General features: G+C 44.0%; 1 protein-coding gene across 1 annotated transcript; it reads right to left on the reverse strand.

Moving 5' to 3' along the window:
• Positions 1–2,729: 2,729 nt before the first annotated feature.
• On the reverse strand, positions 2,730–36,789 carry LOC121009504 (carbonic anhydrase 7-like). Its single transcript, XM_040442682.1, has 8 exons — positions 36,718–36,789; positions 35,405–35,434; positions 32,681–32,845; positions 22,785–22,933; positions 10,137–10,229; positions 9,743–9,806; positions 3,414–3,568; positions 2,730–3,039 (listed from the first exon to the last, which is right to left on the reverse strand). Exons 1-8 carry the CDS (start codon positions 36,773–36,775, stop codon positions 2,920–2,922), a joined length of 834 nt encoding a protein of 277 aa, XP_040298616.1. The 5' UTR covers positions 36,776–36,789; the 3' UTR covers positions 2,730–2,919.
• Between the last annotated feature and the right edge of the window lie 35,300 nt (positions 36,790–72,089).

The following is a 72,089-nucleotide window of genomic DNA, read 5'->3' on the forward strand; positions in this document are numbered from 1 at the left end:
AGTCCCTGTGGGTTTTAAAATTCGCCTGCCTATTGAAGTCTATGGCGGTTCTCGCCTGCCTATTGAAGTCTATGGCGGTTCGCCAGTTCGCGAACATTTGCATAAATTCGCGTTCGCAAACGGAAAATTTTATGTTCGCGACATCTCTAATGAGGATCCTGATGGGGGAACCCCTTTATTAACTCTAATTTTCATATAAGGTCCTCTTTAATTGCATCGATCCTCATTAGCACTAAACAATGACATTGAAATATTGAGACATGGAGGGAAGGTGATAGCACCCTTTAATTAATGACCAAACATATGAGAACCAGGTTCTTTAGTAGAAGAGGAACCTATCTGTTAATATATTCCTTCACCAAGGTAGGTGCAACCACCCAATGACATGAAATGTACATGCTGTGACACAGTGAGAGGTTTGGTCTGGGAAAACAGGTATTTTCCTCCCAGCATGTGCTGCTGGGCTGATTTACAGCCAGGTGAGGTCAAATACCGGACCGGATTTTAGATGCCGGGTTTTGGCAGCACCTGGCTGTCCTTAAATAGGCAGCTGGGCTCAGAAGCCATGTCTCTGTGTTGAGATCTGGGAGCCTTGTGTCTGGCTAAAGGCTTGCTACCTGTTTGGCGTGAAAACAGGTTGGTGCTGCTATCAGCAAGGACTCTTTGAGGCAGAATTGCCGCATGGTGTGAATTACCACCGTAAGGTGACTTTTTGTTTGAATATGACCGCTTGTTTTGTCACTTGCCTAAAGTGTGAATAAAACACTGAACTGTTTGATCCAAAGAACTTGTTGTTGCCTCTATACTGCGTCCGCTAATCCTGTCTACCAGAGCCAGTCCCCATCAGGTAAAATATTAAAATGTTCTTCAAGGAGTTTGTATGGTGCTAAAATGACCACTACATAATGTACTGTATCAGCTTTGAATCATAATCCTAGCTTAGACGGGAAATTCCAGGCCCCAATAACTATCCTGCACTTGCCCATGAAATAAATGAACTCCGGTGATTTATATTCTGCATGTCACATCCTGCAATGAACATTTCTTTTATAGTGTACATTTGTCCATTAGATGCCCACTAGATGTCAGTATAATAAAACTATTATCTCATTTTATGGCCAAAGAGAAGAATTCTCCCCGATAATGACTACTCTAAAAGCAACATTTTGCATTGTTATGGCCCAGAAATTCCGTGTATGTTCCTGATAAACAGAAACGAGCATCTGGAGTAAATTTTTGAAGATGGACAAAGTTTGCTCTTTGGCTTACAGGGCTACAGAACAATAATTTGTAATGAAAAAATATATACATTTCTGTGCTGTTAAGTGCACGGTATACAGAAAGTAATTACACAGTAACAGGCATATAGTGATAAAAAAAATTAATGCAATACGTCAAAGGAACTATCATTAGAGTTATAGCCTGGGGCTCCTCGGCCACCCACCCAAAAAAGCCTTGAAGGTGTAACATCATGCACTACTACAAATATGCTGTGCCAAAGTAATCAGATAGTGTTCATAAATATCATTATTAGATTTCATGCACCCAACTGTATTTTGCATCCGTGTCCGATCCACATTTTTTGTCCCATTCATTTCTATGGGTCTGCAAAAAAAAAAAAAAAAGACTGCACACAGATTTCATCCATGCTATCCACATCTGTACAGTACATCCATATTGTGGACAAGAATGGTCTAGTGATGGGTGTGAGAAAAATGCAGATTACACACAGAGAGTATCTATATCTTGCAGATTAGTGGTTTGCGACCGAAATATGTATATGGTCATGTACATAAGACCTAACATATATTGCCACATCCCCCAAAAAAAGTTTGAAATAGTTTATTTATCAGTGTTATGCTCTGCTCCTTTGTCCTCATGACAACACTTCTTGATCAAGTGATTCTGCTTTGTTTTAATATATGCAAATGAGCCTCTAGGAGCAACGGGGGCGTTGCCGTTACACCAAGAGGCTCAGCTTTCTCTGCAACTGCCACGTTGTCATGCCCTGCTCAGGCTATGTGCGGAGGTCTGCCAGGTTAGCAGCACGTGTGTAGCCTTTTGTTTTGGAGCTGAGCTATCCGCCTCCCTTCAGGTGCACTGGGTGAGGTCGTTGGTTTGCGTTTAAATTACGCCCACTCCCAGTGTCCTGTGCGGGTTATAGCTTCTGTCTGGCTCAGAGGAAGGAAGGAAGGATTTGCTGTTCCTGCTCAGTAAAAGATAAGTTAGTTTTGTTTTCTTGTGGTTGTCTGTCTAGGCTGTTAGAGAGACGTCTGCCCCCTCCAGGTCCTGAGGGAGCAGGCTGCCTCTTTCCCCCTTTCACCATCTTAGGGATTTTAGGGAATCTTCAGCCTAGGCACGGGGACACGTTTATTCCCACCTTCAGGGTCTGAACGTGGGCATAGAAGCCTAGAGAGAGCTGGTAGGGATTTGTCAGGAGGTGACCTTTATCCCCAGCTTCTTGCCTAGACACTTGTTGGTTGATTTTCTGTGTATCTTGTATCCTGTCCGCCGTGACACACGTCTTCTTCACTTTGATTGACAGGACCAGGCAGTGAAAATGTCATTGCGCCTGGTCCTGTGAATCAAAGTGGAGAGGGTGCAGCAGTTGCAGAGAGAGCAGATCCTCCAGGTGTAACGGCAACACCCCTGTTGCTCCTAAAACACTGGACAACCCCCTTTAAGTATCTATGTGTCACTTTTATTTAGACAAACTGTCACATAGGTTATAAGAAACTGTATGTAATTCTAAATTGTACATCATAGGGCAGTATTATTTTGTCAATTCAAGGCACTACACCATGTAACCGATCCTGCTGACATGGACAGGTAGAAAAACTTTTCACTGTCCATACAAAGTCTACAGATATGTTGTTGTTTATTTTATTTAAAGCATGATACAAAAAAAACATATTTTTACTATTTTCTATACACTATCCTTCCGTTCAATGGCTGGACAGGCCTGAAGTTGTTCACCATTGGGATTTTTTCTACAGAGGTACTTGATGTGAAGTAGAGCGAAGAAACAATAGCTTCATACTGTGAGAATAAAGGAAACAATATTAGACAATTATGTTACTTGTAATGTCAGGGTTAGGCCTGATTTAGGTGGCCTTTTCCGACTTCCGTCTGCAAAAAGTGGTCACATCTGGATGTGCCTCTTATAAATTTGGCACATTGCACTTTATGAAATACCAGTCTTTAAAAAATTATCCCCTGTACCTGTAGGCCATATTAAAATACCACAATGGAGCACCTTTCTCTATTAGCCAAAGCAGGTACCAGGAGTGACTCCCAACCACGATGACCTGGCCAGTCTGTGCCATTGATTTAAATTGGAAAATTGGTAAATAATAACAAGGAAGGGGGGGGGAGTCACCTGTACGATCAAAAAATTGCACAAGAAACATTACCTGATCACTGCTAAGCTGCTGTGGTATCCTTATCACATGCCAGGCGACATTCTCTGAGCATGGTGGAGTAGTGAGAGACCCCTGGTACTTATAAAAGTTCTGCTCAGTATGAAGAAGCAGTTTTGATAATCTGATGGAAATTGTTGCTGACTGTCCTAGAAATCAGAACAAAAATTCAAGGCAATGACTGATTAAGATAATTCAATGAAATATTTAAAGGGTTTCTGTCACCCTGCAAAACTCATTTTTTTTTTTTTTGGATAGTTAGATTGCTCATAGTGCGATATAGCAGAATATAATGCTCTTACTTACTTTCATGCGGCCGATTCTTTATAAAACGAACTTTTATAATATGTAAATGAGGGCTCTACCAGCAAGTAGGGCGTCTACTTGCTGGTAGCTGCAGCAGCAATCCGCCCCCTCGCCGTGTTGATTGACAGGGCCAGCCGTGATCTCCTCCTCCGGCCGGCCCTGTCAGTAATTCAAAAATCGCGCGCCTCGCGTCATTCGGCGCAGGCGCTCTGAGATGAGGAGGCTCGTCTCCTCAGCACTCCCTCAGTGCGCCTGCGCCGATGACGTCTTCTCTTTCGGTGATGTCATCGGCGCGAGGGGGCGGATTTCTGCAGCAGCTACCAGCAAGTAGACGCCCTACTTGCTGGTAGAGCCCTCATTTACATATTATAAAAGTTCGTTTTATAAAGAATCGGCCGCATGAAAGTAAGTAAGAGCATTATATTCTGCTATATCGCACTATGAGCAATCTAACTATCCAAAAAAAAAAAAAAGAGTTTTGCAGGGTGACAGAAACCCTTTAAAATTATTGTACTATATTACGGCAAAAAAACGGCTTCTTTCCCAAGTCAGGGAAAAACAGTAGAGTAAAAAAAAACAGTATATCAATGGACAAGGTCATATAAGATGAGAAGTGTTATGTGGCGTGCAGTACACATAGGGTAAACTTAAAGGGGCTGTCCAGGATTTTGATATTGATGGCCTATCCTCAGGCATACTGTAGTTGCTCACAGTCCTAAATATGTAGGAACTGTCTCTAGTTTTCAGAGACAGTCGTTGCAAATTCAGGCTGTTCCAGGTCAAAAATGGGTGGGTCTTATATAAGCACCAACGAAAAATGGGTTGTCCCATCCAGTTTGGGGCGTTCCCAGGGGCAGACCTATGTGTCTCTAATTTACCAAGTATGTCCTCAGGCATCCCAAAGTGCCACCAATAAGCTGTTACCTTGTAGCACCAGCTCCTTCCATATTGCCATGGACAGGGTTTTGAAAGGCAAACAGATGTACCACACTGTTCATAGTAGAAAATTGTATAGAGAATTGTATGCATTGTATATTGTATGTAACATTGGTGGCAGTGAAGGGTTAACTGCTTGGTAATGCATTAAAACACTGACTGCCCATGCTAGAAAGTACTTTCCCCAGAGGTCATAAGAACGTAGATGTCCCTGCAGAGCCTTGTTTTAACAGACACAGAAGCAAAGATTAAGAGTGTGCTGGGAAACACTTCTGTTGCAGAAAATCTGTGATATTCCTGCATGTAACTAGTTAGCAGTGGAGGTGAATGGCACTACCTATAAATGTGCACCAACTCAGGGCCTACACAGGGCAAGAAAGCAACTGAGCACTTCAGAGAAGACAGTAAACTGAAGCACAGAGGCTACCTAGCTACCATGAAGCAGCTAAAGACCTGTGGAGATACCAGGATTGTTACAGAGACCAGTATGAGAACATAGTCCTACCACTTTACAAATCATTAGTCAGACCACACATGGAGTACTGTGTACAGTTCTGGGCTCCTGTTAACAAGGCAGACATAGCAGAGCTGGAGAGGGTCCAGAGGAGGGCAACTAAAGTAATAACTGGAATGGGGCAACTACAGTACCCTGAAAGATTATCAAAATTAGGGTTATTAACTTTAGACAAAAGACGTCAAGGGGAGATCTAATAACTATGTACAAACCGGATTCCAAAAAAGTTGGGACACTATATAAATCGTGAATAAAAACTGAATGCAATGATGTGGAGGTGCCAACTTCTAATATTTTATTCAGAATAGAACATAAATCACGGAACAAAAGTTTAAACTGAGAAAATGTACCATTTTAAGGGAAAAATATGTTGAATCAGAATTTCATGGTGTCAACAAATCCCCAAAAAGTTGGGACAAGGCCATTTTCACCACTGTGTGGCATCTCCCCTTCTTCTTACAACACTCAACAGACGTCTGGGGACCGAGGAGACCAGTTTCTCAAGTTTAGAAATAGGAATGCTCTCCCATTCTTGTCTAATACAGGCCTCTAGCTGTTCAATCGTCTTGGGCCTTCTTTGTTGCACCTTCCTCTTTATGATGCGCCAAATGTTCTCTATAGGTGAAAGATCTGGACTGCAGACTGGCCATTTCAGTACCCGGATCCTTCTCCTACGCAGCCATGATGTTGTGATTGATGCAGAATGTGGTCTGGCATTATCTTGTTGAAAAATGCAGGGTCTTCCCTGAAAGAGATGACGTCTGGATGGGAGCATATGTTGTTCTAGAACCTGAATATATTTTTCTGCATTGATGGTGCCTTTCCAGACATGCAAGCTGCCCATGCCACACGTACTCATGCAACCCCATACCATCAGAGATGCAGGCTTCTGAACTGAGCGTTGATAACAACTTGGGTTGTCCTTGTCCTCTTTGGTCCGGATGACATGGCGTCCCTGATTTCCAAAAAGAACTTCGAATCGTGACTCGTCTGACCACAGAACAGTCTTCCATTTTGCCACACTCCATTTTAAATGATCCCTGGCCCAGTGAAAACGCCTGAGCTTGTGGATCTTGCTTAGAAATGGCTTCTTCTTTGCACTGTAGAGTTTCAGCTGGCAACGGCGGATGGCACGGTGGATTGTGTTCACTGACAATGGTTTCTGGAAGTATTCCTGAGCCCATTCTGTGATTTCCTTTACAGTAGCATTCCTGTTTGTGGTGCAGTGTCGTTTAAGGGCCCGGAGATCACGGGCATCCAGTATGGTTTTACGGCCTTGGCCCTTACGCACAGAGATTGTTCCAGATTCTCTGAATCTTCGGGATGATGTTTTGCACAGTTGATGATGATAGATGCAAAGTCTTTGCAATTTTTCGCTGGGTAACACCTTTCTGATATTGCTCCGCTATCTTTCTGCGCAACATTGTGGGAATTGGTGATCCTCTACCCATCTTGGCTTCTGAGAGACACTGCCACTCTGAGAAGCTCTTTTTATATCCAATAATGTTGCCAATTGACCTAATTAGTGTTAATTGGTCTTCCAGCTCTTCGTTATGCTCAAATTTACTTTTTCCAGCCTCTTATTGCTACTTGTCCCAACTTTTTTGGGATTTGTTGACACCGTGAAAATTGGAATCAATGTATTTTTCCTTTAAAATGATACATTTACTCAGATTAAACGTTTGATCTGTCATCTACGTTCTATTACAAATAAAATATTGACATTTGCCATCTCCACATCATTGCATTCAGTTTTTATTCACAATTTGTTTAGTGTCCCAACTTTTTTGGAATCCGGTTTGTATAAATATATCAGGGGTCAGTACAGAGATCTATCCCATCATCTATTTATCCCTAGGACTGTGACGAGGGGACACCCTCTGCGTCTGGAGGAAAGAAGGTTTGTACACAAACATAGAAAAGGATTCTTTACGGTAAGAGCAGTGAGACTATGGACTCTTTACTGTAAGAGCAGTGAGACTATAGACTCTTTACTGTAAGAGCAGTGAGACTATGGATGCTATACTGTAAGAACAGTGAGACTGTGGACTCTATACTTTAAGAGCAGTGAGACTATGGACTCTTTACTGTAAGAGCAGTGAGACTGTGGACTCTTTACTGTAAGAGCAGTGAGACTGTGGACTCTTTACGGTAAGAGCAGTGAGACTATGGACTCTTTACTGTAAGAGCAGTGAGACTATGGAACTCTCTGCCTGAGGAGGTGGTGATGGTGAGTACAATAAAGGAATTCAAGAGGGGCCTGGATGTATTTCTGGAGCGTAATAATATTACAGGCTATAGCTACTAGAGAGGGGTCGGGATCCAGGGAGTTATTCTGATTGCCTGATTGGAGTCGGGAAGGAATTTTTTTCCCCTTAAGTGAGGAAAATTGGCTTCTACCTCACAGGTTTTTTTTTTGCCTTCCTCTGGATCAACTTGCAGGATAACAGGCCGAACTGGATGGACAAATGTCTTTTTTCGGCCTTATGTACTATGTTACTAACTAGAGCACAGAGACTACCTAGCTACCATGAAGCAGCTAAAGACCTGTGGAGATACCAGGATTGTTACAGAGACCAGCTAGTCTGCCGCTAAGAACACTGAACAGAGACATCTGAACTGTATGCAAGGCTGTGTGAGATGTCAGGAGAGAGATACTATTCGGGTTCATAAAGGGGAGCCCTCAAGGGAGACATCTCTCTATGTTGTCCATATAGTTGCAGTCAACCAAGACATTTACTTTATAGCATGCAGTCTACCAAGACATTTGCTGTATAACTTGGTCTACTGCATACTATAGTAGCACCAGCTGGGTTTACTGTGGTGACTGGATTCACCCACCCAGAATGCCAATGACTGGGTTCCTCCTCCTGCAGAGTGTCAGAACATCCTCCATGTTCTCTTTGCATACAGTTCTGGCTGCTGCCATATCTGTTGTTGCTACTGACCAGAGGATGGAAGTCATGGCAAACTGGGGATCGGGCTTCTCATTGCAAAAAAAAAAGCCCAAATGATGGGCAGGTCAGAAGCTAAAAAGAGGAATCAAGGGTCAAGTTTCTCAGACTAAAGCTGGTATGATGGACAGGTCAGAGGTAGGAAACAGTGCTTCTATAGCATGCTGTCTAGGATGACTGAAATTGTAGCCTGTGTAATCATAGACTACAGATACAGTGGTAGACCTCATGCTGTAGTAGCACTCGTACATTTTCCTTGCACTTAGATCTTCTGCTATGTATGACCACCACAGGCTATTATTATCCAATTTGCATCAACATTCTTTAAAATAATCATTTATGAAGGTAGTTGTAATCCTGTAATGTATTTCTTTTCCCTTTATTGCCCCTAACTTCTGGGCTGTGGTCACATGACCACGTCCATGTAGCTCTTTCTTCTTTCCTGTGATGTTATGTCCATGGGCATGCTAGTGATAGGGGAGTGTCTATGCAACTAGCTGGGTGGGAAGAGCCTTAGACCTAGCTGGGAGGAGTTAGGGGCAGTGATAGGGGAGTGTCTATGTAACTAGCTGGGTGGGAGGAGCTTTAGACCTAGCTGGGAGGAGTTAGGGGCAGTGATAGGGGAGTGTCTATGTAACTAGCTGGGTGGGAGGAGCCTTGGACCTAGTTGGGAGGAGTTAGGGGCAGTGATAGGGGAGTGTCTATGTAACTAGCTGGGTGGGAGGAGCCTTAGACCTATCTGGGAGGAGTTAGGGGCAGTGATAGGGGAGTGTCTATGTAACTAGCTGGGTGGGAGGAGCCTTAGACCTAGCTGGGAGGAGTTAGGGGCAGTGATAGGGGGGTGTCTATGTAACTAGCTGGGTGGAAGGAGCCTTAGACCTATCTGGGAGGAGTTAGGGGCAGTGATAGGGGAGTTTCTATGTAACTAGCTGGGTGGGAGGAGCCTTAGACCTAGCTGGGAGGAGTTAGGGGCAGTGATAGGGGAGTGTCTATGTAACTAGCTGGGTAGGAGGAGCCTTAGACTAGCTGGGTGTTGTGCATTATGGGTTTAGTTGAATACAGCAACAGGAAGTGCTACATACAGGATGTAAAGAAACCAGAGTGATAGGTTTACATGGTAAAAACTGGTCAGGAAAGTCTAAATTGGCGGGGGGGGGGGGGGGTCTACTACCTGGGGTAAGCAACTTCATGAGCATATCTGTTAAAAACCAATTCCAAAAACTCTTTAATGGTGGTCAGTAGGGGTATATGGTACTAGACTCAGACAGAGTTTATCTTTAGGCTCCGTTCACACGTCCGTAGCGTGTTTTGAGGATCCACAGATTCCCAAAACACAGACACCGGAAATGTGCGTTTCGCATTTTGCGGACCGCAGATTGCCGGCATTAATAGAATATGCCTATTCTTGTCCGCAATTGAGGACAAGAATAGGACATGTTCTATTTTTTTCGGGAACGCAATTCCGTATCCGGGTTTCACATCGTGCGGCCCTATAGAAATGAATGGGTCCGCAATTCCGTTCCGCAAAATGCGAAACAAAATTGTGGACGTGTGAAAAGTGGATGTCCCTTTTACCAGAAGCCATAATGGAGGGTAAATTTAATCTATTTTACCTTGGTAAGCGACATCAGAGAGGACATTGACTAAATTTTGAAGTTCTCCATGTGTTTCACCAATCTAAAATGAATAAATGGTGATACAATTAATAATACATATTTATATAATACACAGGCATTATACCTTCACACATCATAAACTACTACATCTTATCAATTAAGTAAAAATGTAGTTAAAGGGCTGGCACCGTACAAATTTATTATACTGTACAGTATATTGTCATCAATGTCTGATTGATGGGGGTCGGACTGCTGTGAATCTCCTCGGCCAAGCGACTTCATCTCCTATTGACCCCATGCTACTGTTTTTTAGAATTTGTCATTTTGCAGCTGGTCTCTACTTTCTTCCTATTACATTAATGTGCGAATACTTTCATTCAGTAATCCTTACTTCAAAAAGTACTCCAACCACAGCCAGACCATCTGGTTTGGTTTCTGCTGTTGCTAGATCCACATATTCCGTATTGTAGAACACAAAATGGACCTAAAAAGATAAAAAAAAAAACATTTGTATTCGAGATAAAAGTGTAATCCCTTAACCTTAGGCCTCATGCACACGGCGGCGGCCGGGGAGGAGCGAGATCCATTCAACTTGATCCATCAGCACCGTCAAAAAATAGAACATGTTCTATTTTTTTTTGCGGTGCGGAGGCACAGACAGAAACACCACGGAAGCACTCCGGATTGCGGACCCATTATACAGGAAGTCAACAACTGATAGACAATTATTATTATTTATTATTAAAGCGCCATACATACGCTGTACATATGAAAAGGGGTATACATACATAATACAGACAATTGCACTAAGCATAAACAAGACGAGTTACAAACTGGTACAAACTGATACTCTGCCCGTGAGGGTTTACAATCTACATGGTATTGGAAAAGGACACAGTAGGAGAGGGTGAAGTTGGTCATGGCGGTATAGAGGCAGCAGGGTCACTGGTTGTAGACTTGTCTGAAGAGGTGGGTTTTTAGGTTTCTTTTGAAGGATTACACTGTAGATGAGAGTTGGGGTAGCGAGTTCCAGAGTGTGGGGGATGCACAGGAGAAATCTTGGAGGCGATTGTGGGAAGAGGTGATAAGAAGATAGGAGAGAAGCAGGTCTTGTGAGGATCAGATATTTCCTGTGGGGATGTATCGGGAAAGTAGCTCAGAGATGTAGGGAGGAGACAGGTTGTGGACGGCCTTGTATGTATTTGTTAGTATTTTGAACTGAATTCGCTGGGCAATGGGGAGCCAGTGAAGGGATTGGCAGAGGGGAGAGGCAGAGGATTAGTCGGGGAACAGAGTTTAGGATAGATTGGAGGGGTGCGAGAGTGCTAGATGGAAGGCCACAGAGGAGGATGTTGCAGTAGTCTAGGCGGGAGATGATGAGGACATGTACAAGCATTTTCGCAGACTCAAAGTAGAGGAAAGTGCAGATGCGGGAGATGTTTTTGAGTTGGAGGCGGCAGGTGGTGCAAAGGGCTTGGATGTGCGGTCGGAAGGAGAGGGCAGAATCCAAGGTCATTCCAAGGCAGCAGACTTGGTTGACCGGGGAGAGAGTGCAGCCATTGATCGTGATAGATAGGTCTGTTGGGGGGGGGGGGAATGAGCAAGATGGGGGAAAGATGATGAATTCTGTTTTATCCATGTTAAGTTTTAGAATCCGACAGTCAGTTATTATGGACTTTATATGATCATAGAATAATATGCAAAAACTTATTAACATTCTGGAAGAAAATCGAAAGCAAAGGGGACATGCTACAACTTTTTTTAATCAGAGGGTTTTTATAATTAGTAGTGTTAAGTCTTCTGATTCTGATCAGAAGTCTACTTCACATGGAAGTTTTATGCTGGAAACAAGTTTTCACACTGATACGGATCTCTTGTTTCCTACAAAGTGCCTATTTTGGGCAATGTGTTTTCATCGAACACCTTAAAGGGGTTTTAAGAGACTTTTATACTGATGACCTATGTTCTGGTTGGGTCATCATATTCTGATCGGTGGAGGTCTGACACTCGAGACCCCTGCTGATCAGCTGTTTGAGAACGCTCCTGCACTCGTGGTAGTGCTGCGGCCTTATCACAGCTTAGCCTAGGCCAGTGGTGGGCAACCTTTTTTTTCAACTGAGCCAAATCTCGCCAAAACCACGATTGAAATTTATTTTGAGAGCCACATTTTTAAAACCGAAAATACATAGGATGGTACACTGTTTTTAGTTTCAATAAGTTTTTATTGAGAATATTGTGCATGCAAGTATCCACATAGGTCGGGTACTGTGGGACTCTTTGCACCGGCCCTGTCACGTGGACGTGACCAGAGCCTGTGCAAGGATTTTTTGGCAACACAAGCGAAGCTACATCTCGGTGACCCCCTTCTCCCACCGCCCCGCCCGCAGCTCACCTGGTCCTGGTTCTGTCTGCAGCAGCTGGCTTCTCCTCTGTGTGGTCCTGATATCTTCGATCTGGTTTGAGGACTGTACTTTTCGCCCTATAAGATGCACATAGGTTTTAGAGGAGTATAATCAGAAACAATATTTTCCATTATACCTCAGGTCAGACCACCAATCAGACCCCCAATGTTAATCATACCTCAGATCAGCCCCCTATATCAGCAGTCAGCACCCCATCCATCATGCCCATGTCAGCCCCCATCCATCATGCCCCCATGTCAGCCGTCATGCCCCTATGTCAGCCGTCAGCCCCCCATGTCAGCACCCCATCTATCATGCCCATGTCAGCCGTCAGCACCCCATCCATCATGCCCATGTCAGCCGTCAGCACCCCATCCATCATGCCCATGTCAGCCGTCAGCACCCCATCCATCATGCCCATGTCAGCCGTCAGCACCCCATCATGCCCATGTCAGCCCCCATCCATCATTACCCCCCATGTCAGCCATCAGCCCCCCATGTCAGCCATCATGCCCCCCATGTCAGCCGTCAGCACCCCATCCATCATGCCCATGTCAGCTGTCAGCCCCCATCCATCATGCCCCCCATGTCAGCCGTCATGCCCCTATGTCAGCCGTCAGCACCCCATGTCAGCCGTCAGCCATCAGCCCCCCATGTCAGCACTCCATCCATCATGTCCATGTCAGCCGTCAGCCCCCATCCATCATGCCCCCCATGTCAGCCATCATGACCTTATGTCAGCCGTCAGCACCCAATGTCAGCACCCCATCCATCATGCCCATGTCAGCCGTCAGCACCCCATCTATCATGCCCATGTCAGCCATCAGCACCCCATCATGCCCATGTCAGCCCCCATCCATCATTACCCCCCATGTCAGCCATCAGCCCCCCATGTCAGCCATCATGCCCCCCATGTCAGCCGTCAGCACCCCATCCATCATGCCCATGTCAGCTGTCAGCCCCCATCCATCATGCCCCCCATGTCAGCCGTCATGCCCCTATGTCAGCCGTCAGCACCCCATGTCAGCCGTCAGCCATCAGCCCCCCATGTCAGCACTCCATCCATCATGTCCATGTCAGCCGTCAGCCCCCATCCATCATGCCCCCCATGTCAGCCATCATGACCTTATGTCAGCCGTCAGCCCCCCATGTCAGCACCCCATCCATCATGCCCATGTCAGCCGTCAGCACCCCATCCATCATGCCCATGTCAGCCGTCAGCACCCATCCATCATTACTCCCATGTCAGCCATCATGCCCCCCATGACAGCCGTCAGTCCCCCATCCATTATGCTCCCTAATGGGGGACAATGTTGGAGTCTGCACCATCGGGGGGGTGACATGATGAGGGACAATGTTGAAGTCGGTACCTGATATATCACTGGGGTCTGGCTGGAGTGGGGTCGGTCTGGTCCTGGCTCCAATCTCAGCTGGCTCTGCCTTAAGGTGTCTTCTCCAGAGTCCAGACTAGAGTCCAGCAGGGTCGGCCAAGTTCCAACAAGTCGTGCCTCAGTGTTACTCTGTGACTGTGTTCTTCTGCTGCCAGCCTGGAGGGGCAGCTTTTACAGGTCATAGCAGACAGAGCAGCTCCGCCTCCTCGCCTCCCTCCGCCGCGGCCCCACTGACAGTCAGTGACGCCTCCTTTGGCCTGAGCGCCGCACGGCACACATGTAGGCAGGACAGCCGCAGGCTGCCGCCCCCGAGAGGAGGGAGGGGAGCGGGCGCCGGGCACACAGAACAGTGCTCCAGACTAAAAAAAAATTCCAAGTAGCCATTGGCTCCTGAACTGAAAAATTTAGGAGCCAAATCAAATTTTTAGTTGCCAAATCGAAACTGAATCAAAATTTTGGTATCGTGACAACGCTACGCCGATCAGATCGGCGTAGGGTTGTTTTGAAACCAAAATTTTGATTCGCTTTCGTCACCATAAAAAAGTATTGTGATACTCAATACCGTGCAAAAAAAAAAAAACAACAAAAAAAGCTGTGTGCATTTCGCATTTTATGAAACATTCGGCCCATAATAGAACAGTCCTATGCTATTTTTTGGGGTGACAAGGTGACTAAAAAGGCTATGTAATATGTTTATTTATTTATTGTTTATATATTTTATATGTAAAATTGGGAAAGGGGGGATTTAAACTTAATATTTTAAAGTACTTTCACATTAGCGTTTTTCATTTCCGGCACTGAGTTCCGTCACAGGGGCTCTATACCGGAAAATAACTGATCAGTTTTATCCCCATGCATTCTGAATGGAGAGTAATCCGTTCAGGATGCATCAGGATGTCTTCAGTTCAGTCATTTTGACTGATCAGGCAAAAGATAAAACCGTAGCATGCTACGGTTTTATCTCCGGCGAAAAAAAATGAAGATTTGCCTGAATGCCGGCTCCGGCATTTTTCCCCATAGGAATGTATTAGTGCTGGATCCGGCATTCAAAATACCGGAATGCACCCGCACTAAATCCGGACCCATTCACTTCTATGGGGCTGTGCACATGAGCGGTGATTTTCACACATCACTTGTGCGTTGCGTGAAAATCGCAGCATGCTCTGTTGTGCGTTTTTCGCGCAACGCAGGCCCCATAGAAGTTAATGGGGCTGTGTGAAAATCGCAAGCAAGTGCGATTTTCACGCATGGTTCCTAGGATGAAAGTCTATTCACTGTATTATTTTCCCTTATAACATGGTTATAAGGGAAAATAATAGCATTCTGAATACAGAATGCTTAGTACAAGGTCAATATAATAAACATTGGTGGCGCAGTGCGCCCCCCCATCACCCCAATATAATAAACATTGGTGGTGCAGTGCGCCCCCCTCAATATAATAAACATTGGTGGCGCAGTGCGCCCCCCCCCATCACCCCAATATAATAAACATTGGTGGCGCAGTGCGCCCCCCCTCAATATAATAAACATTGGTGGCGCAGTGCGCCCCCCCATCACCCCAATATAATAAACATTGGTGGCGCAGTGCGCCCCCTCTCAATATAATAAACATTGGTGGCGCAGTGCGCCCCCCCCATCACCCCAGTATAATAAACATTGGTGGCGCAGTGCGCCCCCCCCATCACCCCAATATAATAAACATTGGTGGCGCAGTGCGCCCCCCCAACACCCCAGTATAATAAACATTGGTGGCGCAGTGCGCCCCCCCCATCACCCCAATATAATAAACATTGGTGGCGCAGTGCGCCCCCCCTCAATATAATAAACATTGGTGGCGCAGTGGGCAGTGCCAATGAGGGTTAAAAAATAAAAAAATAATTAACTCACCTCCTCCAATTGATCGTCTCCTGTTCTTACTTCTTTCTAGTTTCTTCAGGACGCAGGACCTGTGGTGACATCACTGTGCTCATCACATGATCCATCACCATGGTAATGGGCCATGTGATGAGCTCAGTGACGTCACCACAGGTCCTGAAGAAACTAGAAAGAAGTAAGAACAGGAGACCGGCAGCTACCTGATCAACTGGAGGAGGTGAGTTAATTTTCTTTTATTATTTTTAACCCTCATTGGCACTTCCCACTGTGCCACCAACGTTTATTATACTGGGGGAGGGGGGGCGCACTGTGCCACCAACGTTTATTATACTGGGGGGGGCGCACTGTGCCACCAACGTTTATTATACTGGGGGGGGGGGGTGGCGCACTGTGCCACCAACGTTTATTATACTGGGGGGGGGGGGCACTGTGCCACCAACGTTTATTATACTGGGGGGGGGGGGGCACTGTGCCACCAACGTTTCTTATACAAATACAGGAGGCGGGTGCCGGAATCAAATAGCCGGCACCCGACCTTTGTGACAGGGAGCTGCGATCAGCGGCAGTTAACCCCTCAGGTACCGCACCTGAAGGGTTAACTCAACTGCAGCGGATCGCAGCTCCCTGTCACAGAGGTCGGGTGCCGGCTATTTGATTCCGGCACCCGCCTCCTGTATTTGTATTAACAGGTCAGTTTTCTTCATTGGTGGCGCAGTGGCCACAGCCCCTCCCCTCCTCCTCCTGCCTCTTCTTATTGGCAGCGGCGGGGACAGCAGCAGCACAGGGGGGAGGGAGAGACTCCTCCTGCGCTGCTGAGAACGATCATCTCCTGTGCCCGCCGCTGTATTGAGCAGAGCTGCGGCGGCGGGTCTAGTCGCTAATGGCATCTGGAGCCCTGCAGAAGAGCCGCATTAAAGTGTGTAAAGAGCCGCATGTGGCTCGCGAGCCGCGGCTTGCCGACCACTGGCCTAGGCCATGAAACGACATATTAATCGGTCATTTGGCCTAGGTGCAGCTCAGCCTCATAGAAGTGAATGGGGCTGAGTGCGATACAATGTTATTTGTGAGCTGAGAGAAGGCCTTGGCACTAATGCCAGGGCCAATGCCTTCTTAAACAGCTGATCGTCAGTTGTCCCAGGTGTTGAACCCCCACCGATCAGATACTGATAACCCGTCCAGAGGATAGCTCATCAGTTAAAAAAAATCACAGAAAACACGTTTTAATTACAGTAGGTGCTATAAATGTGGCATGAATAGGTGTGAAATCCCCCACATCCTTTGTCAAGGTCAGGTGATAACAGATATACAATTTTTGTGAACGTGTTATATACTGGTTGCAGTAAACAGTGCCTCTATATTAGTTGTACAACCGGAAAAGTAAAGATTTGCATAGGTGAACATCTATCTAATATCACCAGGCCGAATAAAATGAGAAAAATGTATCTGGTGCTTCCGTACATGTTGACAAGGTCAGGTACACCAATAAAATCCAAAGGATATGCGCCGCTCTTTCCAACAATCTCAATGTGAACTAGGTGATACATATCTCACTTCCAGATTTTCCCAGAAGATGTGAATTCATTTCTTGGGGCGATGCCCTTCTTTCTTGTGAACCTCCTATCAACTCATATATCCTTCTTTCAGTTTTTTCTTATTGTACATAAATATGTGAAGAAACTTAAATTGTGCAAATATGCTGGTTCCAATCAATTTTTCTGACCCATTTCATAAATATACGGGTTCCGTACATACAGGTTTAAAGAATAAATCTTCCTTTCACCCTAAATACCCCCAAAATGAGTGTATTGAAGAATTTAAGCAAGCGGTTATGAGATTTGGAAAAAATAAATCCAAAAAACTTTTGCATCCATTTTGACCTATAAAGAAAAAGACTTACAAAATACTAAAATAGTGGTTAACCCCAATGATGGGGGTGGTTAGTTGTGATTTTGGGAATGGAATATTTAGATAAGGAATTTAAGAGATTACTACTAATTCAAAGTACATATGACATATTAAAAAGTGTGTGTACATGAGAAATAACACTATTTCTGGACATTATATCTGTATTTTTTTTGTTGCAGTTTTTCCTTTGTGCATAGTGAATGTCTAGTTTGCAGTTCTCTCAGATTTGTTAGATGGAGACTTGCTGCCAACCACTGCACACAGAAAGTAGAGGAGAATCTGCTTCCTAACCATCTCCTATGCACTCAGAATCAGCCCCAGGATCATGGAGGATATTATCGAGAGGTACTGACCTGTATGGTGTGAATAAAGCACTTAGGAAGTTTATATCTCAGCCTATGTAGCTCTAGCAGTTTGCTTGTCTGTGTGTTCTGCTCACCCGTCCCCCCTCTCCTCTCCATATTCTTGCATGTATAATATGATCCTCCTGTGGAGCTGGTCCATCTTGGACAGTATTAAGGCATTTTTCAGAGTGAAAAGCAATTAGCAGTGGGGAGAGGTAAACAGCTAAGGGCTACTTTCACACTATCGTTTTGGCTTTCCGTTTGTGAGATCCGCCATGGGCTCTCACAAGCGGTCCAAAACGGATCAGTTTTGCCCTAATGCATTCTGAATAGAAAAGGATCCACTCAGAATACATCAGTTTGCCTCCGTTCAGTCAACATTCCGCTCTGGAGGCGGACACCAAAACACTGCCTGCAGCGATTTTCTGTCCGTCCTGGGATGCGGAGTGTGATGATCCGTCCGGACACACAATGTAAGTCAATGGGGACGGATCAGTTTTCTCTGACACAATAGAAAACGGATCCGTCCCCCACTCACTTTCAATGAAGTTCATGACGGATCTGTCTTGGCAATATAAGACATAATACAACCGGATCCGTTCATGACTGATGCATGCGGTTGTATTATTGCAATGGAAGCATTTTTGCAGATCCATGCTGGATCCGCAAAAAACGCTAGTGTGAAAGTAGCCTAATAACATGAGAACTAGATATTTCTCACTCCTATTACAAAGTTTCTTGTGGTCGCTTGTACTACTTTATTTATGCAAAGTTGTGTGACAAGTTAGTGACCATTTAAATGAATGAGAATATGACTGTATATAAAACAGCCGATTGCATGCGTACTCTATAATCTTCCCAAATTGCATAAGGACTCCAATTTCCCCCACGGAAGAGCAATTGTGGCTGGTATTTCCAGTCTAACTAGTAAAATGGGGGAATAATTTGACTCTTCTTTAAAAAAGTATGTTAATCACCCTCATATTTGAAAGATATGGGACATACTATTGATTTATTGCAGACTATTCCTTTTTTGTTTTTCTTGTTTTTGTTTAAGTTAGAGTTGATGCAGTTTCCTTGTACATAGTGATTCCTAGGAAGTAGGGTTTGGAAATGCTTAAATTGTATTTGATATATGACAATTCTATGAGGGAATAACACAAGCTATTCATTGTGGACTGTATTGACTAATTTATTTTGGTATCATGACACTTTTTAGTTACAGTTTTGCAGAACCGGTGGGGACCCATTAATTTCAATGGGGCCGCAAAAGATGAGGACAGCACACGGTGTATCCGTAGTTTCGTTCCATGGCCCCGTAAAAAAGATAGAGCATGTCCTATTCTTTGTGGACCGCAAAACACTTACAGCCGTCTGAATGAGCACTAAGTGAGTTTCAATGGAAGCAAAATTCCCTCCTAGTTTTGCTAATATTTTTATGGATTTTTGGGAAAGGGAATTTATCACTAATAACTGGCAGAATTTTGAGGAACTGGGTCTTATTTTTTGGAAGAGATTTATTGATGATTGTTTAATGATTTGGAGAGGGAGAGAGGGGGTTTGGATAAGTTTATACAATTTATCACCTTTTTTGTTTTATTTTATTCTATTTTTATTTATTTATTTATTTATTTACAGATTCATGTAGAAAATAATGTATTGAAAACAAAAACATGTTTAAACCTGTAGATTTGAATTCTTATATTGATACATCAAGCTGCCATTCTTCCATTTGGTTAGAAAATATTCCTAAGAGTCAATTTAAGAGAATACTTTGGGATTGTAATGATGAAGATCAATATTTTCTACAGAGTGAGGTTATTAAAAAGAGATTTGTGGAAATGATCTATGATGAGAAAATCATTGATGAATGCATTAAACAAGTAGCAGAAGAGGGCAAGTTATTAATAAATCTACAAGGAAACTAAATTGAGGTTTGCCTTTTTGACTCAATATAAAAATCATGTTGGATCAATCAAACGGATGGTTAAAAGGAATAGGTCTGTATTAAAATGTGACCCACTGATAGGTGAATTACTTCCAGAAAATCTGCCCTTTTATTTTTTCTAAAGCACCAAATATTAGAAATAAAATAGTTAAAAGCTATTTAAAAACTAATGGAGGAGTTAGTAAAAACTGAAATTTGGTGTGGGTTTTGTAAATGGAAAATATCAAGAAAATAACTTTGGATATGAACATGTGGGAGTGATCTACATGCTGGAGTGTCGTTGCACCTTCCAGTATGTTGGTAGAACTTTTTGAAAATGTAAAACTTGTATTAAAGAATATGGGGGGCATTTATGAAATCAGTTTTGTGGCCTAAAAAAAGTCATGGCAACAGGGACATTTTTGAGACATTTCTTCTCCTCGGCACTTTTCACAGTGGTCTATGTTTAAAGGGACACTGACAGGCCGTTAGAGCATATAAAGTGACATATATTCTTCTATTGGTCTTAATATGATAAATTAAACTATACCATTATCACCCCTCACTGCCTTTCCGTTACTTATAAAAAGTGTTTTTATCAAAATGCAAATGACCTTACTTTGCGCCCAAGGGGCTGTCCCTCATTCAGTGCTGTGCCCAGCCGTGCCCCAACTGCCGTCTCCTAGTGCCGCCCAGCTCATTAGTATTCACTGCACTGGGCGGCTTTTTTTTCTCCCGACGCGGCGAAATCCTGCGCATGCCCAGTACTATCTTCTACTGGAGCTGGAGGGTGCCGGGGACCTTATCCGGCGCAGGCACGGAGCGACCAGATGAGGCTGATGCCAGGAAGATAGTACTGGGCATGCGCGGGATTTCGCCGCGTCGGGAGAAAATAAAGCCGCCCAGTGCAGTGAATACTAATGAGCTGGGCGGCACTAGAAGACGGCAGTTGGGGCACGGCTGGGCACAGCACTGAATGAGGGACAGCCCCTTGGGCGCAAAGTAAGGTCATTTGCATTTTGATAAAAACACTTTTTATAAGTAACGGAAAGGCAGTGAGGGGTGATAATGGTATAGTTTAATTTATCATATTAAGACCAATAGAAGAATATATGTCACTTTATATGCTCTAACGGCCTGTCAGTGTCCCTTTAAGAGTAGTGTTGAGTGAATCGAAGTCCACAAAGTGGATTCGATCCGAATTTCAGGGAAAATTCGATTCGCCATGAAGCCAAATCATACTTACCTTATCCGTTTGAGTGCGAAGAGCCAGATGACGCCATCTAGATTGAAGATCCCACACGAAATCCCGTTCACGGTGACGTATGACGTCACCGCGCCGTCCAACGTGATGAAGTCATCATGGGCCGTGCAAAATCAAGATGGCGGCGGCTGGCTCTTCGCGATCAAATGGATGAGGGTAAGTATGGTTATATTAATTTTTTTCTTTTATTTTACACTTTAATATTAATGTCAGATGCCGTTATCAGCTATGAACGCGGCATCTGAGGGGTCCAATGACAAGGAGCTGCGCAATCGCCGCTCCCTATTATTGCACCCACTACTTACAAAGAAATGCGCTTTGTGACAAAGTAATTCGCCACAAAGCAAATTTTTTTGTAAAATTTGGCAAAGCAGCCAGAACGAATTTTCCAATACTTCGCTCATCTCTATTTAACAGCTAAAAGTGAGATTTGACTCAACCCACACTAGGCAACCCCCTAGTTTACTTTTACACCTAAAGGTATAAACTACATTGGAAATTTCAAAAATTTGAGGTGGGGCCCAGTCAGTTCTAGTAACTCCACTGATGCGTAATATACTAAGAAGTCTTTTCCTTATTGGTTACATCAAGTGATCGGATGTCTGTGAAATGCGGGGAATTTGAAAGAGATCATTTTTATTAACTATATAGAGGTTATATTTTAGATGGGATTTGAGATGTGTTTTTTGTGTATTTATTATAATGTATGTATATTTAATACATTTTTTATATGGATTTGTTTATATAAATATGTGGTAGAGTATTGTGGATTTAAATGTGCTCTCGAGAAGGAGTCTGAAGGTCCGGAAAAAGCATTCATGAAACTCAGGTTGGTCGGTTCCTGAGTGTGAGCCAGGACTTTTTGTTGATATGCGTTGATGTTATTTTAATCGCGTGAATCAATTGTGAGCTTGTGATCAATATGGCTGTGGACCTTCACTACTGGAGTTTGCGATCTTGTCTCCTGAATATAGGAAGCGCAAGACTGACGGGCTCATGAAGGATATTTGAGTTATGCGCTGATAAGAGGTGCACGAGAAAGGATTTTGCCCCAAGGAATAAATTCACACCTTCTTAGTTTATATTGAGACTGTTGCTACCCCTTTGATTTCATTAAAGGGAGTCTTTCACGCAGATTCACCCTATTAACCTAATAACAGTGTTATGTCCACGGCATCCCCCCTATTAAAACGGTGCTTACTGTTTGTTCCTTGCTATCATCGTTGTGGAGAAAAACACTTTTAATCTGCATACAAATGAGTCTGTGAAGGTGCCCAGGGGCGGCGTTGCAACGGCCGGTGCCCAGGCCCCTGGGTCATCTTCATACGAAGGCACTCCCCCTCCGCTGCGTCTGCCCGCCCTTAGTCTCTGTTATAACCTCCCTCCTCCCGTCCGTAATCCCACGCATGTGCACGCTAAACTGCGATGCCCCGGCCCAACAGTGCTCATTCAATGCGCACGCGCCGATATCGCGTTCATCGGCACATGCGCGGGATAACGGACGGGAGGAGGGAGGTTAGAACAGAGACTAAGGGCGGGCAGACGCGGCGGAGGGGGAGTGCCTTCATATGAAGATGACCCAGGGGCCTGGGCACCGGCCGTTGCAACGCCGCCTCTGGGCACCTTCACAGACTCATTTACATGCGGATTAAAAGTGTTTTTCTCCACAACAATGCTAGCAAGGAACAAACGGTAAGCACCGTTTTAATAGGGGGATGCCGTGGACATAACACTGTTATTAGGTTAATAGGGTGAATCTGCGTAAAAGACTCCCTTTAATTGTTTGAGACTAACCTCATCTCAGTAGGTGGTAGTGTGAACTCGCTGCAAGACCATACTGTTTGAGTATGGTCAGGTACAGCACTTTCTGTAGGTTTTGAGATGAGTGGGAAAATGATGGGCAATATATTATTCTCTGTAGAATTACTTACCTCAAGTGGGTAGGCTTGGCCATCAATTTGATGCTCTGACCCTTCTCCAGCAAGCAGACTGCCGAAATGGAGGTGAAATCCAGCAAACTTATAGACATTAGGAAGTCCAGCACCGGCCAAAAAATAATCTGCACTCAAGACCACCTCAACTATAGAAATACAAAGAACATTAGGATTTATATAATTTATGCCATTATGCTCTTTCATCGTATAATCCGTGGCAGTTCTACAACGGCAGATTATCTACAATGAGCGTTCGTACATAGTAATTTTCTGCTTGATTCTCAGGCTGTGTAAAGACCCCTTAAAGGAAAAACAGTTTGTTGCCCATAGCAGCCAAGCTTTTATTTTGCTACTGCATTTCTTACAGTACTATAACCCAACCTGTAGGTCTCCAGTTGTTGCAAAACTCCAACTCCCATGATTCCCTGACAGCCTGGAGCCATCAGGGCATGATGGGAGTTGCTCTATTGCAACAGCTGAAGAACCACCAGTTTGGGGAAACATAGGTCTACTGTATTATAAAAAGCACTGTAGTAAAATCAAAGCTGTGCTGTGATTGGCTGCTATCTGCAACAAACATTTGTCTTTTAGATTGTGCATGCAGGGAGATGAGGGGCAGAGTGAGAAGCAGTGCTTCAGCAGTTACAGTTACATTAGTGTATAAAATGCACCCTGCATAATTGGTTGCTATGGGCAACAAACAGTTTGTCTTTTAGACTGTGCATGTGGGGAGATTATCACTCTGAATCACAAAGGACCTTATTTTTTGACAACACACAAGGAGAGCATTGAGACGCACTGTAATAAAATGAAAGCTGTGCGGTGACTGGTTGCTAGGGGCAGACAGCATATGTAGGGAGATGAGAGGCAGTGAGAGGCAGTGCCTCAGCAGTTAATGTTACATTGGATTTGACAACCCCCTGTATTTTAAGTTGGAGAATGAAGAATATACCGTATGTACTCAATTTGGTTGAGATCCATCAAGGCACATAGGAGCCTATAAAGAACAAACTAACACATATACACTGGGCAAGAATATTTTGAACTTTTGACTTTCAGGCTCCATATCTCACCATCCACTACAGATTTGAACGTGAGACTACCATCATTTTATAGACAATCATCTTGGCTATCTCATTGATAAATTGGAATTTTAACTATTTAGCATATGATTAGTTCTGAAGATTCTTGTCATACAACTGCATTGTTACTGTTTTGCTCCTGGTGGTAGAACACTATTTTTCTTCTTGTAGACTACAAAATACAACCTGTTCTTACATTTTTCTAATAGCTCAGCGTGTTATTAGGTTGATTCCCAAGTGAAAGGTCACTGGTTCGAATCGAGGAGCAGCCATGAAGAAGATTTCCCAAGAAAAGAGAAACAGCATCATCCAGCTCATCGATAGCGGTATCTCGGTATTGCCAAACTGCATCATGTGAGTGCAATGAAGTCTGTCCTTCCATTCCAAAGCAAAAAGGTGGGCGTCCAGGCAAGATATTGGAGTCAACAAGTCAGCCCATCAACCCTGGGCAGGGTTTGACCGAGGGGCCGACACGCAGCATCTGGTAATAGACTTTTATTCTCTTTTGTCAGTTTACTTTTGACTGCCAGCTTGTGGATCCTTGTACCTAGTTTCTTTGAAACAGGTTTACTTAAACTCGTTTTTTTTGCCTCTTGCTGGCAGTCTTGTTTATCACTATTACTATTATTATTTTCACTCTATTTTCAGCCAGAATTTTTGCTGTGGCCGACCCCTTGGCCCTCCCCTGGGTCCATCAGTCCTTTACTGTCTGTTCTTATCTGCTGCTTACTCTAGTATTTAATTATGCTGTTCTATATGTATGATATCATTCTTTAATAACAATTTTGCTTAGATATTTGCCTTGTGTACCACAGTCTGCTGTTGCAGATATTTTTATGATATCATCTTCAATAAATTACTAATTTTGTAAAATATCTATGTGTGGAGGTGTCCAACGTCTGTTTGGTTTAGTGACTATGTATTTTGTCCTCCTGATATTATTAGACATGTATATAATTACCCGGCCATTCTAATAGGTGTGTTGCATATGTAGAATATGTCGGCAGAAGGTGAAGCGTGGCCAGGGTGCCAATGTTGGCACCACGGCCCTGCGTCAACATACGTAGCGTCACCATAAAGTGGCTTGGGACAATAGTGGCTCTGATGTGGTGGTCCAGCCTGCTGCAGCAACCGCCAGTCGCACGCACCCGGTTTCAGGCAGTCAAGGCTCCACCATCTCAGGTGAAGGGAGCTACTGGTCCTGATGCTCCTGCTCCTCCTCCTCGTCAGTCATTCTGTCAGCAATTGATCACCGAATCGATTGCCAAGAGACAGCAGTATGCGTGCACGCATCCAACGGCGCAGAAGCTGAACGTGCTCCTGTCCAAGTTGCTGGTGCTGCAGTTCCTCCATTTCAAAGTGGTGGACTCTGCACCTTTCAGAGAACCGATGGCTTGTGCCGAGCCGAGGTGGAGAGTCCCAAGCCATCATTTCTTTGCCAAAAAGGCAGTACCAGCCCTGCACACACATGTAGAACAGAAGGTGGGCCAGTCCTTCAGCCTGTCGGTGTCCGCCAAAGTGCATGGCAGCGCCAACGTGTGGCGCTGTAACTACAGGCAGGGACAACACATGTCCTTTACGGCCCATTGGGTGAATGTGGTTCCTGCACAGCCACACCAGCAACTTCCGCCTCCACGTTGCCACGCCGTTGGTCCTGCGACAATGTCCGCCTCTGCCTCCTCATCCTCCACCGCATCCTCAGCCTCCACTGCATCAGAATTGGCTTATGATTTGGTAGCCCAAAGCAGGAGTGGGTACAAAACACAGAAGACATGCAAATATTCTTCGGTTCACTTTGTTTTGGATCCACTCCTGTTTTTTTTGGCAATAGCAATACTGATGGATTACTGACCAAATGCTGACTGAGTGAAGGCAAATGCTCAACAGACAAGATCCATTTTTCGGGGGTGTTATTTTTCTGATGGATCAGAGGAAGGGCAAAATAATCTGTGACGTCAACACAAACTTACTGCTGACACCCTCTCCACTCTAAAGAGAAGACCGGCACTCGCAGAAGTAGATGCAATGTGTCTTTTTTTATTGCCACATAGAGGAAAAACCAAGTAGGTGACGCATTTCGACTCTGTAATCGTGTTTTTGTCAAACAAATAATGGTATAACAAACAGGATTTTAAATAGTCCGCCGGATCTGGCGTCACGGAGTGTGACATCAGGTAGTCAAATACCACCGCGCATGAATAGAGTTGAGGGCCAGCGAATCGAATTTTTGAAAAATTCTCTAATCTCTAGTAGTCTCACATTCTAAGCTGTAGCCAAAAGTTCAAAACATTGTTACCCTTTTGCTAGTCAGTGCATATAGATGTACTAGTCGCCATAGTTTTATTTCTACGATAGAATTTCTCATCTAGCCACAGCCTTACCTCTTGATTTTGACTTTAATGGGGTTTCTAACTTATTTAAGGGGTCCCCCAAGCTAGCAATTGTCATAAAAAAATAAAAGAATGTATACTCCATATGCGTGCCTAACACTGTCAGGGTGAACTGTATATGTAGACATGTAGATAAACAAATGTAGACAAATGCAGCATTCCTTTGCAGTGAACTAGCAAGCTAGACAACCTATTGGTTGTGCACCCTTCTATTAGGGAAGGGTACTTAAGTACCCATAGATGACTAGCCATTGGCTGGTGTGAACTAAGGTATGCACACGCTGGCCCTTTAAGAGCCGTAGAATACACATGCCTTACAGGTTGAGAAGGTGAGGCTGGGCCGGCCAGCATGCCACCGCCTGCGTGGAAGGCCAGCAAGAGGAGATGTGTGGAAGGCGGGTCCATGCCACCATGAGACCAGGAAAGGTGAGCAAGTAATAATTGTTGGGAACCGGTACAGGATGTATGTGCACTTAGTTACAGTAAATACATTTGCTACTATAAATCCCCCTTACAGGTGAGCAGAATTTAGTAAATTATCCTAGACCTAATATAACAAACTGGTGAAGAGTTGTATACGTCCCTCAAATTTATAACTAACAAACTTGCCTGAATACAATGTTAAAATAAAATAATAAACCTTTATTGTGCAATGTCACTTTAAAACTGGAATCAGAGACTCTTGCTCACGAATGGAGCGACTCAGGATAGGGTGTAACCCCAACTAGTAGAGGGGAGGCACTATTGTTTCGCAGTAAATGCTTACTATCAGGAGATAAGTACCTTTAAGGACCCATGACGTAGCTGTACGTCATGGGTCCGATCCCTAAACATGGCACCCACTCGCACGTGCAGCGGGCGCCTTAGCCTCAGGTTTCCTGCTATTTTAAACAGCAGAGACCCGCGGCACATGTATGCGATAAGCCATGAGGCTGAATGCATACATCTTACCCTTCAGATGCCGTGGTCAAATGTGACCACAGCATCTGTGCAGATCGGAACCGGAAGTTGCGCGCTTCCAGTCTGGTAACAGCGTTCCCCGGCTGAATTTGGGAAACCTGTTACCTTGCGCTAATTGACCGAAGCCTCAAGCAGGCTTCAGAGTCAACTAGATGTATATATCAATACAGGCCACTAGGTGGCAGCCTTGTATAGATATAGTGCAAATGAAGTTTCAGCGATGGTTATTTAGCCATCACTGAATACTATGGGCAATTGAATGATTGCCAGTTATTGTCACCCAAGGTGACAAAAAAAAAGTAAAAAAAAAAAAGTTTTTACAAATATATAAAAAAAAAAAAAAGAAGTTCAAATCACCCCCTTTTCCTTAAAATAAAAATAAAAATACTTAACCAATAAAAAAAATAAAGATCATGGGCATCGCCGCTTGCGAAAATGCCCATACTATTAAAAAAAACAATATTAATGGCATACGGCAAATTGCATAGCGGGGGGAAAAAATTAAAAAAACAGCCAATTTGCAATTTTTTGTCACTTCAACTACCCAATAATTAGGAGTAAAATCCCAGGGTCCTTAAGGGGTTAAAACACAAATCACAGTGCCTGTTAGCATGTGACGTAGACACTATGTTACTAATAACTGCCCATTGGAGCAGGTTTCAGGAATTATTGAGCTCTGTATCTAAGCATTATTTGTTTAGGGTACTTTCACACTAGCTGCAAGGATCTCCGGCAGGCTGTTGTCCGGGTGAACAGCCTGCCGTTAGTGCACATGTGCCCCCGGACTACCGCTCCGGCCCCCTTGACTATAATGGGGGCGGGCCGGAGTTCCGGCGACAGCATTGCAAACATGCCAAGAGGCCGCCGGAATAAAAGTACGACATGTCGGAATAAAAGTACAACTAGCGGCAGCACGGATCCGACAGGCTGTTCACCCGCCGGAACAGCCTGCCGGAGATCCTTGCCGCTAGCGTGAAACTAGCCTAAGATTGCTGTAGACACATGCAGCGTCATTGTCACAACACCTTCAACTTATATTCCCAACCCTGTATACCGGCCCTTTATATCTCCCTCCTGCTCAACGCGTTTCTATGCACTTCATCAGGAGCAGTTGAGTACAAGATCAGTTGAGGGGAGGTATACAGGGTTGGGAATATAAATTGAAGGTGTGGTAACAACGCTGCGTGTGTCTAGAGCAATCTAAGCAAATAATGCTGAGATACAGATCCCCTCCACTAATTGGGGTTACACCCTAGCCTGAGTCACTCCATTCATGAGCGAGAGTGTCTGATTCCAGTTTTACGGTTCAATCATTATTTTATTAAATTGTATAATTGAATAATGTATAAATATATCCAATGAGTATACAAAACAGTAAAGTACAAGGTCAAGAACTGGACATACCAATAAGTCTGAGGTAGTATTACATTCAATAATTAGTCTTACGGAACAAAATTTCAAGTATTAGTACCGTTGGGGCTTCCGTAGATGAATCTAAGAGCATACACGGCATTTATTCTCTAACTTCCAGATTAGTAACCACATAAGACCGGGAAGACATCACAAGACGTGACAGACCAAAACAAGACATATACAAAAGGGAGGGGGGGGGGGGGGGGAGAGGGTGTATAGGATAGGATAGGAGATTCTACTTAGTGTAGTATTTAGGAGCTATTACCAGGGACAATACCTGTTGTCAACCAATCATGGAAAGATGTGGAGGTACGAAATTGATTCCATGGGTCCCAAGTCCCCCAAAAGGCTGTAGCAGATCCTGAATCCCTAGCGCCTAATTCTTCCATATGAACTAGTGAATCCAGGGCGTTAGACCAGGTCACTCTCAAAAGACTCTCTGTAGACCTCCATTGACGGGGAATTATCTGTCTCATAGCTAGGATAAACAATCGGAGGGCGCCCTTCTTAATCTGTGAGATCCGCCCTGAGAACATGGATAGAAGAGCTAACGCAGGTGAGGGTGTAATAGTAGCTTTGTATAAGAAATTATATAAGTCAAAGATCTCCTGCCACAGTGGGGCTACACCCGGGCAGTCCCACCAAATATGAGTCATGGATCCCCTTGCACTAAGACATCTCCAACATGCATCAGATACCTGAGGATAAAATTGGTGTAATCGCACTGGGGTCCTATACCATCTGCTAAGGATTTTATAGTTGAGTTCCTGTAAATTACAAGACACCGTTAATTTGTGAGTGAAGAGGAGAGATCTGGACCATTGGTCTACAGAGAAGGTGGCTCCCAGTTCCGATTCCCAATCAGACATGAATTTGAGTTTAGTTCCCTGGGTGCCTGTGGAAGAGTCCTCTTTCTCCCCAGAGTTCAACATGGCATATAAATGAGATATAGCATGATCAGGAGCTGACCTCGCTGTGCACATCTTTTCAAATTCAGTTAAGGGGGGACATGACCGCGATCCAGGTATCAGGGATTTAATGAAGCTTCGCAACTGAAAGTAGAGGAGCCAACGCCCAGGGCCTGCAGGAATAATGTGGGAAAGATCCTCCAAAGGGAGTAAACAATTCTGTTTATATATGTCTATTAATTTGATTGGTTGTCTATTATGGTCTCCTAAAGCTGGGAGTTGACTCAAGCCTGTGGGGAGATCTGCATGACCCGTGAGTGTCGTGAGAGGACCAGGAGAATGTATAAGGCCAAGTTTAACCGCAAATTTAGCCCAGGACCTAGCCAAGGAATATAGAAGCATCGGGGATTGCGAATTAGATAATGAATTCAAGGAGGTAGGGGACAACCAAAAGATTCCAGTGGCTAAATGTGGAGCCATTTCATGCTCAATTTCTACCCATAGTTTAGTAGAGCGGTTGTGACATAGATCAAGCACACAATTCATGATTGTCGCTTTATAGTATGAGCTAAAATTTGGTAGTCCCGTACCCCCCAGAGCTTTAGAACGAGATATTAAGCTATAACTTAGTCTAGGTCAGGGTGCTTTCCATACAAAAACCGATACCATTCTCCTGATCTTAGCAAAATAGGTTAAAGGGATTTTACATGGGATCGTCTGAAACAAATATAGAAGACGCGGTAAAATGTCCATTTTCACCACATTAATCCTCCCAAACCAAGAAATCTGGAGTGAAGTCCATTTATGGAAACTGGATTCAATAGCTCTAAGCAAAGGTAGATAGTTAAGTTTAAAAACATGTGTCAAGTTGGCTGGGATATGTACTCCTAAATATTTAATATGTTGGGAGGTCCACTTAAAGGAGAAAGAGTCCCTTAAGGAATCTGCTTCCCGTTGGGGCATGTTTATGTTTAAAATCTCTGATTTCTGCACATTGACTTTAAAGTTACTAAGGCGCCCAAAAAGATCAAATTCACGAAGAATCGAGGGCAGGCCAATCCTGGGAGAAGTTAAGTAAATAAGCAGGTCATCTGCGAACAGGGACAGTTTGTGCTCTTTATTGCCCAGCTTGAGACCCGAAATGGAAGGGTTTGCCCGAAGAGCATTAGCCAGGGATTCCATCACAAGGGTGTATAAAAAGGGCGACAAGGGGCACCCTTGACGTGTTCCATTCCGGATCTCAAAAGGGGCAGAAAGAAGTCCATTAACACGAACACAGGCTGAAGGGGAGGAATAAAGAGCTAATATCCTATAGATCATTTTGTCTCCTAGGCCAACGTGGCGTAGGGTCTCCTCTAAGAACCGCCAGCTTACCCTATCAAACGCCTTCTCAGCGTCTACAGCGAGAAGGCATAGTGGAATTTTGGTTTGTTGTGCTCTCGCTATCAGCCCTAGCGTTTTAAGTGTATTATCTCGGGCTTCTCGTCTAGGTACAAATCCTACTTGCTCTTTGTGTATACAACCTGGAATGTGGGGATGGAGCCTCAGAGCCAAAAGCTTGGCATACATTTTGAGATCCACATTGAGCAAGGAGATAGGCCTGTAATTAGAGCATGACGCTGGGTCCCTGCCTGGTTTGGGGATGACTGTGATATGTGCCTGGAGTGCCTGTCGTGTAAATGGACAATCTGGTGAGATGGAATTAAAGGTTTCAACCAATAAGGGTGTAAGATCTTCTCGGAGAATATTATAGAACCGTGCGGTCAATCCATCAGGGCCTGGGGATTTCCCATTCTTCAGGTTCTTGATCACTGACTCTAGCTCAGGGAGGGTGAAATCATCTTCCAACGTGGCTGTATCCTCGTCAGATATAGGTGTAGGGCCAAATTGGGTTATGTATTCACGAGTTTCATCACTAAGGGGTTCTCGTGAGAGAGCGGATGCTGGTAAATTATATAAGGATGCATAATAGGATTGAAATTCCGCTGTGATATCTACTGGGTTGTGTACAGAGCTTCCAGTACCTGTATTAATTGATGGCACGTGAGTCAGAGCAGTTCGGGGATGTAAGGCCCTAGCTAGCCAACTTCCACATTTATTACCATATTCAAAGAACCCGTGTCTAATTTTATCCCTAAAACATAATGATTTTTGGTCTAGGATCTGCAATATTTGATATTGAACTAGAGAAATGTCTGATTTTAAGGTGTCAGTAGGGGAATTTTTGTTTAGGTTTTCTTTTATGGCAAGGTCAGATAGAAGAGATTTCAATTTATGGGAGCGTTCCTTCTTCAGTCTGGAGCCATGTGAAATAAACACCCCTCTAAGCACGCATTTGAGGGCCTCCCATTTAATAGGGGGGGCGGTCATATCCGTTAGATGATCATTAGTAAAGTTGGTAATAGCTTTCCTGATGTCTGCTAGGCAGGCTACATCTGATAGCAGATTATCATTCAGTCTCCATGAGAAGGGCCGGGGGTAAGAAGGTTGGGAGGAAATAATGCCACACACCGGTGCATGATCAGACCACAGGCGAGTGTCAATAGAGCATTTAGGCCCAGAGTCCAGCAGTTGTTGAGATATAAAGATGTGATCGAGTCTACCATAGCTATTATGGATTGGAGAGTGGAAGCTATAATCCCTGACACCTGGATGCAAAATGCGCCATAGATCCACCAGGCGAAGTGCCATGAGCTCGGATTTAAAACTGCGCAGAGAACTCGGGGAGATCGAGGACTTACCAGATGAGGAATCCAGCAGTGGGTCCATCACCAGGTTGAAATCGCCTCCAAGTATGATCGGGGAACCATCTGCAAATTTGGATAGTTTTTTCAGGATCTTGGATCCAAAAGTTGTTTGTCCCTGGTTAGGAAACTGATTCCAGTTTTAAAGTGAAATTGCACAATAAAGGTTTATTATTTTATTTTAACGTTCTATTCAGGCAAGTTTGTGAATTATCCTATACCCTGCGGACATGGTTGTCGACAGTATCATGTGAGGAACTGGCTGAAAGTGACACAAAGGGAGTAATGAATGCTGCAGCCAAGGATAAATAAATCTAGCGACTTGGAGAGCCGGAGTAACTAATACACCAAGAGTGGAGTTACTCTGGTGTCATATATGAAAAAAATGTGGCTTACCTGTGTGTCCGTTGTTAGTTACAACACCTGTGGAAGGCCGCGACCACCCGAAAATGTGAATACGTTGCAAATTATTATCGAGTTGGACTTCTGAGTTTATAATATTGATGGGTGACTGGGAAGAGTTCCCACATGTAGGGTAATTCTGTGGCCATGTATTGGGTTCTAGTAATCATAAGACGTACACATAGTCAGTACATTGTTCCATAAACTTAAATTACGGTTTTCAGTATAATGACAAGCAACAGCAGTAATAATTACTGTATAATAAAACGTATCCTTTTTATATTATTGGAGTATCCACGTGTCTGAACATGTTACTGGGATACTGATAGAATCTGTCTGCATCAAATACTCAAAAGGTGTATCTACACATAATCATAGTAAAAGATGGGGAATTTAGGGAGGTATACATTTGAAAAATCCAGTGCTGTTTCAATTTGTGCCTCAACCAGCATGAAGGCTATGTGCTTCCCTGCCCCTGGCCACAAAGTACTGAAGGAAGGGGGGCCCAAGCTGACCTCGCGCACCAGGGCCCCTGAGCCTTTACCTACACCCCTGGCAAAGTCACTTCTCTAAACTGATACAGGTTTGTTTGCTTGTTGAAGGGATTTTTCCACAATCAGTGTCTGACCCGTGGAGGTTTGACCTCTGGGACTCCTACCAAACATTAGAGCAGGGGGTCCCATGTTCCCTTTTTTTGAATGGAGCAGCAGTCAAACTTGCACAATGCCATTCTAATCAAACTCAGTGGGATTCCCAGAATTAACCAAGTGCTGCAATCTTCGGAAGTCACATAGATTCCTCGGCACTCCATTCAAATGGGCGAACAAAGAGCCCCCATCCTCATGATCAATGGGGTCCCAGCAGTTAGTCCCCCACCTATCAGACAGTTGTCACCTATCCTGTGGACAGATGATACATTTTGGTTATTGGAAAACCCTTTAAAGATTTCCTGTGAAATGTTTAATAAACCCCTTCCATGTACTTTCCAATGGTATGGTTGTAGGGACATGCAACTAAAACGGCATGAAAGCCTTCTTAGCTGAGTGGAGCAGGCAGAAGCAGGAGCGGCTCCGCTAATCCTGGCATAGTAGATGGGTACAGGGTACCAGCAGTTAGTAATAGTCCAGGGAGCACGGGCAGGAGCAGCAATGAGCCTTCCCGGTCCCATAAGATGAGTACTCAGTACTGTGTACATCGCTAACAGCTCAGTTTTAGCGCATGGTGCTCTTCAGGGGTGAAAAAGTATGGTGAAAATAGAAAACTAATAAATAAAGTATATCAGAAAAAGATTTTTTTAGGGGGTTAGGGACAACATATTAAAAGTTAGTATAAAAGTTTAGTTACTCTTTAAGTTAAGTTTTATTTTGTTAAAGATAAGCTTAGATTTGTGTTCAGAAACAATTATTTTTCCAAAAATTTTCTAAAGCGGGTGAGAAAGTCGGGCGTTGAGGGAAAAGGTCCGGGTGCATTGCGGGAACATGCGCAACATTGTAATGCGTTTTGCACTCGCGTGAGAAAAATCACGCATGTTTGGTACCCAAACCCGAATTTCTTCACAGAAGTTCGGGCTTGGGATCGGTGTTGTGTAGATGTTATTATTTTCCCTTATATTATAACATGGTTATAAGGGAAAATAATATCATTCTGAATACAGAATGTATAGTAAAATAGCGCTGGAGGGGTTAAAAAAATAAAAATTAAACTCCCCTTAATCGACTTGATCGCGCAGCCCGGCTTCTCTTCTGTCTCGTTCTTTGCTGATTGCAGGAAAAGCACCTGTGGTGACGTCACTCCGGTCATCACATGGTCCATCACATGATCCATCACCATGGTAAAAGATCATGTGATGGATCATGTGATGACCGGAGTGACATCACCACAGGTCCTGTTGCTGCACACAGCAAAGAAAGAAGTCAGAAGAGATGCCGGCTGCGCGATCAAGTGGATCAAGGTGAATTAATTTTTTTTATTTTTAACCCCTCCAGCGCTATTTTACTATGCATTCTGTATTCAGAATGCTATTATTTTCCCTTATAACCATGTTATAAGGGAAAATAATAATGATCGGGTCTCCATCCCGATCGTCTCCTAGCAACCGTGCGTGAAAATTGCACCGCCTCCGCACTTGCTTGCGGATGCTTGCGATTTTCACGCAGCCCCATTCAATTCTATGGGGCCTGCGTTGCGTGAAAACGCACAAAATAGAACATGCTGCTATTTTCACGCAACGCACAAGTGATGCGTGAAAATCACCGCTCGTGTGCACAGCCCCATAGAAATGAATGGGCCCTGATTCAGTGCGGGTGCAATGCGTTCACCTCACACATTGCACCCGCGCGGAAAACTCGCCCGTGTGAAAGGGGCCTTATTGTCTCAGTCTTACTCCAGTAAAAGGGTGGCATAGAAAGTGGAGAAACATCTCAATACAAAAGTGTTAGACCTAAAGACCTAACAGATTTATCAAACACTATGACACTTTTGGCCCCAACTGGGCAACTGCAAACTGACTTCAAAAATTACTCTCATAATAATTGTCCCCCAATTTTTTTTATTCCACCAATATATCTGATTTATTGCCAATGCAAAAATGAGGTCCATAGCCTTCAAAATGCCTTTGTAAGAACCAAGGTGATACCCCATCTCTTTGCTTACACATGTATTGCTATGCACACTACATATTACCGTTAACTGTTAGAATTTAAGACATAATGCACATACTGCATTCCTCGCGTCCATAGCACCAGTTCCCTGGTAAGGAAAAAAAAATAGATGTAATGTACTGGATTTGTGTAAATGGTGCCAACATTTGTAAAGTAAGGAAATAACCCAATTATATTCTCCCCAATTCTTAAAAATGTAAGGGTTAATGATTACAAGGCAAACTGGGATGATACTAAGCGTGTTGCTTAAAACATCTTCTATGATATACTTAAAAGGGTTTTCCAAGATTTTTTACTGATCAGTTGGGTCTGACTTCCGGGACCCCCGCCGATCAGCTGTTTTGAGAAGGCAGAGCGTACCCAGTACACCGCGCCATACATTGTATAGTGGCTGTGCTTGGTATCACGCTCAGCCCCATTCACTCCAATGGTGCTGAGCTGCTCCTAGGCCACATGACAGATGAACGTGTCGTCAGTGGCCTAAGAAAAGCAGAGAGAAGGCCGCGGCGCCTTCTCGAACAGCTGATCGGCGGGGTTCCTGGGTGTCAGACTCCCACCGATCAGATACTGATGACCTATCCTGAGGATGGGTCATCAATAAGAAAATCTCGGAAAACCCCTTTAAATTTTCTAAACAAACGCAATGTCACGGGTAGCCATAGGCCTTGTTCACACCAGTGTAATATGGTAGATTTTTTTTAGACCCTTAGGGCATTTTCAGTGTGTGCGGTCCAGGGAACGTGGTCCATCTCTACTGTCCCGTACTCACATGATGTGGGTACGGAACACTAGACCCACGCTCAGGCTGGAACGTACAGCGTCAGTGATCACTATGATCTTCAAACAGATAACACACACTTGTGAAACTGGGTATTTTTTCCAAGCTCATTTTGGTGCATATTCCACACTAAAATGTGCAGAATTCACTTACAGTTTCACCTGCCATTGTTTTCAGTGAATTGTCCACACTGTAGTTTACACCATGTGGATTATTATGCATGTGGGTTAAAATTCCAGGTTGCGGGAAAAAAATCAACATGTCCCTCAGGGTCCAAAACCCGTGTTTTTTTTAATTAATTGACCAGGATTATAAGAACCTGGCTATGTTTTTTTTTTTTTTTTTTAAGTGCCTACTGGTGTCTACTGGTTGTGTGGTATTACAGCTCAGCCTTGTTCTGTTCAATGGAGCCGATCGGCAATACCAGACACAACCAATGGAAAGGAATAGCACTGTTTTTGTAAGAAGGAAGCCATGTTTTTTCTTAATACTAGACAACACCTTTAAAAGAGGGGGAGTGATGCGTTAATAATGTCCTCCTGATTTGTTATATCCATTAGTACCAAATGAATGTAAATATATCTGCCTCTAACCTTCTACATGGCATCCCAGGCTGAGGTACAGCACCCCAATACACACGAGTTTCAGCATCTCCAAAGTCGTCTTTAGTTCTGAAATAAAAAAGTAAGGGTTTAATTCCAGAAACTGATCCACAATCCACCTCTAGTTAGGAATTTGAAAGTGATTCCCACTTATAACTGTTCAAGGAACGCTAAAGATCCTGTGAGCACTATTTCACCTCTTGGAGAGAACCTGGTAGGCATAGGCAGTGTCGGACTGGGGTACTTAGGGCCCACCAGTGTAACAGATTCTGGGGGCCCACCTTAGGGCTCCTGCACACTAACTTATTTTTTTTCCATGTCCAGGTCAGGCCTAGTTCACACTTCAATGTTTTGGCCAGTTCACTTCAATGGGGCCGCAAAAAAAAAAAAAAAGACTCCGTGTGCATTCCGTGACTGTATGTCCGCATGGCCGTTCTGCAAAATGATAGAACATGTCCTATTATTGTCCACATTACAGACAAGGATAGGACGATTCTATTAGAGTCCGGCTGTTCTGTTCCGCATAATGTGGGATGCACACACCCGGTATCCATGTTTTGCGGACTGCAAAACATCCAACGGTCGTGTTCATGAGCCCTTACAGGGATAACAGAAATATTAGATGAAGAAGTATGATGGCAGACACTCACAGCAAAATGCACAAACATACATGTGGCAGAATTGACACCTATATGGATATCCTGCGCTTAAGTTAATCAGAAACAAGACACATGGGGCCAGATTTATCATTAGCTCAAGTCAAAAAAATTGGAGTGAAAAAGTCGCAAATTTTTGCACAATCGCTAAAACTGTGCAAAAATTTGCAACCTTTATTGGCTCTGCGCTAGGCTCGGCAGTTTTCTGAAAGTGGGCGTGTTTTCTTATGTAAATGAATCTCTAGACAGATTTACTATTGCGACCATTTAAAAAGTCGCACAAAATTGCACAATTTCACTCCAGTCAGGACCATGCTTATCTTATGCGACTTAATAGAACATGCGACTTTTTCGTAAAGACGTGCGACTTTTGTAAAGCCACTTACTGAAGGATAAACTGCTACCGTCAAACCACATTTATCACAGTATTAAAGGACCATTAATAAATCTGACTTAGCCAAAAGTGACTTTGGACATATGTAAAAGTGGAGTGAGATGTAAGTGTAATGATAAATATGGCCCATGGAGCGCACACCAATCACTTATTAGACAATAAAACTGATGCATATGTCCCATACTGCAGATACACCACTGATACATAGAACATATATAGCACACACCAGTCACACATAGGAAACACGCAATGCACACACCAAGACATTTATGCCTAACCCTATTAAGTGTAGCACACTTAAAGGGGTCGTCTCACTTCATCAATTGCCATTTATCACGTAAAGAAAGTTAATACAAGGTATTTACTAATGTATTGTTATTCTCCATATTGCCTCCTTTCCATCACATTACATACAGCACGTATCCGTAGTTACGACCACCGTGTAATCCAGCAGTGGTGGTCGTGCTTACACACTCTCCTTCACAGCCTGCAGCCCCAGAAGTCTAGAAGATGCCGCGGGGCCTCCTGTACAATGTACACCAGTAGGAGGCTGCATCGCTGTGTGATACTGCCACCTAGTGGCTACAATAATTATCTCTCCTGAGAAATAAGAGAAATAATTACTCCTCCGTCTTATCTCCGGGCGCAGGAGACTGGGGGCCCACTGAAGAATCCCCCGCCTCCCAAGTGGGCCAGTACGAGCCTGGGCATAAGGAGTCTTCTAGACCAGGCAATGGTCTTCTCAGAAAAAGATATGCAAATGAGCTCTTTTTCCAAAAAGAGAAGGAAAAGCTTAGCCTCTGATGCCACCAGATGTAAGGTAGCCATTCTATAAATTGATGCTAGGCCTTTTATACAGGCCTTGAGGGATAACTTGGATAGCAGCTAAGCGAGTCAGTCAAGAATTGACTGGTCGTTTGCTGCCTCGTATATATACCCCTTGACAGGTGCCATTGTCACCAATAATGTTTCACCCCACCTGTATAAATTATTGGGATTTTTATTTTTAGGTCAGGCCTAGTTCACACTTCAATGTTTTGGCCAGTGATTGTGAGCCAAAACCAAGAGTGTAGCCTACACAGATATAAAGTATAGTGGTCCTTTTTTGTGCTTTTGACCAACAACTAGGTTTAGCTCACAAACAACCACTGATGGAAATCACTGACCAAAAACACCGAAGTATGAACTAGGCCTCACCTGCAACTTGCTTTCCATGAGGGAAATAATGAAGTCACCCGCAAGTGATGGTGATGCCATGATGGTGACAAGAGCTGCTGTGGAATAATTAAACTTTCTTTGTGCCTTTGGCAGAGATGGTAAGATGCCCTCACCCAAATGATACTCGCTTCCTATATATCATTCAACCTTGGGTGGTTTGAGGGTAGTGATGCTGGTTTAGCATACCTAGTGGACTAGAGAGGTTTAGGTGTTATAAACCCAGAATACATTGATCTAGGATGAAGAAGGGGTTAAAGGTGTTCATTTCCCTACTGGATAGGTGGTAAATCTATGATCGTGGGGTGTGCACCCATGCACCCTGTGTGAATGTAGCGGTAGTGTGCAGGGGTCACCACAACTCCATGCACTTCTATAGGACTGGGGTATACACAGTTAGGTCCAAATATATTTGGACAGAGACAACATTTTTCTAATTTTTGTTCTGTACATTACCACAATGGATTTTGAACAGAACAATTCAGGTGCGGTTGAAGTTCAGACTTTCAGCTTTAATTCAGAGGGTTGAACAAAATGATTGCATAAAAATGTGAGGAACTAAAGAATTTTTTTAACTCAATCCCTTCATTTCAGGGGCTCAAAAGTAATTGGACAAATTAAATAATTGTAAATAAAATGTTCATTTCTAATACTTGGTTGAAAGCCCTTTGTTGGCAGTGACTGCCTGAAGTCTTGAGCTCATGGACATCACCAGACGCTGTGTTTCCTCCTGTTTAATGCTCGGCCTTTACTGCAGCGGTTTTTAGTTGCTGTTTGTTTGTGGCCTTTCTGTCTGGAGTTTAGCCTTTAACAAGTGAAATGCTCTATTGGGTTCAGAGACGGGGACTGACTCGGCCATTCAAGAATATTCCACTTCTTTAATAAACTCCTGGGTTGCTTTGGCTTTATTTTTTTGGGTCATTGTCCATCTGTATTATGAAATGCATGCCCAAGCATCACACTGCCTCCGCCGTGTTTTACAGATGATGTGGTTTGCTTTGGATCATGAACTGTACCATGCCTTCGCCATACTTTTTTCTTTCCATTATTCTGGTAGAGGTTGATCTTGGCTTCATCTGCCCAAAGAATGTTCTTCCAGAAGTGTGCTGGTTTTTTAAGTTGTTTTTTTTTTTTAGAAAAGTCCAATCTAGCCTTCTTATTCTTGAGGCTTATGAGTGGCTGCACCGTGTAGTGAACCCTCTGTATTTCCTTTCATGCAGTCTTCTCTTTATGGTAGATTTGGATACTGATACACCTATATCCTGGAGAGTGTGGTTCACTTGGTTGGCTGTTGTGAAGGGGTTTCTCTTCACCATGGTAGTTATTCTGCGATCATCCACCACTGTTGTCTTCCGTGGGCGTCCAGGTCTTTTTGCATTGTTGAGGTCACCAGTGCTTTCTTTCTCAGGATGTACCAAACTGTAGATTTTGCCCCTCCTAATAGTGTTGCAATTTCTCGGATGTTTTTTATTTCTGTTTTCGCAGATGAAGGATGGCTTGTTTCACCTGCATGGAGAGCTCCTTTGACTGTATGTTTACTTCTCAGCAAAATCTTCACAATGCGAGCACCGCACCTCAAATCAACTCCAGGCCTTTTATGTGCTTAATTGAGAATGAAATAATGAAGGAATTTCCCACACCGTCCATGAAACAGCCTTTGAGTCAATTGTCCAATTACTTTTGGTCCTTTTAAAAATAGGGTGCCACATGTAAAGGAGCTGAAACTCCTAAACCCTTCATCCAGTTTTAATGTCGATACCCTTAAATGAAAGCTAAAAGTCTGGACTTTATGTCCGTGTCCATTATATAACTATAACTTGAAACAGGTAATAAAAAGAAAAATGTTGTCAGTGTCCAGATATATATGGACCTAACTGTAGCTGTGCTTGCCAGCCACATAGAAGGGAATGAGACCCATGTCCTCATGATTAATAGGAGGTCAGGGGCATAGCTACCATGGAAGCACGGGAAACGGCTGCCACTGGGTCCGAACTCAAGAAGGTGCAGAGGAGGAGGACAAATGGATTTATTTTAAGGTCCAGGGAGCGGTGACTATGGTGCTCCTAGTCCTAGCACTGGTATCACTCACCTAGTCTTCTTCTCTGGGCCCCTGCGCTGCACTAAGGTATGTTTCACACTTGCGTTTTGGTTTCCGGTTTTGAGATCCGACAGAGGTTCTCAAAACTGTACCAAAATTGTTCCATTTGATGTTAACACATCCCGTTGCATCTGTTCTGTTAGGAAGCGGTTGTGTTACATCGGAACGGAACAAACCGGATCTGTCACTAAAACCATTGTAAGGCTACTTTCACAATTTCAATACTGGAATAAAACGAATCCGTTCTGATTTTGCACATCAGGATGCATCCGTTCCGTTAGGATGCGGTTGTGTGAAATCAAAGCAGAAAAAATGGATCCGTCACTAAATGCATGTCCTAAATACGTCTCCTAAAAAAACGGATCCGTCACTATTGACTTCAACGTTGTTTTCAGTGCTGGATCCGTTTGTTTCAGTTTTTATGACAGGACACAAAAGCGCAGCTTGTAGCAGTTTTGTGTCCGGTCACAAAACGGAATGCCGCCAGAACGGAAGACTTCCTGATGCATCCTGAACGGATCTCTTTCCATTTAGAATGCATGAGGACTAAACGGAATAGTTTTTTCCGCTGCCGGATCTCAATACCGGAAAACAACTACGCAAGTGTGAAAGTAGCCTAAGTCAATGTGTGACGGATCAGCTTTTTTCCCCGGAAAAAAACGGATCCGGCAACATTGACTTACATTGATTTTGCTGCCGGATCCAGTTTGTTCCATTTCGAAGACCTGACACAAAACCGCACCTTGGAGCGTTTTTTGTGTCCGGTCAAAAACCGCAACAAAACTGAATGTATCCTGATTAGTGATGAGCGAAGCGAGCTTCCGATGTAACATCCGAAGTCGCGCTGTTCAAAACTTCAGATTAATACTGTACGGAGATCCGTCTCTGTACAGTATTAAAATGTATTGGCTCCGATGAGCCAAAGTCAGTTATTCGCGAAGTCGCGCCTGACTTTGCTGAATAACTTCGGTAATTGATTTTTAAATTGGAAAACCACTTTAAAACATGGAACCGAACTCGGCTTCGGTTCCGACTCTTACCTCGGAACCGAAGTTATTCACACGCGACTTCACGAGTAACTAACTTCGGCTCATCAGAGCCCATACATTTTAATACTGTACGGAGATGGATCTCAATACACTATCCATCCGAAGTTTTGAACAAAGCGACTTTGGATGTAGCATCGGAAGCTCGCTTCACTCATCTCTAATCCCGATCAGTTTTGTCCCCATTGACAATAAATGGGGACAAACGGAACCAATCCTCTGCCGGATCTCAAAACCGGAAAGCCACAACGCAAGTGTGAAACAGCGCTGACGGCACCAGGACGGGACATAGTGATTGTAGGAGCCGATTCTGTGTGACGTCAGGTGACAGTGTAGCGCGCGCCTAGACGCAGCGCTGTATGAAGAGTGAAGGCGGCCACAGGAGAAGAAGAGAGGTTTGGTTTGGTTTTTTGGTCCAGTGTGACGTCTTCATAAAGGGGACCGGGGGGGTCGTTAAAAAACTTGTTCAGGGGCCCAGTCAGTTCTAGTTCCACCACTGGTGGGGTTCCCTTTGGTCGGACCCCAGCAACCGTTACATTAGAGTGTGCACAAATTTTCTAGGTGGAATCTGTCGCAAGAACAAGCTGTGGATTTTAAAGTTATTGCATTATCACGTGCCCATTTCTTTTTCTAGACCATTTGTCGTATTTTGTCAGGAAAAGGGAAAAAAAAAAAATCCCGTGTGAACCTTCAGCACCAGCACCCCCCCAGTTTCCTTTCACAGAACCGTAAAATGAATTGATAACACGCTGCCTGCCACTAGGGGGAGCCTGCTGTATAAGTGTCTGTGTAAGGAGCTCCCCCTAGTGGCCATTACCGGCAAGAAAACATGTTAAGGTTTCTCTCTGTGCACGTGCCTGTGGGGGAGGAGGAGGAGGGGCTACGTACAGTATACAGCCCCGCTGCAGGAAGAAGCATGGAGGACAGGATTGCACAAGCCTGTGAGGATTTACAGTGAGTTTAGTGCCGCAGGGGCTCGTGCATTGCATGCTCCTAGGTCCTATGTGAGTGCACATGCGCAGTGTACAGTATTATACAGTGGTCTCGCCTCAGGGCTGCACTTTCACTGAGGTGGAAAAAAATGATGCAAAATGCAAAATAAAATGAAAAGGAAAACTGCCCCTAGCAACCAATCAGGTTCCTCCTTTCATTTTCCAAAGGAGCTGTCCAAATGGAGGAATCTGGTTGCTAAGGGCAACTAAGCCAGTCCTACTTTACACCAGTTTGATAAATCTCCCCCTTGTGTATAGATATTGTGTACGTTGTGTGTTTCGTAAGTGTATGAAGGGAGTTTTTCAAGTCCGTTTCGCAGGGGTCTGTGTTGCACTATTTGAGAAATCTGCCGTATCCTTAAAGAGGTTTTCCGGAACTCCTAACACACGAACGATACGGATTGTGTGCAGTTCTGTTCAGGAAAAAAAAAAAAACCTGAAGGTTTTGCATGCAAGTTCTGTCAGTTTTGTCTGCGATTGCGTTCAGTGGTTCCGTTTTTTCCACGTGGGTGCAATCAGTTTTTCATGCGCATGATGCAGTGCGTTTTTCACGGAAGCCCCATACAATTCTATGGGGCCAGAGCCGCGTGAAAAACGCAGAGTATAGAATATGCTGAAACGCAGAAATGGTGCGTGAAAACGAACGGTCATGAACACAGACCCATAGAATAGGTCAGGATTCCGTGCGGGGGCAGTGCTCGTGTGAAAGGGGCCCAACTTGATCAGATTGGTGGGAATCTGACACCCAATTTCCCCACCGATCAGCTGTTTGAAGAGGCTGCGGCGCCGAGGTGAAGCACAGCGCCGTCAGCTGTGTAGCGGCTTCGTCCGGTATTGCAGCCTAGGCTCATTCACTTGAACGGTCCGAGCTGTGCCTAGGTCATGTGACTAATGAACGTGATGTCACGTGGCCTAGAAAGAGACTACGGCGCTCACTGGAGTGCTGCGGCCTGTAAAGACAGCTGATTGGTGAGTAAAAAGGTGTGCACCAGAATATGTGAGGAATGATTACCCCCCTGCCCCAATTGCCACTTTAAAAGTCACAAATTATGGTGCAGCCTCATTTGTGGATTATCACTGCAGTTTTATGGTATTTTTCAGCACCTTTGCCTTTTTAGTGTCTTTTTTATTTTTTTGTACCTGAATTTTTTTGGGTAAAAACCACAGCACCAGATGTTTGCTGGGAAAAATGAAACGCAGGGGACACGCAATGTTTTTTTGTTCATTAAGGCCTCATGCACATGTTGTTTTGATCCGCATCTCCCACTTCAATGGGGCCGCCAAATCTGCGGCTCGGACTTGAACCCATTCACTTCAATGGGGCCGCAAAAGATGCGGACAGCACTCCGTGTGCTGACCGCATCCGTTGCTCCGTTCTGTGGCCCCGCAAAAAAAATATAACCTGTTCTATTCTTGTCCGTTATATTAAAGGCTGTCCGTGCCGTTCCGCAAATTGCGGAACGCACATGGACGCCATCCGTGTTTTGCGGATCCGCGGTTTGCGGACCGCAAAAAACGGAACGTTCATGTGCATGTAGCCTAAGTGGTGTTTTTTTTTACTTTTCTTGCTTCTTTTCAAAAACACAGCATGCTGGAGATTTTGGTGTTTTTCACACATTTTCACCTTCTCTATGGGGAAAAACGCTAGCGGTAAGACACACTGGAGCATATTTACTATTGAAAATGCATCCGTTTTTTGGCGCAATTTGTGCCAAAAAAGTGACATACACATTTATCGACTGTTTTACAAACTTTTCTAACCTTTTTATGCCTCATGCACACGGCCGTTCTTGGCCAGTGCCCGTATTGCGGCTCGCAAGGGTCCGAAATATACGCCGTTTGTGCACAGCATAACGGATGCGCACCCATTTACTTGAATGGGTCCACAATCCTGAAGGTGCGGTGTGGAACAGAAGCAGAGACCCCCGGAAGCACCATGGATGGAGTGCTTCCATGAGGTTTCTGTCCGTGCCTCTGCATAGTAAAAAAACAGTAGTGCATGCACTACTTTTTTGCGGTGCGGACAGTCGGATGCGGATTGCGGACCCCATTCAAGTGGCCCTACAGTTGGTGCCCGTGCAATTTGCGGTTCGTGTGAATGAGTTCAAAGGATGTGACTTTCTCAAAAGGGGTGTAGTTAAAAATGCTTTAAAATTTTGGCGTATCTTTGGAGTAAAGTTATGCCAACTTATGGGTGGAGTGAACTTAGATTGGACATTTTAAAGATGCCCCAGATTTATCAGCCACTCTGATAAATCTGGCACAGGCTATCTGTCTACTGCCTTATGCACAAGACCTTATTTTTTTTCTGAATCCAATACGCATTTTTTGGGGGATTACAGTAGGTGCGGACCCATTTACATCAGTGGGGCCATGTTCTGTCCGCATCCATATGTCCACATGTCTGTCTTGCAAAAAAATAGAATATGTCCTATTCTTGTCCATTTTGCGGCGGTGTGCATGCGACCCCGTCTGTGCAGACATTGATGGGCGGGGACTGGAATGGCAGTCGGTACAGAGAAGCGGGGGCGAGGTTAGTATAGATCTCTTCAAGATCCTGCTGGGTGGGTGGGGGAATTTTTTAAAAATTCCGGACAACTCATACACTTTAGATCAGCTCGGCAGAGCATGATGGGTCTTGAATGGAGAGAAATCTGCAGTCAGGAAATTCTGGCAGCAGATTATCTTCCAAGAACAAAAGGAGGACTCGATACACATTAGCGGGTTCGGGGGATGTTAAAATGTGTAACGTGTCACCTTTAGAAAAGTAGCAGCCATGGACAACTACTCTAGTTTTCCTTTGCACTACATTCAGAGGTCGCAATAACGCCTGTACAAGCGTCATAGACACCTGTTCAGGCCATTTTACTCCCTGGAAAAAGTCTAAGGCATACCGATACGCCTTAGACTTTTCCCTGCCATTCATAAGTGTAGTGAATGCTGTGAACGGCACGGGCAGCGCAGCGATGCTGCTGCTGCCTGAGACAACCAATTACAAGGCTCCTTACAGTGAGGAGCTTTGTTATTGGTCAGTTTGAGTGGGCTGCCGGAGCGCTTAGGACACACCGCTCTGAAGAGGGAGGAAGGAGGCGCGCGATCCTGACTGGCGGGGTAAGTGGTGGTCTGAGCGCCTTGTTTTTACCCTATAGTGATGAGTCTGAAGCGCTCCTCCCTGCTGAGCGCGGTAGTGAAGACGGCCTCAATAGAAGGTCTAGGCGGGGACCGTCTTCACTACCGCAGTCAGCAGTGAGGACAAGTGGCTGAGCGCTTCAGACTCCTGCTTATAGAAGTCAGCGGGGGTCCCAGCGCTGGACACGCCAACAGGAGACCTCGATAACGACAGACCTGTCACCCGTAGACCTCTGTCACCTTTCTTATGAATCCATCAAGGATTCATTGCAGCATGTTCCATCAGACGCTTATAAGGATTTCTTCTGTAATGCGGTGCCGCATGTGGCCATTTACAGCCTCCAGGACATACAGTCCCTCTGCCAAGCACATGAAGTCTTCACTGTAAGACTGTATAATCCAATAACCACAGCGGTGGTGGCTTTTTTGTGGAATGAGATAGGGCAATGGGTCATGGAAGACAAACTCCCCTTTATAGCAAGATCAAGCATGACACAAAATGACAGCCTCTAGATCAGGGATCAGCAACCTCCGGAACTCCAGCTGTGCTGAAACTACAACTCCCAGTATCCTCCTTTCACTTTGGGAGTTACAAGAACAGCTGAGCAAGTGTGCATGCTGGGAGTTGTAGTTTCACAGCAGCGCTGGAGTGCCAAAGGTTGCTGCTCCCTAGATCAGTGGTTATCACTGCGTGATGTCATCATCCAGATCCACAACATGTGACTGTGGCCCTGCAAGGTATGTGCCCGGGTCTTTCGCTTGTGCCCTTGGCACCAGCATGCACCACCATCCATTGTGCCTGTGTCCTGCTCCGCCAGTGCCTCAGGTCTCTTCAGAGTCTACAAACAGCCCCGGTGGCACCGACATACCCACCTGAGAGCTCATCTACATACAAGGATGTAACTTTGGTGGGCAGCAATGGCCACGTGATGGATGGCAAACCCCAGTGACTAGCAGCACAGAAACAGCAGCATAAATTAAAGGGATTGTCCCAAGATCAACACTATTTACCTGTCCATACTTGACCCAGAGAACACTAGAACGTGGTAACCAAGGTGGGACCCCCAGCGATCATGTACTTGAAGGGGACATGTCTGTTTTAGTAACGACTTGCATTTCCCATGCAATACCAATTCTGGGGAGTCAATTCTTGTGACTCTATATTGTACCATTACTCTATTATTCCTACTAGAACTTATGAACTAATTGCTAGTAGTCTGCAATAAAGGTCCAGCTGGATGTTACCAGTTGACAGCACTGATTGAATAATATCAGGCTGTGCAGTGACACCCCCATCTGGACCTTTACTGCAAACTACCAGCAAGTCATTCATAACTAATAACAGGAATAACAGAGGAATGGTGCAACATAAAGTCATAAGAATAGATGCTCCAGGATTGTTATTACATGTGGGGGTGCAAGTAGTTACCAAAACAGACAAATCAGGAGAGGTGAGGGGTCAAATCAGGAGGGAGAGGTGATAAATATCCATCTTAGGAAAAACCCTTTAAACCTCATATAATCACTGCAACAGTGACCTCAGCGGTGCCGACCCCCTCAGAGCAACAGTGACCTCAGCGGTGCCGACCCCCTCAGAACAACAGTGACCTCAGTGGTGCCGACCCCATCAGAGCAACAGTGACCTCAGCGGTGCCGACCCCCTCAGAGCAACAGTGATCTCAGCGGTGCCGACCCCCTCAGAGCAACAGTGACCTCAGTGGTGCCGACCCCCTCAGAGCAACAGTGACCTCAGTGGTGCCGACCCCCTCAGAGCAAGTGACCTCAGTGGTGCCGACCCCCTCAGAGCAAGTGACCTCAGTGGTGCCGACCCCCTCAGAGCAACAGTGACCTCAGTGGTGCCGACCCCATCAGAGCAACAGTGACCTCAGTGGTGCCGACCCCCTCAGAGCAACAGTGATCTCAGCGGTGCCGACCCCCTCAGAGCAACAGTGACCTCAGTGGTGCCGACCCCCCTCAGAGCAACAGTGACCTCAGCGGTGCCGACCCCCTCAGAGCAACAGTGACCTCAGTGGTGCCGACCCCCTCAGAGCAAGTGACCTCAGTGGTGCCGACCCCCTCAGAGCAACAGTGACCTCAGCGGTGCCGACCCCATCAGAGCAACAGTGACCTCAGCGGTGCCGACCCCCTCAGAGCAACAGTGACCTCAGTGGTGCCGACCCCCTCAGAGCAACAGTGACCTCAGTGGTGCCGACCCCCTCAGAGCAACAGTGACCTCAGTGGTGCCGACCCCCCTCAGAGCAAGTGACCTCAGTGGTGCCGACCCCCTCAGAGCAAGTGACCTCAGTGGTGCCGACCCCCTCAGAGCAACAGGGACCTCAGTGGTGCCGACCCCCCTCAGAGCAACAGTGACCTCAGTGGTGCCGACCCCTCAGAGCAACAGTGACCTTAGTGGTGCCGACCCCTCAGAGCAACAGTGACCTCAGTGGTGCCGACCCCTCAGAGCAACAGTGACCTCAGTGGTGCCGACCCCTCAGAGCAACAGTGACCTCAGTGGTGCCGACCCCCTCAGAGCAACAGTGACCTCAGTGGTGCCGACCCCCTCAGAGCAACAGTGACCTCAGTGGTGCCGACCCCCTCAGAGCAACAGTGACCTCAGTGGTGCCGACCCCCCTCAGAGCAACAGTGACCTCAGTGGTGCCGACCCCCTCAGAGCAACAGTGACCTCAGTGGTGCCGACCCCCTCAGAGCAAGTGACCTCAGTGGTGCCGACCCCTCAGAGCAAGTGACCTCAGTGGTGCCGACCCCCTCAGAGCAACAGTGACCTCAGTGGTGCCGACCCCTCAGAGCAACAGTTACCTCAGTGGTGCCGACCCCCCTCAGAGCAACAGGGACCTCAAGTGGTGCCGACCCCCTCAGAGCAAGTGACCTCAGTGGTGCCGACCCCCTCAGAGCAACAGGGACCTCCGCTAAATGTAAAATTGTCTAAATTTGCCATTTTTCGGCTAAAAATACCGGTAAGAAAAAATGTAGCGCGACCTCTGACTACATTTTATAACCACTTTCACCAGACACAGACTATGTCTCCCCTACACATTGCAGGTGGCTGATTATATATATCTATATATATTTCCAAATTAAAGGGCTGATTTTTTTTATTTTTTTATTATTAGGCTGCCCAGGTGGGTGAAATCCATTCTGAAGGTGGCAGCTAAGAAGAAGAATGACAGACTACGAAGGAGGAAGACATACAAAATGCTGCAGAAACGACTGGTATGTAACGGGAAAATGATCACCAATCGTATAGTATGGATTAAGCGCATTTTAAGACCACTCTTTATACCCTTATTTTAACCCCTTCCGGATGCAGTGTTTTTTGTGGGACAAGTGAAAAAATTTTAATGCCACCATTTTATATTGCATACGATGTGCTGACAAGCTGGAAAATATTCCAAAAGGGCATGGGCATTGGAAAAAAAATACAGGCCTTAACCTTAGCCATGTCAGAGCCTCCCAAACAAGCGGTCTCCTCAGTCACTCATTTTGGGTGCTCCTCTTGTCACACTAAATTCCAGTGTGGTCAGTCCGAGCCCCTCTGCACGTCCTGTTTCCCCTCACCGGCAGTCAGCCGCCCCTCCCCAACAGTCCCTGTGACTCAGCTCTCTAGAGTGGGCCCCAGACTGAGCCCACTCTATTTCTAAAATAGCGCAGGACGCCTCCCTCACTAACAAAGCCATTTTGAAGATGCTGGGCCATATACCACTATTGGAGTCCAGAACCCCCTTGGACTCAGAGCACCCTTCCTCCAGGTCCCAGTGTAGACGCCCTAGGAAGAGTCCCAGATCTTCCCTTAAGGCTACTCGCTCTATGTTCCCCAGATCTTCCATTTCACCCCCTAGGTGACATTGGTCTTAGGCATGCTCTCCTGAAAGAGACACAGAGCAAACTTTAGATGAGGAGCAGTCATCCAAGATCTTCTGTATGATGGATAGCCTTATTTCAGCTGTAGTTGAGACTCTTCAGGTCAGAAAAACAGAAATCTCTTCTGTTCAAGAAGGGTTCTCGTTTTGCTGCTCACGGCAGCTCGCCCAAATTTTTCCTAATCTCTCGGACTTCTATTCTTCTCTTTTAAATTGGACCTACCAATTACCCGCCTGGCCAAAATCCCACCTTGCCCATGGTGGATGCAGCCTCCTTACCCAACCAAAAGGATAAGAAGCTAGAGTTTCCCTCCAAATCCTCATTTGAGGCGGTTGGTCAGCCCTCCTCCTGCTCTTTGCTTCCACCTGGGTTTGCAAAGCCATGGCCGAATGGGCATCCCGCCTCTGCACAGATATCCTGACAGAGGAACCCCTGAAGAACCTAGCGGATATCGCCCTCCAGATTTTCTGTGCCAGCTCCTACATCTGTGAAGCCTCCCTGGATACTGCCAGATATATGGTATGTTCCTCAGCCGGTGGTGGTCATCCGTAGGACCATGTGGCTTTCTTGTTTGGCAGCAGAGAACACTTCCAAGAAAGCCCTCCCTTTATCTGGTGCCCACAAGTTAAATGGATAGAAGAAACAGATACTATGGTATCATTTTTTTTTGCTGCATGGAATCTGTTCTTTTCCATCCAGTGAGGCTTCACGTATCAGTTTTGTGGTCCGCAAATCACAGATCTGCAAAAAACGGAAACCAGCTGGGTGTCTCATGTTTTCCTATTTCTCAAATCCCACCCTATGTTAAAAATGCCTATTTTTGTCCGTAAAATAGACAGTAAATAGGTCATGTTCTTTTTTGTGGGATGGCAGAAAAGTAGCCTATATACTGATTAAATACATGGGGGGTCATTTACAAAGACCGTTTCTACGCTGGTCTTTGTTTCCTGCCTGCGCTGCCAGAGGATTCACCTATGACGAGATGTGCGCCTCATCATGAATTAGGTGCACCTCCGGCAGTCTGCGTCTGTAGTAAAACTGGAGTAGTTGTTACTCCTCCTATACGCCTAAATCATAGTAAATTAGCCAAAGTCTCATCCATAGCGATTCCTAAGTGGTGAGGACGGCGGAAAAATGCCCATGTGAAAAAATATTGTTGCACGAATGTTTGAAAAGTGGGTCTTGCAATTTAATTTCAGTGCCAAAAATTTGCATAATTTTTTTTCGTAAATGACCCCCATTCATTTCTCTACAAATATGTTTAATGGAAAATAATAAACATGGTGTGAATGAGGCCAATTTATCACATTGCTTCATGCTGTATGATGTTTAGTTCATGGCTGCACACTTATGCCTCATTCACACATCAGTGTTCGGTCAGTGATTTTCATCAGTGATTTTAAGCCAAAACCAGGGGCGGCTCTAAACACAGAACAGGTGCAGATCTTTCCCTTATACCGGATCTCTGTGTAGGCTTCCATCCGGATTTTGGCTCACAATCACTGACCAAACACTGACGTTCTGGGTATTGCAGTTCAGTTACCATTGACGTGAATGGAAGCACAGCTGCAGTAACCAGGGGAGTAGAGATGGAGCAGGCTTCAGGTCTATAAGAAGACAGCAGGGGATTCTGGAATCTCTGAGCAGGTACATTTAACTTTGGGGTTCAGAAGGGTGCCTTAGCTCTATATAAAAGCATTGATGTAGTACATAACATAATGGGGGTCATTTCTAAAGAAGCCTACGCCAGTTTATAGTGTAGCAAAAGGCTTGGGAGTGGCGGAGGTGTAAAAGAGGAGTAAAAACCACTCCAGTCTGGCCTCATATATAGGGCTCATGCATGCACACAACCTTTGTTTTTGTCCGCATTCCCCTCAGTGGGGCCGCAAAAGACACGGGTGGGCTTTCCACATCCGTATATCTTTTCCACGGCACCGGAAAAAGAATAGAACATGTCCTGTATTCTGCAAAATGCGGAATGCACAACCAGGGGCTGTGGTAGTTTTCATGGCAGACGCACAGACTGCCATGCTGCACACCAAATCTTATAGCAGCGTAGGGGGAATCTAATCTTAGGAAATGACCCCCACAGTCTGCATGTTGGTCACATCTCCCGGACGGACAAGGACTCCCGAACTGACTGCATCATAGCGAAATATGATAGTCAGTTCCTATCTGATCAGGGGTCTATTGTACTGTACTCAGGGAAAGCTCCCGACACATACTCCAGATGTATCCTTAGGGCTTCATTCACCCGACAGAGGCCGAAAATAAGTCCTTGGCATCGGTCATGCAGATATACGTCAGTGTGCAGTTCTATCAACTGTATAGAAAAACATATTCAATAGTGTTTTTCTATACAGAGACTTAAAAACATTTACCACTTTTTTAGATTTTATTTTAACATGGCAGACCATCTATTACTGTATGTCTATCCATCAGCATACACAGTACAGCAGCCTTCCGTCAGAGGTATATGTCTGGAAAGCCTCACGTCTACCTCTGATGGAAGGATCCATAGTCGAACCATAGTTATTTCTTTGCACTTTCGGCACACCAATGCCTTTTTCATACCATGATTATGAACAGCATTGCTATAACTGGTGCTTGTGGTACCTGTCTTTTTTTTTATAGTAAGGTGTTGCACATCACTAGTACTTCTACATACATAAAATATGACATATGTAAGATAAAGGTTTCTAAAAACATCTAATATATTCACGAATAATAAAGAGAATATATACTCACATTCTCCAGCTCTGATGAGCTTCACATCAGTTTTCGGGCTTTATATATCATTATCAGACTTCCTCCTTTTGCACAATGTATACATTTGGAAATACTGCTGCCTGCCTATATTTTTGGGATCCAGTAATAAAATGCTGCCCATAATTACAGAGCACTTCCCAGTATTAGTAATATACAACGACACGTAATAAAAATACTAAAATACAGCACATCGCCGGCACTCTAATAGAAAATGCCTAATCTTGTCCGCCTAATTCTTGACAAGAATAGGACATGTTCTATTTTTTTGCGGAAACGGAAGCACGGATGCGGAGGAAGCGCCTAATTTATGCTGAGGTTAAAAAGGCCTCGTCATAAATGTTAGTTAATGCGTTTCCAGATGTAAATGTTAGTAAATTTGCCAGGGCTGATGCCCAAGGGGCGAAGATACTGTAAAAAAAATAATTGCCGCATGGGCATTTAAAAAATTGCAAATAAGGGCGCTGTTTGTGTTCTACAGGGCAGCACACATACTCACTGAGGGCTATCCGCTCATATATATTGATGACCTATCCCCAGGATACAGGCATCCCTGTATGAAAGGTCAAAAGCGTACGTAGCTTTATGTATTATTCTAAATTGCATCTCTCTCCACAACTCGCTACTGATAGCGTGTCTTACTTTTTCCATACCTGCCCTAATTTTAGGTGTTAAAGCAGGATCCCCTAACTCAGTCTCCCATTTTTTGAATACTCCCTCTCCCAGTGGAATTGATTGTGTATTTTAAATTTTCCGATATAGGTCAGATAATGAGCCTACTTCTCCCTCCTTACCCATCAAGGCCCGAAAACCACACTATTCTTTCATGGTCGCCCAAGTTATCTGCTCTCACTTTGCAATATGAAGTTAGGGTACTTTCACATTAGCGTTTTTCTTTTCCGGTATTGAGTTCCGTCCTAGGGGCTCAATACCGGAAAAAAACTGATCAGTTTTATCCTAATGCATTCTGAATGGAGAGCATTCCGTTCAGGATGCATCAGAATGTCTTCAGTTCAGTCCCTCTTACGTTTTTTGGACGGAGAAAATACCGCAGCATGCTGCAGTTTTCTCTCCTGCCAAAAATCCTGAACACTTGACGGAATGCCGGGTCCAGCATTAATTTCTATTGAAATGTTTCAATGCCGGATCCGGTATTAAGTATTCCGGAAAACCGGATCCGGTTTCCCGATCTGCGCATGCGCAGACCTTTAAAAATGAGAAAAAAGTAAATACCGGATCCGTTTTTTCCGGATGACAACTGGAAAGACGGATCCGGTATTGCAATGCATTTGTCAGACGGATCCGCATCCAAATGCATCCGTTTGCGTCTGGATTGCCTGCCGGAATCCTCTGCCCTATCCTTAGTTGTCTGAAAGGCATGAAATGTGAATTCAGGAGCTGGAATTTTCCTTGAAACTCCTGCCAAGAGAGTATCATTGTTCCTGACGGTGATAAAAGTTGTCCCAACTTGTTAATACCTTTTATCCCTCCATTTTTCAAACATTTTGGATTGTCTCCCTTGCGGGAAGGCCGGCAAGGACCATAGTGGCATCTATGGTGTAATATACGTAGGTAGTCTATATATTTTCCTGACCGCCCTCCATGCTGCTGTTGTGTCTTTTATCAGAGTATAAGATTTGACCAAAGGTGGTGTGTCTCTAATTCTGGTATGTGAAAGTGCCACTAGGTCCCAAGGGCCACCAGTTCCCTTTCCAAAGGAGTATTCGAGAACTGATGTATCCCAAATCCAGTCTCTAACATGTCTAGTGAGGGCTGCCAGATTCTATCTCCTTATGTTGGGTAGTTGTATTCCCCCCTCCCACTTCAGCAAGCATAGTTTTTCATAAGCTATCCTAGGTCTTTTCTTTTTACATAGGAACAAAATAAAGGCTCTTTGTAGTTTGTTAATATCTATGTGTCTTAATAAAGGTATTGTTTGCTTTGCACACTCTTGGCATTCTCTTGATGAGCTTCAAGAGGTCCCCTGAAATGGTTTTCACTTCACAGGTGTGCCCTGTCAGGTTTAATAAGTGGGATTTCTTGCCTTATAAATGGGGTTGGGACCATCAGTTGCGTTGAGGAGAAGTCAGGTGGATACACAGCTGATAGTCCTACTGAATAGACTGTTAGAATTTGTATTATGGCAAGAAAAAAGCAGTTAAGTAAAGAAAAACGAGTGGCCATCATTACTTTAAGAAATGAAGGTCAGTCAGTCAGCCGAAAAATTGGGAAAACTTTGAAAGTAAGGGCTATTTGACCATAAAGGAGAGTGATGGGGTGCTGCGCCAGATGACCTGGCCTCCACAGTCACCGGACCTGAACCCAATCGAGATGGTTTGGGGTGAGCTGGACCGCAGAGTGAAGGCAAAAGGGCCAACAAGTGCTAAGCATCTCTGGGAACTCCTTCAAGACTGTTGGAAGACCATTTCAGGGGACTACCTCTTGAGCTCATCAAGAGAATGCCAAGAGTGTGCAAAGCAGTAATCAAAGCAAAAGGTGGCTACTTTGAAGAACCTAGAATATGACATATTTTCAGTTGTTTCACACTTGTTTGTTATGTATATAATTTCACATGCGTTAATTCATAGTTTTGATGCCTTCATAGTCATGAAAATAAAGAAAACTCTTTGAATGAGAAGGTGTGTCCAAGGTCTGTACTGTATATAGTGAGCTGTCCTGCTTCTGTTTCTATTTTCACCTGTAATAATCTTCCCTTGTCATAATGCTGCAGTAAAATAATTTTATGGCTTAAACGTTTGTGAACAAGCATCAAGACTACTGCTTTTCTATTTTCTGAAGGAGAGCCAAGTACCAGCCCTACCCAAAGACGTTTCATGCGCCAGAAGTCAGCCTCCTCCAGTTGTGTCTCTTGCAGTAATGCAATATCTACATTTAGACGTCTACGATATTTAATAATCATTATTCTTTTTTGTGGTGCCCTTAATCCTTTTACATTCCACGTCACTATTTAAATTTTTTTAATATTAATACACAATTTGTTTGGATTTCGACCTGGAGGATACTTCCACTTCCCGAGCACAAACTCCCATTCCTCTACTGTACAACCATGGAGTGTAACAAAACATATAACTTTACCCTTCCCCTTCCCTTATTCCCATGAATGCGATCTAGATCCCAGCATCTTACTCTTTTCGCACATTTCTGTCCATAATTGCTGAATTCTCTTTCACCAGAATAAATCATTTCTTTGTCGCTACCTCCTTTTTTTTTTACCTGTTCCCTCACTTGAACTCAGATATATACTTCTTACTCTATATCCTATCTAAATCCCAGATAGGGTCTTATTATCCATCTTATCTAGAAACGGCTATAACTTATGTGTTTCATACTCCACCGACCTCGTCCTTTATATGATAGAGACGAATTATATCCAACTTGTCTGTGTTTCTTTGTCTTTTCCCTCAGTCCCATTCCGGGTTCGCTTCTTGGCTCGATTCAACTCTGATCGAGTTAGGGGAGAATCCATGTGATCGTTTACAGGACATCCCTTGATGGTGGTTGCCTCTTGGTGAGCCATTGCCTCTGGAAGTTGTTTCTTTGGTATCACTCTTGTGGGTATAATCCTCCTCTATGGCGGCCATTGCATGTTTTGGAGTTAAATATATATCTATGGTACCGCCTTAGTAACATAGTACATAACATAGTACATAAGGCCGAAAAAAGACATTTGTCCATCCAGTTCGGCCTGTTATCCTGCAAGTTGATCCAGAGGAAGGCAAAAAACCCTGTGAGGTAGAAGCCAATTTTCTCCACTTTAGGGGAATAAAAAATTCCTTCCCGACTCCAATCATGCAATCAGAATAACTCCCTGGATCAACGACCCCTCTCTAGTAGCTATAGCCTGTAATATTATTACGCTCTAGAAACACATCCAGGCCCCTCTTGAATTCCTTTATTGTACTCACCATCACCACCTCCTCAGGCAGAGAGCTCCATAGTCTCACTGCTCTTACCGTAAAGAATCCTCTTCTATGTTTGTGTACAAACCTTCTTTCCTCCAGACGCAGAGGATGTCCCCTCGTCACAGTCACAGTCCTGGGGATAAATAGCTGATGGGATAGATCTCTGTACTGACCCCTGATATATTTATACATATTAATTAGATCTCCCCTCAGTCGTCTTTTTTCTAAAGTGAATAACCCTAATTTTGATAATCTTTCAGGGTACTGTAGTTGCCCCATTCCAGTTATTACTTTAGTTGCCCTCCTCTGAACCCTCTCTAGCTCTGCTATGTCTGCCTTGTTTACAGGAGCCCAGAACTGTACACAGTACTCCATGTGTGGTCTGACTAGCGATTTGTAAAGTGGTAGGACTATGTTCATATCACGGGAATCTATGCCCCTTTTGATGCAATCCATTATCTTGTTGGCCTTGGCAGCAGCTGCCTGACACTGGTTTTTGCTGCTTAGTTTGCTTTTTATTAAAATTCCTAGATCCTTTTCCATGTCAGTGTTACCGAGTGTTTTACCATTTAGTATGTACGGGTGACTTGCATTTTTCCTTCCCATGTGCATAACCTTACATTTATCAGTGTTAAACCTCATCTGCCACTTATCTGCCCAAGCCTCCAATCTATCCAGATCCCTCTGTAGTAGTATACTGTCCTCTTCAGTGTAAATTACTTTACACAGTTTAGTGTCATCTGCGAAAATTGATACTTTACTATGCAAGCCTTCTACAAGATCATTAATAAATATATTGAAGAGAATAGGGCCCAATACTGACCCCTGAGGTACTCCGCTAGTGACAGTGACCCAATCTGAGTGTGTACCGTTAATAACCACCCTCTGTTTTCTATCACTCAGCCAGTTACTTACCCACATACATATGTTTTCTCCCAGTCCGAGCATTCTCATTTTATATACTAACCTTTTATGCGGTACAGTGTCAAATGCTTTGGAGAAGTCCAGATACACGACATCCATTGATTCGCCGCTGTCAAGTCTAGAACTTACCTCCTCATAGAAACTGATTAAATTAGTTTGACATGACCGATCCCTCACGAAGCCATGCTGATATGGCGTTATTTGCTTATTTTTTTTTTTTTTTTTTTTTTTTTTTTTTTTTTTTTTTTTTTTTACTTTTTCCGTTGAGATGCTCTAATATAGCATCTCTCAGAAAACCTTCAAACAGTTTACCCACAACAGATGTTAAACTTACCGGCCTATAGTTTCCAGGCTCTGTTTTTGGCCCCTTTTTGAATATTGGCACCACATATGCCACGCGCCAATCCTGTGGGACATTCCCTGTCAGTATAGAGTCTGCAAATATCAGAAATAAGGGTCTGGCTATGACATTACTTAATTCCTTTAGGATACGGGGGTGTATGCCATCCGGTCCTGGCGATTTGTCTATTTTAATCTTTTTAAGCCGCTGATGTACTTCTTCCTGGGTCAGACAGGACACTTTTAATGGGGAATTTATTTTTGCATTCTGCATGTCATCTGACAATTTATTTTCCTCAGTGAATACATTGGAGAAAAAAATATTTAACAGCTTTGCTTTCTCCTCGTCGCTCTCTGCGACTCCCCCCTCCTTACTCTTTAAAGGGCCAACACCTTCAGCTTTATACTTTTTAACATTTATATAATTGAAGAACATTTTAGGGTTAGTTTTACTCTCTTTGGCAATTAATCTCTCGGTCTCTAGTTTGGCCGCTCTTATTTGTTTTTTGTCTGAAAACTCGTAGTATTGCTGGATATATTAGTACAAATTTTATTTTGCTCTGGATTAACTGTGTGCAGATGGGGGAGAATGCTGCGGAGTAGTCTCCAAACAGTAAAATCTTGTGGCCCCTCACTGTCAGCGGCTGGGTTGTTCGTCTGTACAGGGTGGGCCATTTATATGGATACACCTTAATAAATTGGGAATGTTTGGTGATATTAACTTCCTGTTTGTGGCACATTAGTATATGTGAGGGGAAAAACTTTTCAAGATGAGTGGTGACCATGGCGGCCATTTTGAAGTCGGCCATCTTGAATCCAACTTTTGTTTTTTCAATAGGAAGAGGGTCATGTGACACATCAAACTTATTGGGAATTTCACAAGAAAAACAATGGTGTGCAAACAATTGGTTTTAACGTAACTTTATTCTTTCATGAGTTATTTACAAGTTTCTGACCACTTATAAAATGTGTTCAATGTGCTGCCCATTGTGTTGGATTGTCTTCTCCCACTCTTCACACACTGATAGCAACACCGCAGGAGAAATGCTAGCACAGGCACAGGCAAGCCCAACTCTTTGCTCTAGGTTCTGGATTTGCGCTGAGTGCTGCGACACCTCGCTTTGTATGAGTTTGATGGAGGAAGCGATGATTGCCTCTTGCGTGTCAGGCGCAAGTAGTCTTGCAAGGTATTTCACTTGCACTTGCTTGCGGATGCTTGCGATTTTCACGCAGCCCCATTCACTTCTATGGGGCCTGCGTTGCGTGAAAAACGCACAATATAGAGCTTGCTGCGATTTTAAAAAATTACCGCTCATGTGCACAGCCACGTTAGAGTGAATGGGTTCCGATTCAGTGCAGGTGCAATGCGTTCATCTCACGCATTGCACCCGCACGGAATTCTCGCCCGTGTGAAAGGGGCCTTACATTACCTCAGAATCCTGGAGGACAAAATCATTATGAAATTTGATCTGGCCTTTCTACCCAAAGTTGCTTCCTCCTTCCACTGTAATGAAGAAATAACAGACTTAGCCTTTGGCGTAAGGTCCGTCCCTCCCTGAGTAGCTACTTATCTGGTATTGCTTTATTTGGTGCTGTCATGGAGGACATCCTGGAAAGTAGCCCACCGCGGCCCCCAGAGCCATGGTTTGCGACCCCCGTCCTGCTGGACAGAAACACAGCTGATCCTGCGATCAGCTGTGTTTCTGCCCGGAGCGCCGCACAGTGTATGGATCACAGGTTTTGCTCCTGCACTGTAGCAGGAGCGGAAAGGGTCCCCGTCTCCCAGTATTTCAGTTACCTCTTGGTATAATAATATGAAAACAAAAAAATTAAGTTAAAAAATATATTAAAAAAATTAAAACTAAATAAAAAATATAATGAAAATAAAAGAAAAGAAAGAGAAATAAAATATGTGGCACAACAAAATAGAAAATTATTAAAAAATTTAAAAAATAAAATACAATAAAAAGGAAAAATTGCTAAATAAAAGAGTGTTCACTGTCCGGCAACAGTCTTTTTATGACCCCTTGGGGGACATATTATGTGGCAAAAATATATTTAAAAAAAAATAGAAAATAAAATAAAAATAAAAAGAATGTAAAATTAAATACAAATAAAATAAAAAGGAAATAAAAAAATAATAAAATACAAATAAAATAAAAAGGAAAAGTGTTCATTGTCTTCCAACAGTTTTTTTATGACCTCTTGTGGGACATATTATGTGGCAAAAAATATATAAAAAAAATAAGTAATAAATAAGTTAAAAAAATTATTAAAAATGCAATAAAATATTAATAAAATACAAATAAAAGATAAAAATAGAAAGGACATATTATGTAGCAGAAATATATTAAAAATTAGTTAAAAAAGATAATAAAAAATGTAAATACATAAAAGAAAAAACACCCACATCAACCAAAACCGTCACCATTACCGCCCCATTCACGTGAAACTATACATATTATATAAAACAATGGCCTACACAAAATAGGGAACTAATTATAAGAATTTATTTTGGTGTCAGTTTGAAAAAAAATACTTTTAAAAAAACGTTTTGTACAGTTTCCCCCTAATAAAAATTGTTGCAAAAATTATTTTGGTAGTCCAACCAATAATAGATAATAGATAGTTACAACCGTTTGAACCACCACGCGCGCTAAATCACAAAAAAGTGTCTGGTCCTTAAGGCCTTTTCAAGCCTGGTCATTAAAGCGTTAACCAATAAGCTCCTTCCCCACTAGCAAGGTAAAGTGCTTACTGGTTACTGCAGGGCGCCTATAACTGGATTGGCAGGAGATGGTGATAACAGTAAGCTCCGTCCTCTGCAGTGAAGGAAAACACTGATTAGATAGGAGGCAGATGGAAGGAAATGTCGCCACATTCTGGTAAAAATGTTTTTAAACAGTTCCTCTGCAGCATGGCCTCTGCAGTAGAAGATTCATAATTACATGCTCCACACCGCTCTGGTCCTCTGCGCTGCCCCCGCTGCCTCCATCTTCTGGTCCCCGTGCTGTTTACACCTGGCAGTGCATTGGCATAGTCATGCACCGCTCCAGTCAATGACTGGCTTCAGAAGTGACATGCTGCTGGTGACCACATCACCGTGTAAGCCAGTCATTGGCTGGAGTGGTGTATTACCATGTCCATGCACTGCCAGGTGTAAGCAGCGGGGGCAGTGCGAAGGACCGGAGAGGCGGGGAGCAGATAAGTATAACTCTTCGGTTTCAGGGGCCATGCTGCAGCACGATATTTGGGACAATTACTGGGAAAAAGTGTTCATAAGAACGCTGATATCTTATATCTGGCCAGTATAATCGTGCAGCTGATCAGTCAATAAACAAGGAATTGCTCATTTGTCGGGTTGATTTCCATAATTTTGTCAGGATAAATGATGTACGATTATCTTCTGTAATCTAAATGAAGGCGGGATGACTGTGGCAGCGATCATTCCTCCCCAGTCACTTTGCACTGGCTTGTGTAATAGACAGATGAGCGCCGATCAGCATTCTTTTATTTGCGGCCCCTTGAAATAGAGCAATGTGACAATGCGGCCCCCAGACCAAAAAAGGTTGTGCACCCCAGGTGTACAGTATAGACTGGGCGGGGAGGGGTGGGCGCGGCAGATAGTCAGCACCCAACAATGGTTTGACACCTCTTGGCGCAAACATGACCACGATTGGATGGAATGATCATTCTTTATTAATGAGATTGATGACAACGCGTTTCAGAGTCCAAGACTCCTTTGTCAAGTCTAAAAAGGCAATAAAAAATATATATACACACACACAGGAATGGGTAATAAAAGGTAAAAACATGGAGTTGAATCCATGCTAATAATAAGTTAAAAAAACAACAACAGTTTTTTCAAAGAGGAGGGAGCCAAATGTCTCTAGATGATGGATACTTAGTCGGCACAAATGGCTGATACTAGGTCCCAGATATATTGGTCTAACATATATAATAAAAACATGATTCAGAAACAACCATAAATAATAATCAATAAATCACAAGTCTATAAAAGTCATTTCATGTCCTTTTATAGACTTGTGATTTATCGATTATTAGTCATGGTTGTTTCTGAATCATGTTTTTATTATATATGGAAGTCCTATGATCTGGGACCTAGCCATTTTGTGCTGACCAAGTATCATCTGGACATTTGGCTTCCTCCTCTTTAAACATTTTTATTTATTTATTAATAGTATGGATCCCAGTCCACCTTTTTACCTTTTATTACCCTTTTTTTTTTAGCAAAACATTCCTGTGTGTGTGTGTATATATATATATATATATATATATTTATTTTTAATTTGAATTTTATTGCCTTTTTAGACTAGTCAATAGCGTAGTTATCAAGGTCCTTAATAAAGAATCCTCATACCATCCAATCGTGGTCGTGTTTGAACCAAGAGGTGTCGGAGCATTGTTTAGTGCTGACCATTTGCACCCCCCTGTCTATACTATCCTGGAAAGTAGGATTTAGTCCTACCGGTAATTGGTTTTCCAGGAGTCTTACATGACGGCACCCTTAGGCTACTTTCACACTAGCGTTCGGAGCGGGTCCGTCTGATGTTTCATCAGACGGATCCGCTCCGATAATGCAGACGTTTGCATCCGTTCAGAACGGATCCATCTGCATTATTACTTAGAAAATTTTCTAAGTCTGAAAGTAGCCTGAGCCGGATCCGTTTCAGACTTTACATTGAAGTCAATGGGGGCGGATCCGTTTGAAGATTGAGCCATATGGTGTCATCTTCAAGCGGATCCGCCCCCATTGACTTACATTGTAAGTGTGGACGGATCCGCTCGCCTCCGCACGGCCAGGCGGACACCCGAACGCTGCTTGCAGCGTTCGGGTGTCCGCTCACTGAGCGGAGCGGAGGCTGAACGCTGGCAGGCGGATGCATTCTCAGTGGATCCGCCTCTATTGAGAATGCATTGGGGCCAGACGGATGCGTTCGGGGCCGCTCGTGAGCCCCTTCAAACGGAGCGCACGAGCGGACACCCGAACGCTAGTGTGAAAGTAGCCTTACTCACCCTCCCTTGGTTTGTATACTTCAGAATGATGCAACTTTGTTGGTATACAAATAAATCTGTTGCATCAATTCTAGTGTAGTAATGAGGATAAATGCTGGACGGTGGTGGTGGGAATGGTCTTTTAACCTCTCTGTGTCCGTGTCCCTACAGAGGCCTAGAAGGGCTACCTCCATGTGCTATCATGTCCGGTAGGACTAATTCCTACTTTCTTGTGCTGCACTGGCAGGAAAAACTATAACTTCTATGTGACCGGAGCTGTTGTATTATATACTGATTCCTAGGTGATTGATAATCGGTCAGTTCTTTGTGGCCCATGTGAAGAAATGGTTATCTTCACATAGATGAATAATATAGACATTAATGGTGGACATTATTCATCTATGTGACGATAACCATTAACTGGTAGAAGTTGTAGACCGACCATCATATATGCCATACCATAACCTAACCGTGGACATTACACTCACCTAAAGAATATTAGGAACACCTGTTCTATTTCTCAATAAGCGATTATCTAGTCACCAATCACATGGCAGTTGCTTCAATGCATGTAGGGTTGTGGTCCTGGTCAAAACAATCTCCTAAACTACAAAATGAATGTCAGAATGGGAAAGAAAGGTGGGCTACAACAGCAGAAGACCCCACCGGGTACCACTCATCTCCACTACAAATAGAAAAAGAGCTACAATTTGCACGAGCTCACCAATATTGGACTGTTTGAAGACTGGAAAAAATGTTGCTGGTCTGATGAGTCTCGATTTCTGTTGAGACATTCAAATGGTAGAGTCCGAATTTGGCGTAAACAGAATGAGAACAGTGTATCCATCATGCCTTGTTACCACTGTGCAGGCTGGTGGTGGTGTAATGGTGTGGGGGATGTTTTCTGGGCACACTTTAACCCCTTAGTGCCAATTGGCCATCGTTTAAATGCCACGGGCTACCTGAGCCATTGTTTCTGACCATGTCCATCCCTTCATGACCACCATGTACCCATCCTCTGATGACTACTTCCAGCAGGATAATGCACCATGTCACAAAGCTCGAATCATTTCACATTGGTTTCTTGAACATGACAATGAGTTCACTGTACTAAAATGGCCCCCACAGTCACCAGATCTCAACCCAATAGAGCATCTTTGGGATGTGGTGGAACGGGAGCTTCGTGCCCTGGATGTGCATCCCTCAAATCTCCATCAACTGCAAGATGTTATCCTATCAATATGGGCCAACATTTCTAAAGAATGCTATCAGCACCTTGTGGAATCAATGCCACGTAGAATTAAGGCAGTTCTGAAGGCAAAAGGGGGTCCAACACCGTATTAGTATGGTGTTCCTAATAATTCTTTAGGTGAGTGTATATACTCACCAATTGATCGCACCACAAACTGTATGGATCAGTGGTGGAATTACCAACAGAAAACATGTTGATTTAACCAGCATTATATTCCATCCATTGAGTATTCCTTGTGAGACTATTAGAATAAAACTAAGTCGTGATTCTGGGCTGTATATGTAAAAGATATCAATCTACGGTCATCTGTACCAGTATCAGCACTATATGGGATTCTAATATATAGACAGCTCAAAATCAGTCATTACAACTCTATGAGTTGGAATATTATACGATATGTATGCATAAATGTGGTGCATTTGTAGCCAGTTTTGTGGACCCACTTTGGTTCATATATTGGCACTAAACTGATATATATGTGTGATAAAGTTATCCCTTTTTTTGGCGCCATTTAGGATTATTTTGATCTCTATATACATTTTATCTCCTTTCATTTTATATTTTAGTTTTTATTGTATTTTACAATTATGTTTTTCTTGTTTTTAATTAATGTAATGGATGCAATGGTTGCACAATAAATGCTTGTCTAGAGGGTACATTGTTCTGGATGTTTTCAGATGAGGAGTGTCTGTCTCTGTCATATTTCGAATTTATTATGGCACCCTTTTTTCTGTACAGAGCTGTACAGTAGCACCCTTTGGATTTTCTGTCTTTTCCGTCAGACCAGGAGCAGACGGACTCTTTATCTCTGCTCCCTGACCTTATAAACACTCATTATAGTTCAGTTCTCTTATCTTATCTTAATAAGTGTTTATGACATCTTAGTAGTTTAGAGATTTATTAGATGACCGGGAAACAAAGTGAAAGTACCAGTCACAGAGCTAGAAAAGCAGTTACCTTTGTGACAGAATGGCTCAATATTTTTTAATAAAAAGAGATTTTAGCCACAAATGAGTAACCTGCAATCATAAAAAAAACTGCCTCCAAAGGTGTACATAACCTTCAAGGATGCTATGCTTAATTTAATATTTCATCCAGACGCGTTGGCGCATTGATTGGCTCTGACAGACATGTTCCTATACCCCTTATGTATTCACAGGAAAGCATAGTCTGATGCTGTTATACAGTTTGACTCTGCAGAAGAATATACAGCATGGTATGCTTTTTTTTTTTTTACAGCGTATGCCACTGTATGATATACTGCGGTAAAAACCGGAAATATCTCTGGTAAATGTAACATGAACAGTACCTTAGAACCAGGTGTCTCAACAGCAGCATCTTCTCCTACATGGCCAGCTGTCTGATGTCTAAAAGTTAATGGATGCGAGTGGCAAAAAGATTGGCTATGGAAGTACATTAGAAATGGCACAAGTAGACCCCTTTTCTGCTAGACTGACTCAGTCCAGTCATAGGTACACCCATTGGCCTTTTGGCCATATAATGGATACCTCAGCATTATAGAGTCCTATTGGTGATGAATTGTTTCTCTCTCTTACTAGTGGTATGCTGGAATAGGACGTGAATTTACTCGGTGGCCAACCTATGTATTCCCGATACAAATCAAGACATTGATCAGATCACTTTTTCCGGAGGATATCTGCGACTATCCTGATCCTGATCATGAAAGGGTAAATCTTCCAAACAATTTTCACTGCATATTTTCATGATGTGGCTAAACTATTATTTGCTAATTTTCTGGCAATGTTCCTGCATTTATGTTTTATAATTCTTTTTCCTGTGTATTGTCTTTTGTGTAAATTTCATAATGTAAATATCAGCACTAGGGGGCACATTCTCCATATGTCACCTGCTCAGCATCTTTGCTCAACCAGTGGAGACTGGAGCGTCAGAACATTTACAAGATGAATAAGGTTTTTAGTTTACATTATACTACCCCCTGCTCTGTGCCATTTTTTTTTATCTGATAAACTCACTGATGACTAATGTTCTACACACCTTTGCATACACTAACAGTACAGGTGATTATAAAAAACTTTGTAATATATCTTATCAGACAAAATGCCTCTTTCTCCACTTAGCAGGATTTTTTTTTTTTTACTCCCGCGGCCACAAACAAGACACCAGCAACATACTGGCTAGGGACTGTTTTCTTTTTTTTAAACAGACTCCATAGTTCTTGAGCACAATGGGAAATGATCAGTCGATCATGTAATACACATGTAGCTCATGCTAATTTGAATCTTAATCTCAAATGTACGGCTAGTTTAACATTCTCTGTCTTGAGTGACTGCAGCTATCATCTCAGCCCTTCTCCACAGACTTCTTTTGGAGCTCGTATTCTGATCCTTTAACGAGCTGGCAGTCTGTCATGATCTCTTAAAGAAGACCTTTCACCACTCCTTATGTCTGTATGTTGTGCCATTCCTTTATTATTAGAAGTCATGAATGAATTGCTATCAGTCTGCAGCAAAGGTACAGAGGGGTAGTAACAAATTGGGAGGGCTGAAAGGTCCTCTTTAACCCTTGAGATACCAGAGGTTTTTTTGTTTTTGCGTTTTCATTTTTCTTCCCTATCTTCCTTGAGCCATAACTTTTTTTATTTTTCCTTTCACATAGCTGTATGAGGGCTTATTGTTTGGGGGACAAGTTGCCACCATTTAAAATGGCGTACAATGTAGTGGGAAGCAGGAAAAAAATTCCAAATGGGGTGGAATTGGATACAAAATCCAATTCCTCCACTCTTTTACGGGTTTTGTTCCCACGGAGTTCCCTTTGCGGCAAAACTGACCTGTGCCCTTGATTCTCTGGGTCAGTACGATTACACATATATATATATTTTTTATGTCTAAATAGTGTAAAAATAAATGTAAACTTCGAAAAAAAAAAATTGGGGCATCACCATATTCTGACCCCTATAACTTTTTTGTAATTATATCTACTGAGCTGTGTGGGGGCTCATTCTTTGCAGGACAATGTACTTTGTATTGATACCATTTTGCAGTGTGTGTGACTTTTTTTTATCACATTTTATTACATTTTTTGGGTAAGAGAAGCAATGAAAAAATTGCAAATTGGCCATTTTGACGCTTTTTTCCGTTACGTTATTTGCCGTATTGGAAAAATATTTGTATAATTGAATATTAATAGTGTGGGCGTTTTCAGACGTGGTGATACCCATGATGTTTATATTTTTGTTATTTATGTATTTATTTTTTATTCTACAGAAAGAGGGGGTGATTTAAAATTTTTAGAATTTTTTCTATATTTTTTACTTTTTTTTAACCTTTTTTATGGTTTTGAAGCTCGTATTTGAGCCTACAAAACCCATTATTTTTTTTATTCGGAACCCACATGTTTTTTTTTGGACCCATGATGAGAGGAGAATTGCTCATTTTTATGTTGGCCTGCCACCTGCTGGATAAAATAAGAATTGCAGCTTCAATACCCTGGGTCTCTTCAGAGAGACCCAGCGTATTGAAACCACTTACCGGCATCCTCTGCCGCCGCAGAGGATGCCTGTAAAAAGCCCAGAAGCATGAGCTTCTGGGTTTTTCACCCATTAGATGCTGTGATCACACTTGATCATGGCATCTAAAGGCTTTAATGATCGGCATTATTGCTGGTCGTGGTCATTACATAGTAACATAGCTTATAAGGCTGAAAAAAGACATCTGTCCATCTAGTTCAGCCTGTTATCCTGGAAGTTGATCCAGAGGAAGGCAAAAAAACAAACCTGCGAGGTAGAAGCCAATTTTCCCTAATTTAGGGGGGTAAAAATTCCTTCCCGACTCCAATCAAGCAATCAGAATAACTCCCTGGATAGCCTGTAATATTATTACACTCCAGAGATACATTCAGGCCCAGAGATACATCCTCTTCTATGTTTGTGTACAAACCTTCTTTCCTCCAGACGTAGAAAATGTCCCCTTGTCACAGTCACAGTCCTGGGGATAAATAGGATAGATCTCTGTGCTGAACTCTGATATATTTATACATATTTATTAGATCTCCCCTCAGTCGTCTTTTTTTCTAAAGTGAATAACCCTAATTTCGATAATCTTTCCGAGTAATGCAGTCCACCCATTTCAGTTATTACTTTAGTTGCCCTCCTCTGAACCCTCTCCAGCTCTGCTATGTGTGCCTTGTTCACAGGAGCCCAGAACTGTACACAGTACTCCATGTGTGGTCTGACTAGTGATTCAGCCATGGGTCTCTGCTTTTCAACCAGCTGTTTGAAGAGGAGGTGGTTCTCCATGCAAGCGATACTTCCTCTTCATTACACAGCCTGTCGTCTCCCTTGCAGGGATGAGGCAGTGTAATTACAAGTACTCAGTCCATTCAAGTGAATGGAGCTAGTACTTGTAATTACACTGTGCCGCCAAGACTTCGGCGACGTGCAGTGTAATGAAAAGGAAACAGTGTTCGCATGGAGCACCGCCTCCTCTTCAAACAGCTGATCAGTGGGGGTTCTGGGTGTGAGGATTTCCTGAGGACTTTTCCTGAGGATAGGTAATCAATATACACTCACCTAAAGAATTATTAGGAACACCATACTAATACGGTGTTGGACCCCCGTTTGCCTTCAGAACTGCCTTAATTCTACGTGGCATTGATTCCACAAGGTGCTGATAGCATTCTTTAGAAATGTTGGCCCATATTGATAGGATAGCATCTTGCAGTTGATGGAGATTTGAGGGATGCACATCCAGGGCACGAAGCTCCCGTTCCACCACATCCCAAAGATGCTCTATTGGGTTGAGATCTGGTGACTGTGGGGCCATTTTAGTACAGTGAACTCATTGTCATGTTCAAGAAACCAATTTGAAATGATTCGAGCTTTGTGACATGGTGCATTATCCTGCTGGAAGTAGCCATTAGAGGATGGATACATGTTCTCATTCTGTTTACGCCAAATGGGGACTCTACCATTTGAATGTCTCAACAGAAATCGAGACTCATCAGACCAGGCAACATTTTTCCAGTCTTCAACAGTCCAATTTTGGTGAGCTCGTGCAAATTGTAGCCTCTTTTTCCTATTTGTAGTGGAGATGAGTGGTACCCGGTGGGGTCTTCTGCTGTTGTAGCCCATCCGCCTCAAGGTTGTGCGTGTTGTGGCTTCACAAATGCTTTGCTGCATACCTCGGTTGTAACGAGTGGTTATTTCAGTCAACGTTGCTCTTCTATCAGCTTGAATCCGTCGGCCCATTCTCCTCTGACCTCTAGCATCCACAAGGCATTTTCGCCCACAGGACTGCCGCATACTGGATGTTTTTCCCATTTTACACCATTCTTTGTAAACCCTAGAAATGGTTGTGCGTGAAAATCCCAGTAACTGAGCAGATTGTGAAATACTCAAACCGGCCCGTCTGGCACCAACAACCATGCCGCGCTCAAAATTGCTTAAATCACCTTTCTTTCCCATTCTGACATTCAGTTTGGAGTTCAGGAGATTGTCTTGACCAGGACCACGACCCTAAATGCATTGAAGCAACTGCCATGTGATTGGTTGACTAGATAATTGCATTAATGAGAAATAGAACAGGTGTTCCTAATAATTCTTTAGGTGAGTGTATACTTCCTGTAGAACCCCTTTTGACTTCCTAAATGCAATGGTCAATAGCCACAGCGGCATATAAGTAGTTATACAGAAGCTTTCTATCACCAAAACCCCAGATCCCCTCAGTCTAATAGACTGCCTGTCACTGTTGCAGTAATGGGCTTTAATGCAGTTGTATACAAGGTACTGTACACCACTGCATTATAAAAGCCATGTCTGCTAGTGAGAGTAAAAATTAATTAAAGGTTAATAAAGTGTATTTATATAATCAAAAATAAATCTAACCATATTCCCCATAAAAATGTGGTTTTATTTTGAAAAGGTAAAAAAAACAACCCTGCACACACATATGGTATCACATTGTGTTTGCCACAACTTGTATAAAAAGTATTTGTGGTCAAGGCTAAATACGAAACTTGGGCAGCGTGCCTGCCTGGAACCTAACCGGCTGAGGTGTGCCTGGAGCCGGGTATGAGAGTAGCCTAAAAGGGGGCTACCCTAAGGAGGACCCTTGAAATGAAGGGAAAGGGTGGGTGGGACCAAGAACCGGAACGCCCACTGTGATGAGGTAAGTGGGGGTTTAAATAGGCTCAAGCCCCTCCCACAAATGCAGGCTGAACCTCAGCCTTACCAAATTGTGGTCAAGGCTAAATACGAAACTTGGGCAGCGTGCCTGCCTGGAACCTAACCGGCTGAGGTGTGCCTGGAGCCGGGTATGAGAGTAGCCTAAAAGGGGGCAAAATGACAACAAAATAGTTAAGGTGTAAGACTTTATTACCTTATAACACCAAAGACTGAAATGCCTGCGAAATCTCCACCTGCGGGTTAGGTATGTATCTGGTGAAGCAAGACGAACGCCATCTCCCCATCTTTCGGATGACGTGGGCGGGGACCCCCTGCCGGGAAGCCGCGGAGGCTGCCCCAATGCGGAAGGAATGACCGGATATTGCTCCTGAGTCCAACCCTAAGCCAGCAGCCACCGTGCGGATGTGGCTGATGAATTGCGCCGTGGTGAGAGCTCCCTTCAGATGGGGTAGCAGAGGGCTGTGAGGTGGCGCATCCCGGAGGGCGAGGATGAGCTGGTCAAATACCTGTAACGGGCACCATTCATTACTAGTGGGAAAAAACTGGATCTCCACCGGGGGGCCTGTTTGACTGGTTTTGGAGATAATTATCTTCAGCGCGTAATGGTCAACCACCCTCACCAGCTGCTCTCGGTGCAGGCTGCACCGTCCCGCCGTGCTGCACGTGAACTCGCCTGGCCTAAGGAAGCCGTAAAAAGCTAAGTACATGGCAGCTTTGATGATTAAGCTGGAAAAGGGCCCAAAAGGAGCACCATCCAGGGCTGAAGATAATTTCCGGAACATCTCTCCCGTGACGCCCTGCCTGCGGGACGAGGGATTGGACCCACCCTTCTGGACCCCTCGTAAGGTGGCCTTGACTGCATGCGCAGAAAAAATGGATCCGCCCCCTGGGTTGCGGAGCATGGTGTGGTGTTGGACGCCTGCTAGGTACAACTTAATGGTGTTGTAGGAGAGGTGTAACTGGTGGTGGCAATGGGCGATGAAGGCCATGATGTAAGGAATGTCCGCCAGGCCCGCCTGCGGGTGCAGACGTGAAAACTCCTGGAAGGTTTTCAGGCCTGAAAGGTAGTTCCTGGCCGTGTTTGGGGCAAGGGACTGCTGCGCCAGGTCCCTTGCTGACGAGACGAGCAAGCCTAGTCCATTGACAGGGAACTGAAAGGCGGGGTGGGATATCTGCGTGGCTCGGCCTCCGGCATGACCTGGAAGAAGAGTTCAAAATTAAACCTAGACAGTGCGTCGGCTGCTACATTCCTCTCCCCCGGAATGTGGCTACAATGCACATGGAAGTTATGTGACAGGGCCAGCCAAACCAGCTGGCGCAACAGCGCCATGATCTTGGGGGACTTGGCCCTGCCCTTGGCCAAGATGTCGACCAAGGCCTGGTTATCTGTCACAAACATCACTGGCAAGTTAGCCCAGAGGTGGCCCCATGCCTGAGCAGCTGCCACGATGGGGTATAATTCCAACAGAGAGGAGGTGCGGATGGATTCAGCCTCCTCTAAGATGGTACTGGGCCAACGATCCGCTAGCCACTGGGAACCCCAAATGGCAGCGTAGCCGCAAGATGCAGCT

Source organism: Bufo bufo, chromosome 8 (assembly GCF_905171765.1).
Source record: "Bufo bufo chromosome 8, aBufBuf1.1, whole genome shotgun sequence".
In the NCBI taxonomy this organism is placed as follows: Eukaryota; Metazoa; Chordata; class Amphibia; order Anura; family Bufonidae; genus Bufo; species Bufo bufo.

Coding starts and splice junctions, on each gene's coding strand:
- LOC121009504 (XM_040442682.1), bottom strand. CDS start 36,775: ATGCTGAAACTCGTGTGTATTGGGGTGCTGTACCTCAGCCTGGGATGC. Junction 32,846..35,404: donor CTATGGACGCGAGGAATGCA/GTATGTGCATTA, acceptor TATGATTACTAG/AACCCAATACATGGCCACAG. Junction 3,569..9,742: donor CTCTGATGTCGCTTACCAAG/GTAAAATAGATT, acceptor TCTGATTTCTAG/GACAGTCAGCAACAATTTCC.